Genomic DNA, 71815 nt, shown 5'->3' with positions numbered 1-71815 from the left:
TCTCGTTTATATTAATCATAAATATAACTTAAAAAACTGATTACAATCTCTGAAACCCTAACTCGGCTTGACACTTGATGAACCATAACTTGGTTGCATCTTGATGAACCTTAACTAGATTACATCTCGTATGTGCCTCTAGATGAACCCTAACTCGGTTGCATCTAACACACATTCTATAATGCCTAACCATGACTTGGTTTATATAGACTTAATTAACTTACTAGCCAAGACATTACCTATTACAATTTCATAACAATTAGGAAAATAACCAACTATGACCTACTTATCAATATTGGTCACTCAAGTTCACCGACTTATGACTTAGAGTTCGAAATTATGTCCAATAGTTTGTTAAAACAACTAGCTACGAACATGTTTGTCTTTTCAAATAACCATTAGCTATGTATATAGCCATGAATAGCATAGTACTATTGGTTTTTACACCCTCTATCATAGTTAGTCGCATTAAATGATCAAATGATTGCATATTGTCAAACTTCATTACCGTGTCTAGAGACACACGGTGCGAGGCAACATACTACTCAAATATTTTGAAAAAGTGACCCATACTACTCAAATCAAAAAGTTGTTTGAAAAAGAATATGATTTTTCTACGTTACATTGATTTAAATTTAAATCTTTATTAAAAGAATTAAGAAGAGAAAATATAAAACTAAAGAATTTTTTCCTTTGATTGCCATGTACACCTATTTTACTGCACTCCTTTTTAAAGAATTAAGAAAAATAAAAGAAGAAAAACGATACTTGATCTAACCTTATAAAAAAAATTAACATTAAGGTAGTGTTTGATATGCAGCAATAATAGAGGAAAATGACTAATTCATTGCACATGAATAAAAAAAGTGGTGTTTGGTTGTTCAATGGAATGGAATCATTCATTACACATGGAATCTCATTTTATCAAAACCATTCCTTTCCACCCCCATTCTTTTTTTTTTTCATTTCATTCTTCCTTCACAGTACTTTCTCAACAACATCACCGCCTAACAACAATAACAACCACCACTACCATCGCCACCACCAACACCTGACCGCCACCACCACCTTACCACCAGCGTAACCGCCGCCACCACCGTCGCCGTAACCACTGCAAACATTGTCAAAGCCGCCGTCTGACCATCACCGCCACCACCATTATCGCTGTCTGACCACCACCACCGTCGCCGCCACCCTACCATCACTACTAATGCTACCACCACCACCGTCGCCACTACCACCACCATTTTCGTCGCCGGAGCTAACGCCACCACCGTCGCCGCTGCAATTTGTTTTTTTTGGTAAAAATAATTATTTCGAGATAGGGGTGTTTTTATTATTTATATTTCATTCATAATTTTTTTTAAATACCAAACAACATAAAGTAATAATTCATTTCATTTCCATAGGTTAACAAACAAGATAAAGGAATGGTAATGATCCATTTCATTCCCTTGTTCATTCCAACTTCATTTCATTACCTCCAACCAAACATACCCTTAATGATGTTCCATCATTATAGTTTCTAAAAAAAAGCATGGGTTTATATATATATATATATATATATATATAAGTTAAGCTAAAAAGTCACAATTGTGAAATCTAGTTTAGTTGTGTAAATTTTGAGATATAAAAAAAAGGATCAAGATAGTGTTATATTGAAGACAAATCCATCTGTTTAGGATATGATTTTTCAAAAATAAAAAAAAGCACAATTTTATCGTTATTAGATATATTTAGTAATAAATAATATTAACGTCGTCTACAATGAAATTTCGTATAATATGGCCACAATTACCATCTCTGGACTTTTATTTTATTAACTTGAAAATACATGCTAGGTTTTAAAATATTTACAACACTCTTTATCAATAGCTTTTAAATATTTGAACACATATATGTATTTTTCTTGTAAACACGTTACATGTTGATATCCGTGTCAAAATGTTAATATCTAGATGTTATCCATTGAGGAATTTTGACTTTTCTAGAATACAAAATCATTGGTTGAATTATATTTCCAGACTTCTAGGTTTGACAAAAAAGTGTATTTGCAGCTATGCTCAATTTAAAAATATGTGAGGGCATGACAACTTTATATAGGATTGGGCAGGGATCATAAATGCACTATTAGAATTTATTATTGGCTGTCAAACTTTCCCCCTAACTCATGAATATCCTTGATCCAAACAATTTTTCTGTTTGTTTATTCCTATTGTATATCAATTTCCCCAGATTTATCAGAAGTTATATCCAAAATCAGGAAAATGCATATTTATTGGATATTGTGATAAATCTAAAGGTTGTTGAGTATATAAACATGCCAATATAAGCATCAACACAAGTCGTGATGTGGTTTTTGACAAACAAGTATCATCAAGTAAAAGAGAGCATTAGGCTCCCGTGATACACAGGATCACGAGGCTAATCATCTTGAGCACCATATTTAACAAGAAAAAAGTACTTGATAAGTTTAATATAACGTTGTAAACAGAGTTAGAGATGACAAGGAGGATGGACAACTCATATCTCTTTAAGTATTGACATGTTAAGATGTCGTCTTCACAACACTACCTTATTTGTTCTTGATAACTTTTAGCCTTTTCATATATAAGGGTTTCATTCAATGGTAAGTGAATTTAGTTCATATATGCATTTAATGAGCAAAAACAAGAACAGGAATTCATGCCTTGTTTTTGCGTGTTTTAATTTTGAAATATTTTCACTTTCTTGTTAACTTAAATTTATACACTGACTTATAAAATCTTAATTTTTTTATATGATATAAAATTCTTTTTTCTTAAAAGGAGGTGTTGCAAAATCATTTTTGTGGTAAACACAATTTAAGGTAGTAAATAGGAAGGGCAAGCCTCTTGCTTGATTGTTTATTCACCATTGTCATTAAATAGCACAAACTAGTTTTTTAATTGAAAAAAAAAAACCATTAAGTCGAATTTAAGTGATACAGTTTGTGTATATTCAATTAAATATCAAAAATGCATGACCCGAGTTTTTTTAACGTTTTTGGTCCTCATTAAATCCTACGTATCACACAAATATTACCATAAAATTTAAAGATCTCAAATGAAGTATATGTCCATGTATCGTTCCTGGTACATAAAATACGAAAATATTAAGATCTAACAAATGGATCAAGAGGGTGGGGTGGCACATTGAAAAGGCGGCACATTGAAAAGGCAACTGCATTGTTTCGAGTTGGTTTTTTCGAAAAAAAAACGCAACTTTGTTTTTAAAACCCTCAAAAAATAATTTTTACACGTGCCTAGATATTATTATTGTCGTTATTGTACAAAAAATACAGATACAAACACACGACATTGCGTGGTGATAGGTTTTAGATAAACATGAGTTTATACAGAAATTAAGTTAAACCGTCAATTATATTACCTTAATTTAATTATGTAAATTTTTGGATCTAACAAACTGATCAAGAGGTTATGCATCCAAAAAGCAACTCCTGTTATATCGCTACAACAATATGGTAGAGAATTAGTAGTTGGTGCAAGATCGAACAATTTTTTTGCCTTTTGGAAGAAAAAAAAACATTAGGACAACTACAACGGTTTTGATTTAGCTTATTCAACAAAAGAAAGCATTAAATCATATTTAATATACAATTAATGATAAATAATCATAGTTAATATACAATAAATGTTAAATAACTTCAATAACTTATTGACTTATTAATTAAACTCTCAGATCAAAATTTCATGTATTTTCACTATTAATGTGAATATATTTATGTCGTTCAAAAAAAGTGTGAAAATCTTGATAGATGATATCTTTGCATTTAATTATAATTATATCTCTTGCATTATAAATACCATTGCTGATATTATGAGAATTGTAAATCATTCTCTAACCCTAGCTAGTATTATCAAAATCATCTTTTTATACCAATCCTTGTTTTCTTCTTCTTTTGTTTCTTTCTTTCTTTCCTAACCAATATCAAAATCATCATCCTTTTCATTTTTCAATCCATTGTACATGTCTTATCATGGATACAAATATGTACTCTATTAAAGAATGGTTTTCAAATACATGTGTTTTCAATTCACTTTTTATGTTTGATTTTATTACTTTTCTCGGTCTATCTGGATCGGATCATAACATGTCGATTGTTCATAAAATTGTCTTTGACCATACAATGAGTTCATTTGATCTTTGCAAACACAAACACACACCGATTTTATCGAGATGCCTTATATATGATCTCCGCAAACATGCATCTAACCAAGTAGAGAGTGAGATGCCTTATAGTCTCTGCCAACGTAAACAAATCAGCCGTGGGGTGCAATGACTGAAATTGGTAACATCTCCTTTTTGATTTAGTTCATTCATTGTTGAATCTATCAATTGTGATTGCTTGTTTTGAAATGGATCGATTTGTTTGTTTAGTTAAAGCTTTTACCATTTATGATAATCAACCTTTTAGGAGTGATTCTAGAGAGGATTGTGAAAAAGATATCTCTAATTGCCTAATTTTGCGTTTAGTGAAAGTGTGTTCGTCTCAAACCACAAACACGTTCTGCTAAAAGAGCCATGTTCGTGTCAAATCTGGCGGGTTGGCATGTTTAACTATTTTATTAATTTTATGGTTTTTTTAAAGTGTTTATGTAATAACTAATATCTATTTGCGTGTTTTTATGTCAAGATTTTAATCTTTAAAAAATAAATTGGCATATTTTAAACTTAATTGCTTTTATATATATATATATATATATATATATATATATATATATAGCATGTGACTTTTGAATTTTTAATTATGAATATTAATTTAGAGGACAATCAACACATAGTGGTTCATAAACTCCGCGCTTGTTCGAACTCAAGCCTCCATCAAGATCCGATGGTTTCAGTACGAAAGAAACATCCCTGGTGATGCTAAACTAGACATCAGGAAAGTTGATTTCCTACATCAAAGAGGCTGATGGTATGATTGATATGTCATCAGACACATTCATATCTCTTGATGCTGTCCGGGTTGATTACACGCCGCTGTACCAGGCGGTTTATTCTGTTATTAGTCACCAGTATGACAAAGAGGCTCTAGCCAAACAGAAACCACATTCTGATTTTGAGATAAAAGCCGCACATGACCAAGTGGCCTTAAATTCTCCAAGGAGGAAGAAAGACACACCGTTTATAACCAGGTGCTTAAAGAGGTGCAAGACGATATTGACGAACTCACAGATAATATTAAGCGTTTATATGCTAAATTAAAGAAGGCAAAGGGGGAAAAAGGCAGAAGCTGAGGCCAAGGCTGCTGCCGCACAAGCTGAAAAAATTTCCTGTGGAGAGGCCTATGACACGGCTAAACAAAAGCTCGAGGAACTAGCCCCGAAAATGTGCGAGGCATAAACGTCCATTGATGAGTTTGAAACATGTTTGACTGTAACCGTGGATGGATTGGATCGTGCTATGGAAAATTTATCGAGCCTTTTTTTTAAAGTCTAGGACTCTAGTCTTCGATAGTTGTTGTCTACTTTTATTGTTGGTTTTTGTCTTTGTGAATACATGTGTGCTTTAGCATGTGTCTTATAATGTGTAACAGGAATAATATCCTCTATGTATAAAAAGATTCCACATATCTTGTATTTATTGTTGAGATCTTAATACGATGTGAGAATGAGAAGAGGAACTAGATTTCTGTGATTAACATATTATCTTAGTGATTTCGATACTACGGTTTCATAAAGAGAAAAGAATTATATCATTTATAGACATTTCAACTGCATAAAGACTATAAATAGAACAATCTTGTTACTTGTTTGAAACACAATGTCACCAAACTTCATATACGAGTCATATCCCTAAGTAACATCACAATTACAACTAGTAATATAAGGATTTGAAAGATATTTAGAATTGATTTGTGAGAATAAAGTGGTCATTGGATTAGACGAGTGGACTATGAAAGAGGCGGTTGGAGATCGACTACCTTCTGGCGACGCTGTAGTCAGCGGGTAAGGGTAGTATATTTGGGTGATTGCTCGAGTGCTCTTCATCGGGTCACTAATGATCAATGGTGATTGATGAGTTATCAAATTGACGCTAATTTCATTGCATAGCTGTTTAAAATGGGTTGAAATTATCCAAAATTAATTGTTAAATTGTTCAAAATAGTTGTTTAAGGTTGGAGGGAATCGCCCAATTTAATTGCTTAAAATACGCTAGAGCTATCCAAATTAAATGTTTTAGTTATTTTCAACTCTGAAACAAAGTTATATATTTCTGGAAAGTAAAAAAATTATAAAATCTAGATAATATTAAATTCGAAACCACAACAATTAAAATATTTTCTCTTGGTAAATCGGGCTTTAGGCTAGTATATAGCATGTCTTGTGATGAATCAGGCCTAGGATTGGTTTAGCATATGCCTCCTAACATATAGCAATTTCAATACTTTGGTATCACAAAAAAAATATAATTTTATCATTTATAGAAATTTCAATAACACAACCAATGAAAATAGAACAATTGCCTTATTTGTTTTAAACAATGTCAACCAGATTATACAAGTACGAGTCGCAACCAAGAGTTACATTATTACTAGTAATTTAGGTTTGTTTATCTATTTATGGGAGTGGAGTGGTGGCCTGTGGACTAGAGAGAGGTGGTAGGATATTGGCTGACTCCTGACGAAGCAGGCGGTGGCAATGCGCCGTGGTGAATATAAATCAGACTTTTCCTCATCTAGACACTGATGTTCATTGATGAATTAATGAGTTTTCAAATAGTATAATTGTTTATTCACTGTTTGAAATGAGTTTGAATTATTTAATTTAATTGTTAAAAATGAGCTCCAATTATCCAAATTAATTGTTTTATGGATTGGTATAATAATGACGAGATTAAATTGTAAGTGTGAAAATTCTATGAGGACGAGATTAGATAGTACACATACTACGAAATAATAACTTATAGGGTGCGTCAACACCCATCTTCAATGGGTAGGTCCATCGTTGCATATTTATATTATATCCCATACAATCTTCATATCATATTAAGTAATACAATATTATATCATATTACTTATCATATCAATTATATTACGTAACATGTCATATCATATGACGTAGCGTATCATTTCACATTATATCATATTATTTATGCATCAATCTTATCGTATCATATTATTTACGTACCATATCATATCATATCAGTGTGTAGAAAATCAAATTAACAAAACCATAACCAGATTAGCGGATGAAATGGAACCGATACAACTGAATCATACCAAATACTAGTGGGTCGGTTTAATGATTTTTTGAAAATCGACAATAGTGCGTTGGTTATGGTTAACATGATTTCCATACCTGTGAAACTGAACTGGTTATATTTATTTTTTAATATTAAATATTATATGCACGTTTTTAATACTATGTATAAACTAATATATACAAATGTGTAATAACAATTTATTATATGCTTAACAAACTACAAGCCCAAACTTTGAGGCCCAAATAACACCCAATTATATTGTTTTGAGCTATTTTTAGCTAGACCAAAATTGATGATTAACGAAGATCCATAACTGACCTGTTATAGCCTTCATAACCGATTAACCGAAATCATCATAACCTATCATATATGGTTATCCGTTAACCAACATCTTGGTTTATGGCTATGGTTTTAGGCCAAAATCGTCCCAAACAGACCATGCACACATCATATCATATCACATAAATATGTAGTGATGTAAATACATTAACTCTAAAACCAAATCGGTATCGAACTCAAAACTTTTTATTCGATTAGTTCCAAATTGTGTACTTGTGATTTAATGAAATGAAGTAATTACATTTATCACATTAATAGTGTCATGAGCTTGAGAGCAATCTGTACGTACAACCCTGACATATCCGCCCCGGCATATTACGCCGAAGGTTAGGGTGTTATAGATTGGCATCAGGGTCGAATGACTATAAGATAGGTGGTTAGACGTAACGACCTAGAATAGTTATAAGTATATTTTTTTAGGGTCCATGATACACCCCCCCCCCCCCACACACTCTCTATGTGTTATGTGCCCGATTTTATGAATTGCTCACATGCTCGTTATATGTAGTTATATTATTTCATTATATTTCATGTACACATATTCACACACAAAACTTTAAGGCTTATGCCTAAAACAAAGATTTTCAAACATTTGCAACAATCGATTTCGGTTTACGATATTTCTTCTTCTTAAAAATGGTTCTACGTGGCGGGTATGTAGTAAATGGAAGGGGGACGTGCTTGTTTTCTGAACTCTTGACACCAAGGTTATTGAAACCTAAGGATAAGCAACGCGTACAAATCCCAATCCGACGCGAGACCCGATTGCTTACCTGGAGAGTTCGGAAAGGGCATGAAACCTATTAGGCCAAAGCATACCACACCAAACGCCATACTAATCACAACTTTATGCTTTTAAACGTGACCATATTTTCTTTGTGAAAAGAATATGGTTACACTCCTAAGGATGTCACACAAGTCATGGTGGTTCATGCGACGTGTGACTCTGACCATCAATGTTTGACAATGCGTTTTAACTAAAAGTCTAACAAGTCGTGGTGATACACGAATACTCAGCTTTCGGTTCGATTTGATTACGCATTTTGATTTGTGTATTTTAACTGAAAGTCTGTCAAGTCATGGTGATACACGAATATTCCAACTTTCGGTTCGATTTAATTACGCTTTTTTTATTTTTATTGGAACATACAAGTTATGATGATTCATACAACGTGTGATTCCGAAGACTCAATTGCTTATATCGCTGTTTTGAAAAGTCATTGGGTTATGTGAATAGTCGAGTTTTAATTCGTTTTCTGTGTATATTCATAGAAATTTCTAAAAGTCGTGCTATTACACAAATTGTCGAGTTTCAACCCGTTTTCTTTATTTACAAATTCAATTAATATTATAATTTGAAAATTCGAAAGGTCATGGTGATGCATGAATAGTCGATTTTCAATTCTTTTTCTTTATTTATAAACATCCATTATTTCTTATTTTTTGAATTGAAAAATATGAAAAGTCATGGTGATGCATGAATAGTTGATCTTGAATTCGTCTTCTTTATTATATATATATTAATTATTTTTTATGTTTTGAATTGAAAATACGAAAAGTCATGGTGATACATGAATAGTCGATTTTCAATTCATTTTCTTTATATAATTCGTTTATTATTATTATTATTCAAAAAGTTATGGTGGTACATAAACACTCGATTTTCAATTCGATTTCACTACTTATATTAAGTTTGCATTAAATTCATATTTTTATTTCAAAATTTGGTATATTTTTTATATGTTTATTTAAAGATTTACAAGATTATTATTGAAATGCGAAAACTCATGAGCATTTCAATTTCAAATTTTATTTAATGCGATTTTATTTCTTTATTTATTTTATGAATTATGTAAATGGATACCGATTATGGGAATCTTTTATAGAATGTTTCTTTTGGTTATACGAATTTCATGTTTACGTCCCATTCTTCACGCTTCATAGCATGTCTTCTCGTTTTCAACCCACAAAATGACAACCCAGATCATCAAGCAAGTGACCATCGCAATTCCGACCATGCTAACACAAAATTCATCACTAAGCATAACAACAAGAGCAAACACCAAATCTATGCTCTAACCAATCCAGAACCCAACACAAACCTAAGATACCCAAGCACACTCGCTATGCTAAGGAAGGGCTAACTTGTTTCCGCCATGCAATACCATAAACCGCAATTCGTGACCACTTGAAGCTTACACGCTTCCTTGCACCAATATGTAGTCCTATCATACTCGTCAAACATATCTATTTTAAAAAAAAAGATGCATAATTTTCAGCATTTATTTATTAATTTATTATTATTATTATTTTATGAACAACTTATCTTGTAATTTCAAATCCTCAATTATTTTAGAATAGTTAATTAATAAGCATAATCAAGTTGATTTATTTCAAAAGGACTTTAAGTCAAACCAAATGGTTTTATTATTATTGTTGTTGTTGTTGTTAAGTATACATTTATATATTTTCAAGGTTAAATAAATATTTAAGAAAAAAAAATCTTTTGTTTCAAAAAAGTCCTAAGCGTTAGTTGATTATTATACTACCACTATTATATTTCTACCTTCAAAAAAATCATTTTATCTGGCGATCATCTATAATTTTTTCCTAGGATGCCACCCTAAAGAAAACCTTTTACATTAAAAGTTTTATAAATTTTTGTAAACGTTAGTGCTAATTCAGGACTTTTATTAATCATAAAAAAATTGAGCTATAAAAGCATCAGGTTTTTGCAACTAATTTTCACAAACTAAAACGAATCTCAAAAATCATTTTTACTCCCACGTTTTGTCAACGTCAATGAGTTTCGGTTAAGAAATCATGGCACCGCCCACCCTAGCCTTCATACCACAGACCCATCTATCTTCGAGAAGATAAGCATCGCAAACTTCATTTTGTTTTCCTTCCTTCTTCTTCATGTATTTTTATTTTTTTAATATAATTCTATTTGGTTATAATCGAAATAATTTTATTCATCTAATTTCTTCAAAAGTTGTTTTGAAATTTATATTTGAGTTTGGTTATTTATTGATTGTTGACCTATTTTCGTTCATATTACTCTCAAGCACGATACACACAAAATACTTCATCATCTATAATACATAATCGCATTGCTGAATTTGTTTACTTTTTATTATCTCAATTTCGCGGTCTATGACCGATTTCCAATAAACATAATTGTTTAGTGGAAATTGGGACTATGAACATGATTGTGTACATAGTTATCTAATAGAAACCATATTGTTACATTGACTAACTACGACTGAATACCTTTAAATGGATTCGTTTTTCTAAAACCGGGGCTATGTTTATAGCTATCTAATAGAAGTCAAGAGTACATGCTGAGTTTATAATTATTTTTTTACACGAATTGCTTTAGTTATTTGTTTGGTTCTCTTTTCGCTCAATGTTTCATCGAAACATCTTGTTATTCTTGATCTCAATGTTTCATAAATTTAAGGTCAATGTTTTTCTTTGATCTCGAAGTTTCAATTATTTACTTTGCTATTCTTAATCTCAATGTTGTCTTTATTCACATTGATATTTTATTTTATTTTTCTTCTATTTAACGTGTCATTATTGACTCCAAGAACTTAATCTATTTTGATATTTTGACATCAAACTTTCGTCTATCTATTTTATTCTCTAACCCCAACGATTTATTGACTTACGCGTTTATATTTTGTTGGCTCAATGCCACATTTATTTACTCTGTTATTCTCGATTCCAATGTTTCGTTTATTTATTGCGATGTTCATGACTGTAAGGTTTTTCCTTATCCTAATTAACTTGTGTTACTCAATAGTTCCACTTATTTCGTTGTAATTCCAATAACAACGTTTATTTTGTTTATTTAGTTGACTTAATATTTTCATGTTATTCTTAACCTCAAAGACATGTTTATATATCTTTTTGTTATTTTTAATCCCTATAATTTATTGTCCTTGATTTAAAAGTTTTCATTTAAGGATTTATTTTATCTTAAAACCCACACAATAGGACGAATTATGTGAACTATCCGACGATAAAGGTATTATGGGTTGACACGTAATTATCCAAGTCCTCGCATGGAAGACATAACAAGTACGTTGTGTGTAATAACTCGAAATCTGGAATGATCTTGGAAAGACGGGACAAATGAAGTATGATAAGGGCATGGCGGATACGCCGCTGGTACATCCTATAAGTAAGTGTCATTGCCATATTCCCATTTGTGACGTCTTTCAAGTCATTCAAAAAACAACGTTATTGTTTTTATTTAATTATGTTTATATAATCGTTAAAACTTTTTAACAACTCCATGTATTAGTTGTTTTCTTTTAAAATTTAATTTTAATTTTAATTTCGGGACGAAATTTCTAAAAGTTGTGAATCCTGTAACATTCGTTAATTTTCAAACCCGAAACCCAACCCGTTTAAAATGTTTGATATAATTCGGACCTTCAGTTATTATTAAAGACGGTTAATTTGTTGAATATGATCTTTATGTTGTTTGTGATTATCATGATGTTTTATTAATATTGTTATCTTAAGCATTAAATTTAAGTCATGATCAATTCAATTCATTTATGTTTTGATTATATTTCAACTATTATTCTTTCACTAATTATGATTAATTGCATATTTTGAATGATTCAACTATATTTATTTATATTTTGACAAATTCCATGACTTTTGCCTATAAGACTTATCTTTTGACTTGGTTTAGAAGATCCTTTACCACAACCCAATTAACTATTGTTATTAACAACTCTTGCACTATGGTTAAGCATTGTTATTAACAACTCTTGGTGTTAACCAAGAGTTCATGCCCTACCTTTGCAAATCCTTTACCACAACCCAATTAACTATCACTCATGCTCTAGCTCTCTTTTGGTGTTCAAGTCCATGGTTTGACTATTGAAAATCAACTTGTTCAAGTCTTACTCTTTCGTTAATCAATCGCCGGGTAATGTTTGTTTTTATTTCTGAAACACAAATTGGTCATAATCTTATTGTCAAACCCAATTTACATTCGTGATGATGTATCATCCTTTGTTAATCAGCCAGTCTAATGTTTGGATATAAAAACTTTATGTTAAAAAAAAACTAACTTTTGCAAACTAATAAACAAGACTAAACTTTTCTATCATCTCACCTCAACTTACCATTTCAAACATGTTAGACACAAACCAGACTCAAACCGAGTTTGTGTGCGACCAAAAAACGAACCTCTCGTTCAAATCGTTTTCTTGAATAATTTTCGGTTCAGAAACGAACCGAACCCATTTAAATCAACTAATAATTATTATAGACTACTCTTTTCCCAAGGCAAAAATAAATCAACTTAAAACCAAAGAATTAACTTTTTTTTTCTTTCAACTATTAAAAATAAAATAAAAAATATATTTTTAACAAATATTTTTGTCTAAGAATTATAAACCTCACATGTCGTCCACCTTTTCTTATTTTCTTCAACCTCATTTATATCCTAGTTATTTATTTATCTAAGGTCGCTCGTTAAACCAAAATTTGTCGGTTCACTCACTCAAAGTCATTTGCACTTATTTACTCGTCTCGCTTATTTAACAGGTGAGTTTCATAACCCATTTCTCATCTTTTAACATTTTGTGATGTAGTACGTTAAAAATTTTTATTATTATTTCATGTTTCATGTTGTAAACCAAAATTCACATATATGTCTCGTATGTATTTGTTTCATATTATAATTCTTGTAAATTATGTAATTATATGCTAGTTATTTACTATTTTTGTTGGTGGAAGAGACTCATACACATACTCAAAAGCAAAGTGGGAGGGTCCAACGGGACTTACCTGCGCTGCCCATTTTTCAACTTTTGTTAATAAATGACGGTATCATTATCATTATCTATACTACAAGTAGCTCTGTGAACGGGGATTCCTTAGTAGATTTGACTTATGTCAAGCGAACGGGAATATCATGTATTTACTTTTTTTTTAAATTATGATTGAGACATTACATCTTGACCTGTAAATTTTACACTTTTCATATTATATACTTATGCAAAACTTTATGAATTCTCACCAACATTATTGTTGACAAAATATATTATTTTAAACGTGCTACAAGTTGAAGTTTAATTTGAGGATTGAAGACTAAATAGTTGGACCACTAGATTATTAGAAAAATATCATAATGAAGTTCAAAGTTATTGTATTGTTATTTGATTAGTACCAAATTGTGTACTTGTGATTTAATGAAATGAAGTAATTATATTTATCACATTAATAGTGCCATGAGCTTGTGAGCAATCTGTACATACCGCATAGACATATTCCACCCCGACATATTACGCCGAAGTTCGGGGTGTTACAGGTTACGGGCACAAAATCCTTAAACAGAGTTGGGGGCACCGAGATCATAGATTACCTTTAAATTTATCAGCAACTATGAAATTGTTTGCCCTTGCTCATGTATAGCGATTTAGTCCTAGTTGTACATTGATTTCCCAAAAGGATATATCAAAATTTATTGGTAAAAAGTAATGGTTTGTGCAAATAATTAGGTAGCGTTTGGTATGCAAGAATGATAGGGGGAATGAAATGATTTATTGCATGGAATGAAAACAGTGGTGTTTGGTTGCTCAATCTCAATGGGATGAAATCATCATTACACATGGAATCTCATTCCATCAAAACCACCCCCCTGTTTTTTTTTTCATTTCATTCCTCCTTCACACTACTTTCTCACCACCACCACCACCTAACAATAACAACCACCACCACTACCATCGCCACCACCAACACCTGACCGCCACAGTCGCCACCACCGCCACCACCACCGCCACCACCACTTTACCACCAGCACAACCACTGCCATCGTCGCCGTAACCAACGAAAACATTGTCAATGCCGCCACCTGACCATCACCGCCACCACCACTGTCGCTGCCTGACCACCACCACTGTCGCCGCCACCCTACCATCGCCATCACTACCAATGCTACCACCGGCATCCCACCGCCACCCCACCACCACCGTCGCTACTAATTTTCGTCGCCGGAGCTAACACCACCGTCGCCGTTGCAGTTTTTTTATTTTATTTTATTTTTTTGGGTAAAAAGAATTATTTTGAGACATGAGTGTTTTTATTTATTCTATTTCATTCATAAATTTTTTTTTAATACCAAACAACATAAATTAATAATTCATTTCATTCTCATAGATTAATCAAACAAGACAAATGAATAGTAATGATCCATTTTATTTCTTTGTCCATTTCATTCTTTTTTTCGTTCTATTACCTCCAGCCAGACATACCCCAAAAATGTTAAACGACAAAACAAGTCTTTTATTCCGGCACACCCCCTAAAAATTGTAGCCACTTTACAATTACGAGTTTGTCAAAGCAAAAGATCGAATGAAAACTATACACAAAGAATAAAATTCTATGAAACAATCAAAATATACATACCAACAAAAATCCCTCAAACAAACCGAAAAATGAAGTTGTTTGGGTCGTCACCAAGACCACAGAATACTACCAATCGAAGCTGATTATTTCAATGCTCGATCAGAAGCTTCTGTTATGGCGTTTATTACTTAATCATCCGTCTTGGCCTTTCTTTCTTCTCGAAGTTAATCGGCTGCTTTGAATTGTCTATAATCTCGTTAACAATTGGAACCAAATACCACCCTATAGAAATACATAATATCGCGAAAGATCGTCCAGAAAACATCAACAACACCAAGATCGAGATCACAAACAATGGTAGATAATATGAGGGTTTCCACCATTCTCCAAACTCTCTTTTGCACTGATCCAACTTAATCATATCAACCAATGGTTTCTTTTTAATGTCTTCTTCGGTTTCTTTAACAAAAGCCACATGTTTTAGATCCAGTGGTTCTGGAGAACTTAACAAACTCGTGCTGTCATGCTTTATTCGATCTCGTAGCTTGATTATAATAGGTTGGACTTCATTTTGGTCTGTGGAAATGAACTTAACCATGGACACATCTTCTGACCCTTTTTGTGTTAAAATCTCTTGTCTTTTCTTGTCAAGATCCACTAAAAGCGCCTCAAACTTGTCGAGTCCGCGATCTGAATATGGGTTTGCAGCGCTTTTATCCCGTCGGCTACCGAATATGTTTCGTCTTCTTGTTGGTTTTGTAGGAGAGTTGGAAGGAAATGGCCAAAGCACATCATAATCATCTTCTTCTTGACTATGGAACGAGCCACAAATGAAGGGCATGGTTTCTTGTTATTGCAAACTGTATATGTGTGTGTATTGAGAGCTTTTAATATGTTACAAATATGAGAATCAAAGTCGTATGGAAGGAATTATAAAGTATATAAATGGTTGTCCGGAAGACTAATTCCAAATCTTGGAATAGTCAAAGGTGAAAAGTATTGACTTGGTGATGTTGATCGGAAAAAGAAGCTTCGGTGAAGCTTCTTAAACTGAAAAATGTATAGAAATGTTACTTGGTATATTTCTATATTTGATACTTATCCAAATAAATTAATAAGTTTCACTCTGCCCCTAGTATTTTCACCACATTACTATTATACACAATTATACGTACACAAGTGCATTATAAAATACCAATGATCAATTCTTACATCAATATATACATTAAATTTGTCTAGTTTATTTTCATGCTCACAGCTCACTCACTATAACGACAACATTGATGCATGCAACGTTTCAAATGCTAGAGTCAACATTATATACTATACAATAAGTTTGTTTGAGTGTTTCACGTATTATCCCTATACACACCTCTTTAAACCTTTACAAATATGTAGCTCATTCCGTTTAATATATGTTTCGCGCACCTTGTCCTCTTAAAAAGCATGAAAAAGGTTTTTACATCCAATGGAATAACTTTTAACTTATTTATCTTGAGATATATACAATTTGCAGCTATACTTTATTAGATTGTCCAAATTATATAAAAGGTTTTCTTACTGAGGTAATTAAAACAATAATCAACAAAACAAATAATTATATGATTTCAATTTGAAACCTAATTACCTAACTAAAAGTGCATCCTTTTATTCTGAAGTTGTAGAATGTTATCATAATTTGGTACTGGCTTCTTGACCTACAAGCAAATGATCAATCATGAGAACGTGTTGACCAATCAACCAAGCGATAGTTGTTCTTATTTAAAAAAGAACTGTTGTCAACTTGTAATAGAGGCAAAACCAGGGTTGTAAATGTAAGTTATATTAATCAATAATCAACACATGGGTGGCCGAATTGTGATTTGATTTGGTCAATAACTGTTAAAACAGATTACAGTAGAGGAGTGTCAATATAAATATCATTACTTCTATTCAAGTCAACCTCCCCGTTTCGTCAACGCTATTTTCCGTTCCTTCACGTCATCGTATATTTAATCTCTTCGTCTTCAAAAATCTGCTATATGTACACGTGGTGTACTACTGTCATATGGACATGTAAATCTATGTAATAATAAAAATATTAATCTGTATTACATAACCTTATATTAATAGATATTGATGTAATAATCTATATTATATATAAACGAAGACTCTAAAATCTTACGTGTCGTAATGTGGTCGCTCCCCCTTTTATGGAAGCCACCAGATTGCTTGATTTTTAAATGGAGTCCTCTCATTGATTTAACCAAAATTCATAGGTATGAGTCGTACCAAAACCAAATAGCTCTTAAACGAATGATAACATCTCATTAAATTAAAAATTAACCTTACCAATTATTTGATATGAAAATCCTATAAAATAGGGATATACTAAAATTTAATATCCAATTTAAAAAGAAAAATATATTATTTATAATTAATAAACAATTTTATAGTAAAAAACATAAGCGGGCCATGAGTCACAAACTCCAGATAGCTTTTAAATGAGTTATAACATATCATTTATTTATGAAACCCTTTTATCATCAAACCCTTAGTATATTATTAACTTTCTAACAATAAAGAAATTAAAATCCAAAAAATAAATATTAAAAAACAAAAAATATAAAACAACAATTCTCTCAAGCCATCAGATTGCTTTATTTGTAAATGAAGGCTTCTTACGCATTTGACCCGAATTTACGGGTAAAGGTCTCACAAAACCCAGATAGCTCTTAAACGGGTTATAACATCTCATTATATTAAAAAATAATCTCATCAAATATTTGATATGAAAATCTTATAAAATAGGAATATACTAAAAATTAATATCCTATTTTATTTAAAAAAAAGATATTATTTATAATTAAGAAACAATTTTATAATAAAGAAAATAAACGGGTAATGGGTATCATCAAACCAAGATAGCTTTTAAACCGGATTATAACATATCATTTATTTGTGAAACCATTTCATCATCAAACCTCAAGTATATTAATTATTAACTTTCTTACAATAAATAAAATTAAAATCCAAATATACATATATAAATATTAAAAACGAATAATGTAAAACAACCCTCGTAATACGGAGGGATAAAATCTAGTATGTTAATAACGTGAGTAAACGTTGATAAGTATTGATTCTGATATCATGTATTTAATACTACATGAGACCTTTTTTTTAATCTAATTTGATTATATTAAGAAAAATTTCTAATTTTATAAAGTTTAGAAAACCTTTTTTCCCTCAAAATACTCATCCATTGGTAATGATCATTGCATTTTAATTATTATATTTTTCTTAATATGATGGTAATAAAATAAAGGCTTCTAGCATATGTTAGCTCTTAACATTTTTTTTAAGTGACGATGGTTGTCTAATCCAAACTTACTAATTGGGCTTAGCCCATAGATATGACCTGGTACATTGATCTAAACCTAGCCTATACCTTCCTCCTATATAAGGACTACCCTTCACAAGGGATCCTTTCACTTTCCCCATTTATTAGATACCAAGAGCACACTCTTACTATTCTCTATCTTTCTCTTTCTAGATGCTATATATACATACATACATGTTTCATATACAATCGCTAATACCAACACTGACTTGGACATCGAAGGGTCAAGGGTGAAGTCTAGAGACCTGGGTCTCTAACCCCTATTAACAGCTTTCTTTTGTGTTGCAACATAGGTAATATATAGGAAGGGCAAGATTCTGCTTGCAAAGCTCAGTCACGACTCTAACAACCGGCGCTTCAACATTGGTGCCATCTATAGAACCAAACCAAAAACTTGTGTTCTGTGTTCATGTTGGTCCTATCTCCAGATTTACCAAGGAGTCAACAACGTTTTCTTTGTGCCAAGACCGACCTCAACATTCAGTGACCTTGTGGTATGTGCCTGTAGCTCGACATATAGGTTCGTTTCTTGGTCCGATGATAGTAATTTAGCCGGTAGGGATGCTGACTTGCTTCAGTAACCAAATCTTCCCTCGTGATTTCATTGTATCCATCAGGAAAGGGACACACCTATTATCACTTATTTAAAATAAATACCACCCTCACATCAAACTTACAACAAACTTACGCTTATGCATGTTGTTTGTTTTATTTTTCTTCACTTTCATCATATGCTACGTTACCATGTATGCTTTCTTGATTGTATCTCCTTTACATGCATTACAAAGTTTTATTGTTTAGATCTGTATCATCATGTGAATACGGACATTCCTAGCACAAATTTACCTGCTTATATATGGATATGGCACACAATGCATGCCAATTAACCTAGGGTACAAGTTTTGATGTGTACATACTTACAGCATTCCCAATCAATTCTCTATCTCCATCTCTATAATTACACTAAAAAAACCATCTTTTCTCTCTTATTTCAATTAAATAATATTTTTTTATACTTTTATCATTATATTTTTTCTCTCATTCACTCACAACTACTTTCAAAAACATAAAAATTACAGAGATGAACAGTGAGGATCTTCAAATTTAACCATGAACAGTAACATTTTCTCTCTCCTCCTCTCACAAGTCACAACCACTTTTAACCATCTCTAAAAAATAGAGAACCCTCTCACATAATTTGGAGAATCCATTGGGAATGCTCTTACACATCATTTTGCCATCACTTGCATTCCAGTTTTGATTAATTCTTCGTAGATTTCTATAGATTTGATAATTAGTTTCATTTTGATTCATGGGAATAATCAACTTTTGGTTGAGCAAACATTGGAACACATGAAGAAAATTAAAGAATAATGTTCGAACATAAGCCAAGCACGCATCATGAGCAGCTTAGCACAACCTTGCCTGATGAAACACACCCTGTGCTCCATGACAACACGCCCCCGTGCCTTTGTACACACATCCCCTGCCCATTACGCGTGTCAAATACATATATGTTAGAGTTAGTGGAGAACTGGGAAAGGACAACACAACCAAGCACAAACCATGCCTTATTAAGTACAACTCATACCCCACCTTCCGAACAACCTATAAATAAAGGAATCTAGATAGGAAATGGAAGAGGGATTTCTCTCGAAAGTCATCTATTTTCGCCCACTTGAAGCATTTTTGAAGGTAATGCATCATCATGGAACGGGTCCATGATCATCAAAAACATTTAACTTGGATTCTTAATTAGATTATCTTGTTTTTACCCATGTATCTTATTTATCTTTCAGGTTTTGATGTTGTATCCATGCTCATTATGAGCTAGATTCTTATTATCATTTTGATTGAGATGAAGCTAATTAGTTATTCTTGATGATACGATGAGTATTTTTGGCAATGATAATGCTGACATTATGGTGATTGCACAATTATCCTTCAATGATACTTTGTTATACAAATAAATTAAAAGTTTTTTATTACATCAAAACAGAAGACAAGCGGGCAACAATCCTGCAATGAAATTGCAAATTCGACAATTTGACAAAGTATTTCAAGATTTGTGGACGTGGTCTTGTTCTTGACTTTATAATCTATTCATGAATTTATGTGACTCTCATACAAGTTTACTGCTTTTAGATTAGGAATGGTGATAGAAATCTTCCATATTTATGTGACTCTCATACAAGTTTGAATATGTATCCTTATGCTTGAATTTGAAAAATATTGGGCATTTGTTATGATGTTGATAGATTAGGCCTCATATGTTTTAGGATTAAATAATATAATTATCTAGTTGGTATGAATTACATTTGAAAGTTTTTAAACTGAAGTAATACATGTTTATTACCAAATGTAATCAACATTAGGTGGATCTTATGTTTTTCGTATATATTACTTTTCCAATAGAGTTAATGATCATTTTCGTCCCTGAGGTGTGCTACTTTTGCCACTTTAGTTTAAAGTTTGAAATTTTATCAATTTAGTCCTCATAGTTTTAAACATTAGCCAATTACGTCCCCCCCGTCTAACGACATCTAACTATGCCGTTAGTTTAAAGGTATTTTTGTCCTTCTAATTTTTATTTTATATAATGTTTAATTTAATTCAATTTTTTTGTCTATAACCCCTAAGAGTAGAATCCAAGCCCTAAACCATCTATCATTGACCAAAACAGGTCTATATTTACTCTGTTGACAATAGTAATCATACCTTGTATTTACTCTGTCGACAATAGTAATCATACCCCACTCGCATGTAGTTTCTGGACATTTCCTAAACTCTCCCCCATGGTGGAATTCCATAGTAAAGTGGTCAGGGTAATTTTCTGAAACCGAATGTACAAAAAAAACTAAAAATCGTTTATTTGATTAATGCATAATAATTAGGGTTTAGAGATTAACATACCGTAGCGAACATTTGGTCGAAATCAACATCAAGAGGTTGAATATTCCACATTTCCATATTTGCTCAAGAAATCGATACACTAAATCGCATGTGTGTTCTTCAAATCGTGGTGTTGTTCTTGAATCCGTCGAACTCTAGGGTTGTAGATAGTTAAACGATATTGATTACGGCTAAAAAGACGATTATAAACCTCATGTAATGTCTAAAAAGACATTTATGACCCTCATGTAAGGTACACGTGATTACGAAGTAACGACATAGTTGGATGCCGTCAGACGGGAGGACGTAATTGGCTAATGTTTAAATCTATGAGGATTAAATTGATAAAATGCCAAACTTTGTAGTGGCAAACCACATGGACAAAAATGTTGAGATTAGTTTTCAATTATGAAAAGATGTTAATCTCAATACAATTCGAAAGTTACTATGAAAAACATATGATTCGTTAAAGTTGATTACATTTGGTAATATATGTTATTTCTAATTTTGTTAGTTCTATTATTTGAGTTGAAGTATTTAATTTGCAAATTCTTTAGGAAGATTCTTCGATAAATCAAATTAAACTAAAAAAATTCATTAAATAATAATACAATAAAAAATAACGTATTAATTTAATCTATATTTGTATCTCTATTAAAGAAATTGAGATTTTGGACACTTGTCCCTTTATGATTGGTCCATAACTATTAATATATATCTTTCTACTAATTGCTTCATAATTAAATAAATAAAAAAATAATTAAAATACAATTGGACGGCATCTGTACACAAACACAACATATGATTCCAACCAATCTCACTACAGATGCTCTGCCTAATTCCACATCTCTATCTCCGCCCCGCGTTTTTCACGGCAGCGTTTTGGATTTCATGAATCGCTTAATCAATCGCAAATATTACTGTTATCATCAAACGGTTAATAAAGCTCATAATCAACAAGGTTAGTATATTATTTCTCTTATACTTATTACCGATCTATATAATTTGAATCTCAGATTCATGTTTTATTGTAGTAATAGGTTAGTTTGTATCAATTAGTCGTTTATTCATCTTAATTGTTTAATTTTGGCAGTAATAGAATTTGTTTGTATCCCTAATTCTATGTATTCAAAACGGACATTACAATTAGTGTATTATAAATAAAAATATTAGTCGTTTGAAAACCATTAATATGAAGGTTAGTAATATGGAAAGGTATACAATTAGGCAAATATATTATGGAAAGCTCAATTGGATGGTTTATAAATTGTATACGTACTTAATTAGAAGATTTTGGTTGTTACATATAAAGTTAAGAGAAAATATATGGAATCAAACACAGTCAATCTTAGCCTTAATTTGGTTAATGTAATTTGATTAATGGTTAATGTCTACCAATTAGAAGGTTATTTTTTAATGCTTTATATATGCCTAGGCTTTATATATTGAAATTGTGTTTAAGATTCTTAATTTTGGCTGTAACTTGAAAGTCAACATATACGGGCTATTCATCTTAATTTCTGCTATTATATTGAAAAGTTGTTACAACCAGTTTTACAAACGACATATATATTATTTATAGAAATATAGAAATGGAGATTTAGTGTTTATGAGAATGGTGTGGTTACAAAAAAGTAAATCAAATCACTATTAACTAAATTATAACAATTTAAACCGTTTCATAATTATCCATATTTCAAGCCGGTTGACAATTCTCAATTTCAGAAACTAAATTAACCCTTTAATCATAAACAGAAATTCTAACTGTAATTTAGGAACACATACCTTTTTTAATTTAGCCATCCAAAAAAGAAATTCGTATTACTTACCTATATATACACTGACTTTGAAACACGAATTCCACCGTCAAACCACCTTCTACATTCTGCAATCATATTTCTTTCTTCTGTAACGTATATCTTTTATTTTGCTTTCTACATTTTTTATTCATTTATATTGCTTTCTTTGTTTCTACATTTTAGTTATTATATAACTAATATTTTGTTTATATTCTTTTTTTTTTATTTTGTAAAAAGCAGGATGGAGCCAACAAACATTACAATGTTTAATGACTTGGATCTCCTCAACAACGATTGCATCCTCAAGGTTCGCATATTGTGGTTATGGCGTCTAAAGGACAATATCAAACCCAATGAAGATTGGTCAATCGAGATGATTTTGCAAGACGAAATGGTATTGTTACATCTTTATAACTACTAAATATATTAAAATTTGACATGCATTACCACCTAAATTATTATGGTTTATATATTGTTAACAACTTTTCTTGAGTCACACTAATTATGTAACAGGGTAACCAAATTCAAGCTTATGTAAGGAAGCCTTGAATAGGACTTTAAAAGAAATTTTAAAAGGTGCGAACTGTAATAGTTGTCAAGATCTATTTGGGGGGAAAGTTGTTTTTGGTGGTGATTTTAGGCAAATCCTACCAATAGTACAAAATGGATCACGAAGTGACATTGTTAATGCATCACTTAGTTCGTCCCACATTTGGTCAAAATGCAAGGTGCGTAGGTTAACAAAAAAAACATGAGGTTAACTGCAGGGGGTCAATCTTCAGATATGGAAGCTATCAGAAGATTTGAAGAATGGCTTTTGGAACTTGGTGAAGGAAAACTCGATGGTGAAAATGACGGTCAAGCCATTATAGATATACCGAATGATCTTTTGATTGGTGATTCATCATATCCAATTTCTGATTTGATTGATTTTGTATATCCGTCATTATTGAAAAATTTTAATGATATTACATATTTTAAAGAAAGGGCCATACTCGCACCTTTAAATGAGGTTGTCCAAGACATTAATGACCGATTTTTGGCGTTATTTCCCGGAGACGAAGTTGAATACCTCAGTTCTGACAACATAGATCAGTTAGTGTTGGCCTTGGCTTTGATCCAGCATTACACTCACCAGATTTTTTAAATGGTTTAAAAATGTATGGAATGCCAAACCATAGATTGGTTCTTAAAGTCGATGTGCCAATAATGTTACTAAGGAATATTGACCAGAAGAACGGGTTGTGCAATGGAACTAGATTACAAGTTAACTTGGGCAGACGTTTTATCGAAGTAAAGGTTATCTCAGGTACTAATGTTGGGTATCACACTTATATAACTTGTAGTGGTCTAACCCCTTCAGATAAGAAACTTTCGTTTTAAATTGAAAAAAAGGCAGTTTCCAGTTGCAGTTTGTTTTGCAATAACCATTAACAAAAGTCAAGGTTAGTCACTAACAAGAGTTGGTATATACCTGCGAGACCCGGTGTTTACACATGGCCAACTTTATGTTGCTTTATCAAGAGTGAATAGTAGACTGTGTTAAAATGTTTATATTAGACAAGGAAGGTAAAGTTACAAATAAAATTACAAATGTGGTTTATAAGGAAGTCTTTATAGTTTATGAATTTTACATTTATAATTTTTAATTTATCATTCAAGTCATTGTAAATTGAATGTTATTTTTGTTTAAAGTTATGTTCAACAATCATTTCTTTTCGTACCGGTTTTAATACGAATATGTATCATCTTGTCGTCCAAAAAATATATCACGAATTGTTTTCTCCTTTAAAATTACGTGTGTTTGTTACACAAATTATATAATTCCAGCCGTGTCGTACACGAGTCAATAGCCCAGTTACATCACAAATTCAAGAATTAGACGTATACGTGGAATCACAACTTAAATTCTACAAACCCTCAAGTTACTGCTTTTCTTAAACCTTTTCGACTGTGAGCAAGATTTGCATGAGGATGATGAAGATGGTGTGCAGGCGGGACCGATGAATGGTCTACTTGGTGAAAATCGGTTTCACGAGCATGGTTTACGGGCACATTTTGAGGTCCGGTTCCTAGTAACTGTGATAGAGTGGTCATGGCATGAGATTGCTGTGAAATGATGCCTTCTGTGGATGGGTTTTCCGACAAGATGATTTCGTAACCATCACCGTAGGAACCCATTCCATCCGCCATAAGTTGCCACACTAAACCACCACCAACCGTCCCTCCGGCCCTTGCCTCCATGTAAATGTTTCTATAGACAGCATTCATGTATGAATCTCTTTTGTTAATATTAAAATCCAGATCTTTACTAGACTTTCCAAATTCTGCTATCACCAGTGGCTTCTTTAAGACAACCCTTGAATCTTCGTAATGACTCAACATCCATCTTTGCATAAATGCCATTTGTGAATCATCAGTTTGTCCATAAAACCTGTAAAGAACAATGACAGTATGTAAATCTAATTTGAACTCGATATTTTATTGCATGTAGAGCAATCTAGCTATTTGTATTTGTAGATAGAACAATATTAACTGGTGATATTGTTACCATTGATCAGGATAGGCATGTATAGTGGTGAAATCGATTTCTTTAACAAGATTGTTGCTGATGAAATCGGTTCCAACTTGGTAACCAGGGTTTATTTGTTTTCGTTCGGGCATTGTGTCTCCGTAAAACCCTTCCATCCCAACCTCCAACAAATGATGTTGATCTAATGATTTAACAAAGGCAGCCATTTCTTGAACCCAAACCTGGAGAGATACATAAGTTCAGATTTATATATTTAATTAGAGCTTAATTCGTTGTTATATTAACGATATTTAAAGATTGATTCGACTAAAACAATATTCACTCACATTAACCATTCGTCCCGAGTAATCTACTTGGCAACGAGGCTCATTGATGAGTTCCCATGCCATGATTGTGGTGTCATCCTTGTAAGGAATTTTGGTGATCGTATTGACTCTGGTAATAACTCTCTGCAGTCAAAATTATGCCAATAAGTCACTATAATTACATATTTGCATCATACATTACACATTAATTTTAGTTTTGTACTTACTTCAACATGGTTCTTGTAATACCCTTTAACTATAGGATTTGTGTAGAAATCGTCATCACTTCTGACATGAGCACCCGAGCTTCTTGCCCACTCAACGTATTGTGGTCTCCCTCCAAAGTCTTTGTAATTGTTGACAAAACTTAATATTAACTTCAGACCGTATTTTCTTGCTTGTGCCACCACAAAATCCAATCCCTGTGTATAAATCACATCTTTCGTTAGGAAAAATGTGCTTCTATTCTATACAAACAAAATATAAGACGGTCGGTACCTGAAATACACGTTCATCGTATACTCCTGGTGAAATTTGTAAAGCTTTATCGTTAGAACCGTCTTCAAAAGCCCATGTGCGACATACTGATAGACCAGCGTCAGCTGCGTTTTGTAGCACTTGGGTTACTTTATACCTCTCACTCGGGTCAGAGGCTACATTCATCATCCAATATGCATTAAAACCATTGAACAGAAAAGGTGAACCATTGAGAACAAAGTTAGTTCCTTTGGTTCGAACAAAGCCGCCTCCTTTATCCCCGTGAACCCTAGCTTCACATGCACAACCACAAAATGACATGTATAGAACAAAAGCAAGGAAAACAGTACTCCATGAAAGTAGACCAGATTTAATGTAAGTAGCCATTGTTGGTTGAATATTTGAATGCATGAGATGGTTGAAAGCGTTGGTATTTATGCTGGTTTTTAAGCATGAAAGTTTGCTAGAAATAGAGGTGTAAAAGAAATTGGAAGAAATAGAAGAGCCAGCATTTTCTTGAGCGGCAACCACGGTTGTTGTAATTAAAAAAAAAAAAAACTTAATTGGACAAACAAATAACCAACATTGATTGGTGTATGTGCCGCAACCTATGTCGTCGCTAAATCTTCTACCTATCAGACAGCTTTTGTGTATTATGTGCTTATTGTATTGTTTGTTTTGATTTCTAAAGTAAATGTTACGTTTTTAACTCACTACTTCTTTGATATCTGTCTCCCTACTTTAGTCTGTTATGGTTTTAAGTCAAAAAAATATGGAGCCTCTTTCTAAAGTAAATGTTGTAATATAAACTTTGTACTTTTCCAAAATATATGGGTGTTTGCAACCGACAAAGAGTTTCTTAAAAAAAGTAAGTCACTGTCTGACTTTCGTGACTGATTTATGTTTGTTAAATTTCGAATAATTATTTTTATAATGGTGTGATCGGAAAAGAGAAAAAAAAACGAAAGGATTTAAAAAGTGAAGTTACAAAAACATTAATGGAAGTAGATTGAAAAATTGGATTTAAATAATTTTAACTATTGATTATTGGCAAATAACAGTATCAATTAACGAAATGCTCCCTAACGATTCCATCTTTTAGCATATTTTCTTTCAACGATCTGCGACAAATAGAATTTTAACGCCATTAGTCGCCAGCCGCTGAGAAAACGTTTTTGGCAGGAATCCTAAAGCCATTAGTTGAGACTGTTATATGCCAATGATTATTTAAATATATATGATCATCAGCAGAAATTTCGTTACATTTTAGAATAAAACATTATAATTCAAGTCGAACATGTGAATAGTCGTATTTCATTCATATTGTCTACTCATATATTGTTATTTTAAAAATAAAAATTAGTCCCAATGGTGTTTCATTGAAAGTGAACATCAACACCGCTAGATATTTTATTGGAATCGAAGAAAAAACCAATAAAAAAGACTTCAGCTTTCAAATTGTACTAGCTTAGTATGTCACTCATATCAAGATCGAATAATGTCAATTCTGTAAAAAATAAAATTAAAAAATATCCGGGTCTAATATTGTTGGGATGGATATCTATTAATCATAGAAAAGAAAAAAACATTGATTTTTTTTTTATTATTAAACTTGATCCATATATAAAGTTGTTTTATTTTAAAACTGAAGACTAATCGAAACTATCATTAGCGGCAAAATTCACCTTTGTCATCAAATTTAACGACAGATCAGTATCAACTTCAGCTTTTGTCGCTAAACTGGTTGTTTGGTCATCTAAATTAGCGACGAAAGCTGAAGCTGTTGTTGAATCCGCTGGCAAAAGCTGAATATTCTATCACCAATATGTTGCTTTCCGTTGGACTTGATTACAACCCGTCCTACTCCGATATCAGTTACCCCATTCATATCAACCCAAGATGAACCCGATGTAAGCTTGGTTTCTTCGTTGGTTTGCCTCAAATTAGACCAAACACATCTCGTCAAAAACCGCATCACGTGCTATCATCTTCGGATCAAGTAACTGGTAAGCTTTATACTCGGTCTTGATTCCAATATGCACCTAACTCCTCAATCTATTATCAAGCTTCTTCACGTGATTTCTCACTATCATTGCAAACACCACAACCAAATACTTTGAGATGAGCAATGCTCGGTTTCTTTTCTTTTAACCTCGATCTCGTATGGCCTCATCTTCTTCAAGGCATGACCAGGAATCCGATTCTTGATATACATTGCGTGTCGGTTTGCTTCACCTTAAAGGTAATTCGGAACGCCAATTGCTTTTAACATATGCCATGTCATCTCTAGTAAGGTTCAGCTCCGTCTTTCAACCACCCCAATTTGTTAGGGCGTGTACGTATCATTAAATTTCTTTGAGCCTTTCGTGTCGGAAAATTGGTTGAAGTCGTGTGAGCTAAACTTACCACCACGTTCGGTACGAAACGTCTTGATATTTTTCCTATAACATAAATAAATTTCAAATATGTAGTGATGTCTAAGAAGTTATAAATGTCTTTCTTGGATAAGAGCATTCTCCGCCCATCCCCTAAATTTCTGTAAAGGGATTTTGCAAATTATAGGGTGGAGTTTTGAGTGGTTGTTGGTAGAGAAGAGAGAAAAGTTAGTGATTTTTTATTTTTTGTAAATTTGGGGATAGTTTGTTTGCCCCAATTTATTTTTTAATATGTGTTGGAATTGGTTGTGGGTAGAGGTGAGAGAAACTGTAATGATAAATATATAAAAAAGTATTGTGACTTAAACATGACAGGGAAATGTAATGATTTTTAGTGTAATTATAGAAATAAGGATGGGAAACGAATTGTGATTGCTCTAAGTTCACTTAGTATCTTATAATAGAAGTCTCACAGTTGGAGAACGAGATTCAAATTCATCAAAGTGCTTATGCTCAACGGTTATTGAAAGAAGTAGGGATGGAGTAGTGCTATCCAAAAAATGTACCCATGGATCGCATGTGAAATTGTCCATAGCCAAGTATATGTTGATGCATATACAACGGAGTACCAGAAGTTAGTCGGGTGTCTTCGTTATTTGTGTAACATCTCGGATTTTTCGTATTTGTTTAAACCGATTCGGGATGTAATTCGGACCTTTCGAACTGTTTGAAACTTGTATTTATTGGTATTAACTTGGTTTAACTTATTTTATAATTTCATAACTTTCAATTATGCCAAATAGCCCTTAGGAACCTTTAAAATTGGTTAAAACGGCTAAAAATCGTATTTTCGGGAACCACAGAAACTAGTTTTGCCAATTCTTTCCTTTTTTTGATTAAATTAACGAAACTTAAGCTCCAGGGTATGTCAACTAATGTTATAAAACATTTCAATTTCGTTTTATTGTTGTCCAACCCGAAATCTTTAAGTTATTATACCCGATTTTGTCATTAAATGATTATTTTGTTTCCTAATTCGTTTTTGGTATCTAAATCGCTAATTTTTAGCATAAATCGAGTGAATTAAAGTCCAAGAAAACTAATATATAACTAAAATACATGTTCATATACATAACCCCTTGATCAAGCACAAAATCTACAGATTATTTCATTGATTCGGTCATTAAATGCTTATTCGGTTGCTTAAATGAGTAAATAACCATAATTAGTTCGTTTTAGTGTTTCCTATATAAACAACCCTTGATTTACCGCGCCCGATTCGCTTGACAATGGTTTAATCGACAACTTATTTGCTCATGGTTTGATTTCATTACCGCATTTAATACGTTTTGCTTATTTCTCTTATTTATTATATTAACATTATTTTATTGCAAAACTGGTGATAAAATCACTCACATGTGTTGTTGACAAACTTTGTTTTCTACGCATATGCAGGTTGCTATTGAATTGGAATTGAAGTTGAAGTATGGACAGTTAGAAAGACCTTAGGGTTTTAATAAAGATAAACATGAATTTAAATTTGTTATATATATTTATTTGAATTGTTTTGTTATATTTGAATATTGTGTGTACATTTAAAATAAAATAATTAAATAGATATTGTCACATTTATATTATGATAGTATCTTCGAGCTGTGAGCAATCGGATCACGCCCCGGCATTTCCGCCTTAGGTTGGAGTGTGACAATTTGTTACACACTCGACCGGACATAGCATTTTCGATTGGCAAATAGATACATGTAAACTCCAAAGAAGTGTCACTTGGCAGCAATTAAACAAATTCTCCAGTTTATTCAAAGATCTGTTGGGAAGGGGGATCAGGTATAAACAAGTCAGATCAAAGGTGTTGATCGGGTACAACAATAGTAACCTTAATATTGATGAAGTGATGGAAGAAACACTACTGATTATGTGTTTTTATTATAAAGAAGCTCTAATTTCTTGGTGCTCACAAAAGTAATGCACCATAGCACTTTAATCATGCAAGACGAAGTATATGGGGGCAAGCTCGGTTGTAAGTCAACCTGTATGGTTGCATGAATTGTTGGTGAAATTAACTGGAGGGAAATTTTAAAAATTGATAACACATTAGCAATTACTTTGGTTAAAATCCTGGTATGCTATAGTCAAAGCAAGTTCATAAAGTCACAATTTCACTATATACGAGAGCATGGAACAAAACGAGTTAACGATGGAGCACATATTAGTGGCAAGGAACAATGGGCCAACCTTCTTACGAAAGCTCTTGCAAGCTAGAAACAAGTTTGATGAAATGTGAAGATTGTTTCATGTCGGAAGGTGATTGTTGGTAATTTCCATCTTAATAGGTCCATCACAAGTATGTGACAAGGTTGGCCATGTTTGGGTTCGTGAAATTCATTAATGTTGTAATTGGTTTATATGGTTACAATTGAAGTTTAATTATATTTGGTATTATTTGTTGATCAAATCCGGACACCCTTATAAATTACATATTCATGATTAGGGTTATTGCATAAGATATTATTGTAATAAACTTTTGAATTAATTTATTGATTATAATAATTTGAGAGTTCATCCTAAAATTGTGTGTTAATTTGTGTTTTGATATTTCCTTATTGAAACTTCACGTTAAAATCCTGATCTTTTTTAGCTCACACCACACCATCATAAAAATAGTTATTTGCGATCAAACAATCATAAATCAGCCACTAAAGACATATAGTGACTTTTTTTTTTTTAATAAAAGATTTTTGTCGGTTGCAACTACCATATATTCAATGAAAACTATCTAATGAAGTTTAGTATAACATTTATACTTTAAAAAAGAGGTTCCATACTTTTTGACTTAAAAACATAGCATTCTAAAGTAGGGAGGCAAATATCAAAGAAGTAGAGAATTTAAAATGCAGTTCGATTTCCAATTACAAACATCCAATCCATGAACTTGTGTCAACAAAATAGATTCCAATCCCGTAGTAAATACAGAACTGTTAATTTTGCAATTTTACTATTTTGTTTTTTAATTTTGCGGCATTACAAAATAGGTTATAAAGGGGTGCAGCTTGTATAGTGGCCCGGGGTCTCCCCTCACGCCCACCAATTTTTTTGCACAAAAATGTAAATTTATTTGTTTCGTCTGAAAATTTAAGCCCGCCTTCGTTAATATAGATTTAGTGACAGTTACCATGATAATTAAGAAAAAGTAAATACTGAGAAAAGAATAAAAGTAGGATAACTTGTAATTGTTAAGTTCACCTCAAAATTAAGCACATACGTATGAGTGTGTCTGATCTGCTTGCAGAAACCGAAACAAACAATACAATATCTACACACCTATATTACTTTACACAAACAAAAATCTAACGACCCATACGCTAACGTTGGTTATTTGCTTGTCCAATAAATATTTTTTATTACAAATACTGTAGTGGCCATCTTCTAGCTCAAGAAAATGAGGCCCAATTCCTGGCTCTTACATTTCTTCCATTTTCTTTTCACTTCTATTTTTAGCAAAACTTTTATGCTTATAAGCCAGCATAAATACCAACGTTGCCAACGATCTCATGCATTCAAATATTCGACCAACAATGGCTACTCACGTTGAATATGGTCGACTTTCATGGAGTGTTATTTTCCATGCTTTTGTTCTATACGTGTCGTTTTGTGGTTGTGCATGTGAAGCTAGGGTTCAAAGGGGTAAAGGAGGCGGCTTTGTTCGAACCAAAGGAACTAACTTTGTTCGAACCAAAGGAACTAACTTTGTTCTCAATGGTTCACCTTTTCTGTTCAATGGTTTTAATGCATATTGGATGATGAATGTAGCCTCTGACCCGAGTGAGAGGTATAAAGTGACCCAAGTGCTACAAGACGCAGCTGACGCTGGTTTATCGGTATGTCGCACATGGGCTTTTGAAGACGGTTCTAACGATAAAGCTTTACAAATTTCACCAGGAGTATACGATGAACGCGTATTTCAGGTACCGACCGTCTTTTAATTTGTTTTGTGTAGAATAGATGCACATGTATCCTAACGAAAGATGTGATTTATACACAGGGATTAGATTTTGTAGTGGCACAAGCAAGAAAATACGATCTGAAGTTGATACTAAGTTTTGTTAACAATTACAAAGACTTTGGAGGAAGACCACAATACGTTGATTGGGCTAGAAACTCGGGTGCTCATGTCAAAAGTGATGACGATTTCTACACAAATCCTATAGTTAAAGGGTATTACAAGAACCATGTTGAAGTAAGTACAAAATTAAAAGGAATGTTTAATGTATGATCCAAATATGTTTTTATATGACTTGTATGTATAATTTTGACTGCAGAGAGTTATTACAAGAGTCAATACGATCACCAAAATTCCTTATAAGGACGACACCACAATCATGGCATGGGAACTCATAAACGAGCCCAGCTGCCAAGCAGATTACTCAGGACGAATGGTTAATGTGAGTGAACATTGTAGTTGTTTTTGTTAAATGATTCTTTAAAGATCGTTAATAACCTCGAATCAAGCTCTAAATATATGAATCTGAACTTATGTATCTCTCTAGGTTTGGGTTCAAGAAATGGCTGCCTTTGTTAAATCATTAGATCAGCATCATTTGTTGGAGGTTGGGATGGAAGGGTTTTATGGAGACACGATGCCTGAACGAAAACAAATAAACCCTGGTTACCAAGTTGGAACCGATTTCATCAGCAACAATCTTGTTAGAGAAATCGATTTCACCACTATACATGCCTATCCTGATCAGTGGTAATATAATTATCACTTAATATTGTTCTATCTATAAATACAAGGAGCTAGATTGCGAATCATGCAATAAAAATATCGAGTTCAAATTAGATTTACATACTGTCTTTCTTCTTTAAAGGTTTTCTGGACAAACTGACGATTCACAAATGTCATTTATGCAAAGATGGATGTCAAGTCATTACGAAGATTCAAGGACTGTCTTAAAGAAGCCGCTAGTGATAGCAGAATTTGGAAAGTCTAGCAAAGATCTGTTAGAATATTCTGGATCCTCAATTAGGCTACAATTAAGGAGGGAAATGCTCCTGTGATTATTGTGTATTTTCTCCATAATTAGCTTTGGACTCCTCTATTTATCATTGTCGATTGTATGTATTTTATAATAAGAAAAGAATGATCTTGCCCTTCAATACCTCCCTGTTACCATTGTGTCATGGTATTAGAGCTTAAGGTATAATCCTTTGAACCTAGAAATTCATCAACATGTCAGACAACACTACTATTGCAACCAACATCCCTGATGAATTAACACTACAAATCGCTGCGCTTCTAAGAAATGGTCTTGGAGCACAGCCAATAACAACCAATTCCGAGAATCTATCTCTTGGAATCAAACTAGAAGGAGACAACTATGCCCTATGGGCAGCCCTGATGAAAAAGGCTATTGGAGGCAGAGGGAGAGGCTCTCACATTACTGGGGAACCGTCACCACCTCTAAAAACAGATCAGACGTACGCACGATGGGAACAAGATGATCAGTGTGTGTTCACATGGCTGATCCAAAACATCGATGCTAGTTTGGTAAATAATGTTTCGCAATATCCGACTGCAAAGGCCCTTTGGGATGGCCTTGCAGTTACATATGGCTCTGAGGCAGATTCATTGCAAGTCTTTGATCTTCACAAAAGGGCCAACTCTTTGAGGCAAGGAGGAGATACATTAGAAGAATGTTGGAACAAACTGAAAAAAATTTGGATGACCATTGACAGAAGAGAGCCGAACCCAATGAAACACCCTGAAGATATTCAGATCTACAACAACAAAATTCAAGAACAAAGACTCTACCAACTATTGATAGCTATCGATGACAAGTTGGAACCAATTAAGCGGGACATCTTGAAACGAGACCCACTCCCTACGGTTGAAGCCGCATACGCTATGGTACGACGAGAGATAGCAAGAATCAACATTTTAAAACCTGTAAATTCTGAAATTGACAGGTCATCTGAAATCGGCCTTGGACTGGCAGCAAGGGAATCAACCGCAAAACCGAAAAACCGGTCAGAATCGCAGCGGAATAAAGAAAAAGAAGATAAAGCAAAATTGTATTGTAGCCACTGCAAGATGAAGAGGCATACAAAGGAGACGTGCTTTAAACTTGTTGGTTATCCCGAATGGTGGGAAGACAATCACAGGGAAAAGACAGAATCGCGAGGCAAAGGGGCGGCTGCCATCGGAAATCAAGACGCCGAAGTTGAACCGGCGACATCAAAAAGGCAGGATGAAGCAATTGGTTTTGGTGGTGTGGCTGCTGGAATAAACGCAACAGGTAAAGGGCTTGGTGGAAATTACACCCCAAGTCCTTCCATTCTCAACCCTAAATACTTTAAACCCTGTTGTTTTGACAATGACCAAAAGGATACCCCTAGCAACATTAATTTGGAACCTAAAGTCTGTCGAGCTCGTTATACATCAAATTCTAATCCAAAAAAATTAAGTGAATGGATTTTTGATTGCGGGGCTACAGACACTATGACGTATGATTATAAAGATTTTTTAGATATGTCATCCTCATCTAAAACTTATATCGAAACTGCTAGTGGAGAACGGGTTGAGATCAAAGGAGGGGGTTCAATTGAATTCTCTAAGAAAATGAAGCTGAAAAATTGTCTCTACATTCCTGCATTATCCTCAAAATTGTTGTCTATTAGCCATGTTACAAAAGAATTGAATTGTGTGGTGCTAATGTATCCAACATTTTGCATTTTGCAGGACATTCTTACGAAGGAGATAATTGGGCGTGGTACTGAGCAAGGAGGTCTCTACTATGTTGACGAGGTGACTCACCAGGGACATGCCATGCTTGCTCACGGAACAGTTGATAGACAACTTTGGTTATGGCATCGTCGTCTTGGTCATCCTTCATTTGGGTATCTTAAGTTGTTATTTCCGAGTCTTTTTTTGAATAAATCCACTCATGATATGAAGTGTGAAACTTGTGTTCTTGCTAAAAATCATAGAGTGCCTTTTGATCAAAGTAACACTAGAGTTAAGTCGGTTTTTTCATTGATACATTCTGATGTTTGGGGTCCTGCTCCAAACTCTAATAATAGTCGATTTCAATATTTTGTGCTATTTGTTGATGATTGTTCTCGAATGACTTGGATATACTTTCTGAAACATAAATCAGAGGTTCCTAAAAAATTCTTTGCATTTTATGAAATGGTTCAAACCCAGTTTAAGAAAAAAATACAGATTCTTCGCTCTGATAATGGTGGAGAATTTATAAATCAGTCTATGCAAAGTTTTTGTGAAAAAAATGGCCTTATTCATCAAACTACATGTCCTAACACACCACAACAAAATGGTGTCGTTGAACGGAAAAATCGAATTCTACTTGAGAAAAGTCGTGCTATGATGATCGAATCTCAAGTTCCTCAGTCTTTTTGGCCAGAAGCAATAGCTACATCCGTTTATCTACTTAATCGTCTACCTACACAAATTTTGGAACATAAAACCCCTTTACAAACTCTAGGAAGTCAAGTCACTATCCCTTCTATTCTAACCCTACCACCACGTGTTTTTGGATGCATAGTATTTGTTCACATTCCTAAGAACAATAGGAACAAATTTGACCCATGCGCAGAAAAATGTGTGTTTGTAGGATATGCTACTCATCAAAAGGGGTATCGTTGTTATAATCCTATCACACGTCGTATTCATGTCACTATGGATTATGACTTCTCCGAATCTGAATTTTATTTCAACAACCAATCTAGCGTTCAGGGGGAGAAACTTAGGGAATCTCTAGATTGGTTAAACACTCTAAGTTGTTCTGAAACTGTTCTAACAGAGCCTGTAGATGGCGCCACCGAGTCCCTCCCAACCAACATAGAAGGGGCTGACGAACCAGTACACACAACCAATGAATCTACTTCGGACAATGTCCAACAAGAGGTAAATAATATTTTCTTGTCCAATTTTGATGATGTTACAAGTCATAATGATATTTCAAGTCCAGAAATGCAGTCAGAAGAACCACCGACTCGTGTTCTGCCTCCGAGGATAAATAGAGGCGTTCCACCGAATCGATATTCTCCAGAACATGTATCTCGAACTTCAAAGTACCCGGTGAATGGAGGCAGAGAGGGAGTTGCAGATAATGCAAAAGCATTCTCTGCCATCCTCCTCTCTGAGAATATCCCAAAGACAGTTCAAGAGGCAAGTAAGAAAGTCGAATGGCAAGATGCTATGAATACAGAAATGGAAGCTCTTATAAAAAATGGCACGTGGGAAAAGTGTGTGTTACCTGCAGGAAAGAAGCCTGTTGGTTGTAGGTGGGTTTTTTCTATTAAATATAAATCTGATGGAACCGTTGAACGATATAAAGCAAGGTTGGTGGCTAAGGGGTATACGCAGACATATGGCATTGACTACTCTGAAACTTTTTCCCCAGTTGCAAAAATTGATACTATTAGGGTGTTATTCTCGGTAGCAGCAAATAAAGATTGGCCGCTTCATCAATTTGATGTCAAGAATGCATTTCTACATGGAGATCTCAAGGAAGAGGTATACATGGAAGCACCCCCTGAGTTCTCTGGCGAATTTCAACGAAATGAAGTATGCAAACTCAAGAAGGCGTTGTATGGGCTTAAACAATCTCCACGTGCATGGTTTGGGAGATTTACGATGGTTATGAAGCAATATGGGTACAAACAGAGTAACGCTGACCATACCCTATTCTTCAAGAAAAGAGGTGATAAAATTACATGTCTAATAATATACGTTGATGATATGATCATAACAGGGAGTGATGAGGAAGAAATCACCTTGCTTCGAAAGAACCTCTTTACAGAGTTTGAAATGAAGGATCTTGGAGGGCTAAAATATTTTCTTGGGATTGAGGTTCTTCGATCTAAAGGAGGAATTTTCATCTCTCAACGAAAATATATTTTAGACTTATGGCAGAAACAGGTATGGTGGACTGCAAACCAAGTGATACTCCAATGATGGTAAATCACAAGCTAAAGATAGATGAAAAAGATGAGCTAGTAGATCGTGAGAGGTACCAAAGACTGGTAGGAAAGCTAATTTACTTAGCCCATACTAGACCAGACATTGCTTATGCTGTTGGGGTAGTAAGTCAATTCATGCATCAACCTCAGTCGGAACACATGGAAGCAGTTATGAGGATAATACGATATCTTAAGGGTACTCCGGGAAGAGGTATAGTGTTCAAAAAGAATGGGCACCTAGATGTTAAGGCGTTCACCGATGCTGATTGGGGTGGAAATCCAAATGACAGACGATCTACTGCAGGGTTTTTTACCTTAGTCGGAGGGAACCTGGTCACTTGGAGAAGTAAAAAACAGAAAGTTGTATCTTTGTCAAGTGCAGAATCAGAATTCAGAGGTATTGTTAAAGGGATCACAGAGATCCTTTGGGTAAAAAAATTGATGAAGGAACTTAATTTTCCAGTAAAGCTTCCGATCCAATTGATGTGTGACAACAAAGCTGCAATTAAAATTTCAGAAAATCCTGTCCAACATGACCGAACAAAACATGTTGAAATAGACAGGCATTTCATAAAAGAAAAAATTGAAGATAGTACTGTAGAACTCCCGTTTGTGAGATCTGAAGATCAGTTAGCTGATATTCTCACAAAGGCGGTTACGGCAAGAACATTCGAATCGGTATTAAGCAAGTTGGGTATTGGAGATCCCACTACACAACTTGAGGGGGGGTGTTAGAATATTCTGGATCCTCAATTAGGCTACAATTAAGGAGGGAAATGCTCCTGTGATTATTGTGTATTTTCTCCATAATTAGCTTTGGACTCCTCTATTTATCATTGTCGATTGTATGTATTTTATAATAAGAAAAGAATGATCTTGCCCTTCAATACCTCCCTGTTACCATTGTGTCAAGATCCAGATTTTAATATTAAGAAAAGAGATTCATACATGAATGCTGTTTATAGAAACATTTACATGGAGGCAAGGACTGGAGGGACGGTTGGTGGTGGTTTAGTGTGGCAGCTTATGGCGGATGGAATGGGTTCCTACGGTGATGGATATGAAATCATCTTGTCAGAAAACCCGTCCACCGATGGCATCATTTCGCAGCAATCTCATACCATGACCACTCTATCACAGTTGCTAAGAACCGGACCTCAAAATGTGCCCGTAAACCATGCTCATAAAATTGAATTTGATCAGGTTGAAGATCATCTATCGGTTCCGGTGGCACCCCATCTTCATAATCCTCATGCTCACAGTCGAAAAGGATTAAGAAAAGCAGTGCCTTGAGAGTTTGTAGAATTGACGTTGTGGGTCCGCTTATGGTTTTTAAACTTTTGATCTAATTACGTGATATATGTGCTTGACCTATATAAAACTTTATTAATTAATCCCCACAATTACGTTTATTTTAAACGGTTTGTTTTGGTTGAAAACCACGTCATTTTGAGTTTCCAAATGGCCCAATACGTTATATGAATAATTGTATTGTTATTAAATACATTTTTTTATCCTAATTTGTTGAAATAGAGATTCTTCTTAAAAGAAAGTGTGTGCTACAAGGTTTAGTAAGTCTAGGAGCTACAATCCGTTCAATGTTCTTATACTTCATGACGCCTTACGATTATTGACTAACTTAAAATAACGCTTTTTAAAACAAATATGTGAGTGGAGCGCTAGCTGATAAACATGGTTCACAGACACCTTTTATTTGATTAAGAGATTATCAAAGTTCCCAACATCATAATCGTACCGCTAACAATATCTAAACGCTCTTTATATATACCTGTTTCATCCTACTTTACAAGGCAAGCATCTGATTGTTCGGCCACTCATAGGTTTTACATATGCCTACAGCTGACACGAATTGGCATTACCTGAGCAGATTTGGTATGCGTACTTATAGTAATGTTGTATCGTTAAACTATTATATGCGTTAAGAGTACTAACATTCACAATGGGTCCAAGATTAATCTTGTACCAATCTTAGGCTTTCATTAAGATTTATGTATATGCAAAATCTTTAAAGTTACAGGGTAAATGAGTGTCAAATGTATTTTAAGCGTAATATTTCATAGAAATTTGTTAGTCTATAGTAATTAACTTAAAACTTTTTAGTAGTAATATAGAAAAAAAATCATTTTGAAAGTTCTCAAGTTAAACTGACCGTCTTAATCTTATTGGGGCCTAAAACACATAATAAAATTGAGGTCATTTTCATAAGAAAAATTATTTTCAATTATGTGATTTCCATGTTATTTATGCTTGCATATGTGTAGCTATAGACCAAAAACCTTATCACCAAACAATCTTAAAATCAAAATTACATATATATAATTTATTGCTTTTTAAAATTTGAGTGTCCTAGAAAGTAAGGGTCCATTGCTTTATTTCACTCTCCTTAGCCACCACATGAGTCATGTTCGAGTTTGTGTGTATCACTTAAGATTTAGATGGTTGCGTAGACTCGATCTTTCAACTTGTGAATACAACCTGTTTAGTACCTAGACCAGAAGTTTCTATAGCGCACCTGTCAGAGGAGGCCCTTTTTAATAAGACACGTTAATTAATGTTTCGTTTAGCTTTCCTAAATCAGAATTATTCCCCAAAACCCGGGACTTTGGATACTGCAACACTTATAGTTCATACATATGAACGTAATCAAATAAGATAAATAATAAAATACAAAACTAAAGTAAACGAATCCAAAATCTGACGCTCCATACCACAATGTTAGTTATTTGCTTGTCCCACAAATTATTTATTTATTTATTTCTGCATTATATAATAACCACCATGTTGTTCATCTTCTAGCAATACGTCTCAATTTCTGCTCTCTTCCAATATCTTTTACTTCTATATTTAGTAAACTTCCTTATCTAAAATCGATTATAAATACTTTCGTTTCCCAACAATATCTCGTACAAGATCATACATTCAAATCTTCTACCAACAATGACTAATAATAATATAAGCTAAAAATATCATTAAAAGACTTTAGAGGTTTGGTATTAAAGTATTGCTTTTAATGGATGTAAGTGCTCCTGCGTGAATGCTTTATTATTAGTATTTTTATATTTTCTGCAACTGTTATCGCGATTAGTTTTCAACCGTTTTCAGTTTTTGAAAAGTGGTGACATTTTTGTGACCGGAACTTATCTTCATTTTTTATTAATATAAACTGTGACCGATTTTCCGGCGACTCATTTTTACTAGCTAGGTTTGTGACCACTTATGTTTACTTGATTAAACCTAGAATAAAAATTGAATTGGCAGAGCAATTTAAAGTTTTAAACAGCCTCAAACTTCACGAAATACAACCACCAGGCCATCGAAAATAATAAATATAATAAGAACTAACAGGCCTAATGATATGTGTTAGTAATGGTCAACATCATATAACAAGAGTCAAAGTCAAACTTAACAGAGGCTTAATATAAATAAACAGACTTAGGGGGTGTTTGGGTGAGCTTTTAAAACTTGCTTATTTGCTTGTTTGCTTGTTGAAAAGCAAAATGTATTTGACAAAGCTCCTCTAAAAACTTCAAATTTGAGCTTTTCAAAAGTTGCTTTTGCTTTTAAAAAAGCAAATAAGCAAGAAAGCATTTTTAAAAGCTCACCCAAACACCCCCTTAGTAGTTAGGGTGTTAAAGATTGTAGCTGTATTAATATCAGTTGTACAGTTGTAATAGTTAGTTTTTGAAGTAAATCATTCTCTCTAGCTTAACTCGAGAATTCTTCTTCCACGTCAAATTCTCTGATAGTTAGAACAAACTCAACCATTGTTCGTCAATCTTGAGTACAACCAATTGAATATGAAACATATCACCTAATTGGAAACAAAGAACACTGGTGAACCACCACTCGATCAGCAAGGTTTGTTATTGAAAAAAGAAACCGTCCATTTAGCAGTGATGGCCTAAGGTTTTAAGAGGCCTCAAGCTAGCTATCAAGTTGGAGGCTTTTTCAAAACTTTTTTTTATATAAACTCTCATCCTTTACTCGGGTTAGAGACCGTCATACCGACAACAATAAACTAACACGTTTATGGTTGAAGGAGTTCAAAAAAATTTTTGTTTTAAGTTATATCTTGTGTGTAAACAATATTTTCATAAATTTACATTTCTAGCTTTTGATTTGGCATTCGGTTGTTAGCAATAATATTTAAGTATTCAACTCAAAGCTATAATGTGTAATGCTCAACTAAAATTCTAAGAAACAAATAACATGTAGCATATGATAAATTGGGTTTTAATTACTAATTATGGCAAAATTTGGTATTAAATTAGCAATTAACATATTAAAAAAAAATAAAAACTGCTAAAACTAATTACCAACCACAAAAGTCAACACAATTGAATTAAGTAATCGAGTCCGCTTGAGAAATTTCGCTGTCAAAATTGCCCAGCATCGGCTGATTCTAAAAACCTAATATATTAAACATTTTTTAATGAAAATTGGAGGCCTTTATCAAAGCCCTTGTTTGGCCCAACAAGGCACTTGGGCCGGCCCTGTCATTTAGGAGCGCATATGCTCTGATACCAAGTTATAAACAGATAATCAAAGGGTTTTAAACGGCCAATAATCAAAACTAAACCATGTACACAAATTATAAGATGAAGCAAATAAATGGGATAAAACCCTAAGAACATATTGCAATAATAACAAAATATGAAATTGAGTTGTACGGGTTTTAAACCCTAGAAAGAACCCGCAAGCAAGAAAAGTTTATTTGAACCCATCAAACTTTCCAAACTAGATAATGGAGCTTTCCAAAATGGATACATAGATGTGGAGTACCCAATAGTGAAAGAAGCGTAGCTTGAAGAGGAATACCCGAATGTTAACGAAGAGAACGAGTTAGATACGCACCCATAAGCCCTGACTTATAAGCCCACCCATGACCCCAGACACAAGATCAAATACAAGCCCATAAACCAAATAAAAGAAATAATTAGAACAAGGATTATAAAATTGAAAAGTAGAATAAGTACACATGTATGCATATTTTTAACATGTTGAATTGGGATTTTTTATATTTCACTCGTGAAGTCTGCTATATTTTATTGTCCAGATGAATAAATGTTATTTTTAATGTTTTGATAGCTGAATTTAATAAATATTCTTAACTAGTTTTTTTAACCGACGCGTTACGCCGGGACAGCTAGTAAAACTCGAGCGTTACAACGGTGAATCAACTCGAATTGGATAAATATCGGTTACATTTGTTGCGGTATAGAAACCATTAGTAAAATTTGAGCGTCAAAACTCAAAAAATTAATTCGTCGAATTAACATAGAAAATAACATATAAAAAATAATTATTTAAAACAATATCTATTGGGTTGGTAAACTTGCGCGTTGGTAAAGCCCGAGTGTTGACGGCCACGCCGTTGAGGTGGCGAGTCAACGCGCAATCGGTTTCCTTAAGGTTTGTTATGCTACTAGAACTAAAACAAAAAAAATGGCATTTGGTGGGTTGTCATTATGTTCGTTATGGTAAATGAAATAAAAAACAAGAAACAAAAATTACAAACCAATACTGTGCTGCCAAGTGGCCCAATAAAGCAGTTACGGCACAAAAGTTCTATTATATATATATAGTAGTAATAGTAGCTGTTGAGCTGATGCTTTTAGTGGAAATTAAATTAATATTTGGGAGTTCAATTGAAACAACATAGTATTCAGATTTGTTGGTATGAATGAAATTGATAATTTACTGAAATATTATCTTTGTTTTCTTGAACAACAGACTAATCGGGCATTTGGTGAAAAAAATGATGTTTTTAGTCACTTAAATATCGCAAAAGGAGTTGTTGCTAGTCTGGTTTGCTGTTCAACGGCTCATTTAAAATATGAAAGCTGTTAACTATAATCTGTATAATAAATCTTATTTGTGTAATAATTCCGTATTATATCGAATACATAAAGGGGTCGTTGTTAGTTAATCAATACTTTGCTAGTTGAAAAGTGAAACGTGAGCAGAAGAAAAGCGTAAACTTATTTTGTTCTTTCATTTCTAAAAATAGAAAATGGATGACATGTGAATTGTGGAGTTTTCCAAATAACGCGGGAGATGTGTTATGCCTCAATTTACATGTTAGGTACCTTTCTTTTGATCAGTTTTTCACGTTGTTAATGGAAAACATGAATATTATGATAAGTTTATAACTAAAGCATACCTGTTACAGCAGAGAGAGAAGCCACGGCTAATGAGAATGATCCAGACGACATGATTGTCAGCTTGGTCGAGTTCCCCTTTAGGATGTATATTAGTGATGGGGATTAGGGTTCTTGAGACACCGAAAATATGGAGAGAAAAGGGGGCACGAAATTCTTATGTGAGGTTTAAGGTTTTTGTTATAATGTTAATAAGTTTCTCCATATATTTATATACACCTAAGGGGAAACCCTTGATTAGCAAGAAAGGGTAATATGGTCCATCAACAATTATCTAGCTAATATAATAATAAGGTATAATTTAATTATTTTGATCTATTATTACATAAATGATAATGATGGTCATATATAAATATACATATCTATATATTTATTCTTACATTCTTCGACCAATAGATTTTAATAGAGAAACAAGTTAATAATATAAGTTGTTGCAGTTTCTCCTGGTGAGGATTATTTCAGTAAGAAATCTGAATATGCGCACATTTAAGTAACAATGAAACTTCCTGTAAGAGTAGTATTGAACTATAAGGAGATAAGTTATGATGAAGCAGTGTTGTGATGGAGCAATGTCTTGTACAAGAGGTGTAATTGAGTTAATATCAAGTTTTTACTCCCCACCCCTCGTAAATCTTGCAAGTTATGATTAAGACACTTAATGCCCCCACTGATCCTTGAATCTCTTGGAAAGCTACATGAGAAGTTTCAATGATGTACGTTACGCAGGAACATTTCATTCATATATTGGACTTGGTTTGATTTCTTTAATGTCCATATGCCATAAGAAACTTAGGGACATATTTAGAAGAAATCATATTAAGTATATATGAATGGATCTCTTTAAAACCGTGGACCATAGAAGTCAGATTAGATATAAGTAAATAGTCTTTAAATGATAAATGAATTATGTCTGAATATTGCATTTCTGAATAATTCCACAAGTGTCAGTGAAATATAACTTTTGACACACCCATACGTATTCGTTAAGTCAAATAATATTTATAGCATATGAGTTACAATCACTGAGAATGAGATTAGATGAAGAATCATCCTTATTAACCATGCCATGAATATTCTCATGAATTTTAGTTTTAATGGATGAAATTTTAGATCTCATTTGTCTTTTGTTAAAAAAAAATGATAACAAGAGTTAGTGAAAGTATATAGCATCGTCTAGTTCTATCTTATAAATGTTTCTACCCGGATATTGATAAAAAAAAAATAAGATGAGAATTTAATGTAAGAGTGACTTTATGTTGGCTATGCAAACCTCACAACTGTCATAACGTAGCTTAAGTATTTATACTAAATTCTGATTAACTACCAGAATTTATAAGGTATCCTAAAGCATAACTAGAACAGTTTATTATGGTTTATGATAACCTGAACATTTAATTTTGTCACCAACACTCATGTTAGTTATTCTTTGATTTTTGGTAAGGAAACATATACAGAACTAGAATCAACCTATCATGTAAAATTAGCAGACTTAAATATCATGAATATGTGACTATTTATTTCAGCCAGTTGTTCTTTTAAATTATGGATAGTCTCATTGCTTATGCCTAGTATAATGGCATATATTTGCAGTGAGGCTTCTCCTTAGAGAACTTAAAGCTGAAAGTAATATTTGTATTTGTCCATGAACCTTAGAATTATCATCTTTTAGGTTTTATTTAATGGTAGTGAGTTTAATAACAACTTAATTCTAGTACCAGACATTTCTTTTCTTGTACATATGTTGCTGATTAACACACTCATTTTCCTTTGGTACTTTTGAGTGTATAGTTGATTCTTAAGACATCAAATTGTACTACTGAAAAATTAGTATATAATGCACTGAAAAAATTATACTTATTTTCATGTGTGAGCCCTTAATTTTACGGGTCATGATACTATCTATTATGATGTATTCAGTAATGCTATTTAACCTTATTGTTAGAATTTAGAAGGGATGCATGCATCTTAGGAGTTATTTTGATTATTTTCTAGATATTAGATTAGTTTTAGGGAAAATGAAATCTAAAATAACTCTATTTGATAGCATGGGTTTATTAATTATCATAAGAGACAATATGTTTGACTCATCCCATTTATTATGCTCTAGGTTTCTTCTATATTATACTATTATTAGGAGCAGCATGATGGTCATGTCTTGAGGGATAATTAAAAAAACTAAGAAGAGCTAAAAATTAATGAAACTTTTTTATGAAACAAAACATATTGGGTTTGAGATTAGAATGGATGATTTGAATGACAGTGATTTCCAGAAAGAAAATTATAGTGAATAATGTAATGGATATTAAAGTATGACAGATTAAATTTTATTATCATTAGATTAATGAAGGATCATTAATGTGAGGGTCATTATATATTGAAGATGTAATATGTCTATTATTAACATTAAACTAGTAGACTATATTAATTAAAAGTTCTACTTAAATAAAAAAATAAATCACCTTTAGGAATAATTAAATTTTATTTAAGTATATGTGCAAAACAATTGTAACACATCACCTTTGGGCATAGGTGAAACAATCATTTTAATTATGCACGAGTCAGTTTTACTTGATTTAAATGTAACGCATCACCTTTGGGCAGAAGCGATACATTTAAATCATGTTAGGCTAAACTAACATTGGCATGTATTAAGACTTAAATGATTTGTTAGATGTAATGCGTCACCTTTGGGCAGATGTTTACATCAACAATTTATTCAAGTTTAAGCCTTTCTATGTTTTGTAAAATTAACTAATATATATTTATATTTTAAGTGTCTTACAAAAAATTAATTAATTAATAGCAAACCAATTAATTTTGTGTTTTCGGTTTTATTAAATCTCGAAAATTATGAGTTCTCGGTTAACAATTGAGTTTTTGGTTTTTATTGGGTTTGCGGTTTTTAATGAGATCTCAGTTTTAATGAGATTTCGGTTTTGATGAAATTAATGAGATTTTAGTTTTGATGAAATCTCAGTTTTTTTGAGATTTCGGTGTTAGGAGATCTTGGTTTGACCAAGATTTCGGTAAGCACTAAAATCCAAATTATTTAAGGTAATAATATTTTGGTTCAAATTCTTAAAGATTAATTTTATCTCCAAGATTTGTTTAATTTTAAAATTTATATTCTTAATAATTATTCAAAATTTAAAAAATCTTTGGAGATTTGTTTATTCAATTATTTTAGGAAAAATACAATCATAATCCGAATTTTAACCAAAATATGTAATATTTTCGAAAAACCCATGATGAACACGAAGAACACCACCGAAAAACCATAAAGTTTTTAACAGGTTTTTAATGTGAAATTGGTTATAAGATTTTTAAACAGTTTATATACAACCAGATTTTAATAAGTTCAAAAATTTAATGATAATAAAAAGTAGAATTAGGGTTTATCAAATTTTAGTTCATGTCTTCCGGTTTAGATCCAGATTTAGGGAAAACATAAAGACTGATTAATCAACATATCTCTGATAACACATGTTGATCAGTTCTTCACGTTGTTATTGGAAAACATGAATATTATGATAAACCTATAACTAAAGCAAACATGTTATAGCAGAAGAGAAGCCACGACTGATGAGAATGATCCAGACGACATGATTGTCAGCTTGGTCGAGTTCCCCTTTAGAATGTATATTAGTGATGGGGATTAGGGCTCTTGAGAAACCGAAAATATAGAGGGAAAAGGGGTCATGAAATTCTTATGTGAGGTTTAAGGTTTTTGTTATGATGTTAATAAGTCTCTCCATATATATATACACCTAAGGGGAAACACTTGATTAGTAAAAAAGTGTAATATGATCCATCAACAATTACCTATCAAATATAATAATAAGATATAATTTAATTATTTTGATCTATTATTATATAAATGATAATGATGATCATATATAAATATATATATTCATATATTTATTCTTACGGTTTCTTCTCACTTTTGCATTTGTTAACTGCCGCATATGAAGAAACTCAAGCAAGTATTTAACCTAAACGTAAATGGGTTTAAATTCCAAGTTTCCAACAAAATATTCAACTAAACATAACAAGAAATTGAATTCAGTTTTGAGTACCATTAAATTTCATTAAATTTTGCAAACAAAAAGCACTTACTTTTCTCTTTTGAATGGATGTGCAATCTAGGCAAATGGCAGTTATCAAATGCACAAGTGAAAAGAGGAAACGTGCCCTAACATTCAAATTCACCCATAATACATCAAACGTATTGTTTGGAAAACTTGACATTAGAGTCATTCATTTTCTATTTTTAGAAATAAAAATAAAAAAACTAATAAGTTTATGTGTTTCTTCAACCAATCATGTAGCACTTTAAATCAAACGTACCGATAAGCTAACAAGCATCTTACAATTAGCCTTCTGGTCTAATGACAGTATGTGAGTGATGGTTAAATTTTAGAATCTCTAAGGTCTCATGTTAAAAACATGATTTAATGAGGTTATCCCACACTGGTTGATTTCCTCATTGATGGTATTCCTGGTTTCTTCAAACATGAAGCATCAAAATCACTATGGATCGTTGCATCCCGTCTCAAAAAGTCTCATTCGAGTATTAGGGATATTTTGATATGAACTTAATCGTTAATCAAATGATCAAAAGAAAATAGATAAAAACCATATTAGAAATCATATATTTTTGGAAGAGAATTTGATTGTTGAAATCATTTTCCATTCGTAGTTAACCTTGAACATTCCCTACAATTTAGTAGCTTACAAAACAAAATAGAAACTACCCACTACTAATTATCAAACTGAAATAAATTAAACAAAATAAAACGTGGGTGTGTGACAAATTAGATCGTGGCACCCAACATATTTCCAAACGTTGTTTAAAAACAAACAAAGAAAACTAACAAACATCCCCTTTATGTATTCAATATAATTAAATCAAATATGTTATGTTGGATTTATGATAAAATATATTTTTTTGGAGTTATTATACAAAGAAGAGTTATTAAACATGAAATTAATAGCTTTCATATATGTTAACCCTAAGCGTCATTTTGAGCCGTCGAACGGTAAAGGGATTCCGTTTTTAGCCCAAACTTCTTTTGTGACAATTAAGTGACTAAGTCGTCTTCTTTGGTCACTAATTATCCTTTATAGATAGCACAATGACAGGAGCTAATACTCGAGCCTCCTTTCCTATACGCCTTAGTGCCAATAGAGTTTTGCATCAATGGTAACTGTAGTTTAACTGCATCACCCGTTGCCAAATTTCCTTTTGCAAACTTTACAAGAAAAAAGCAAATGATCCGAAGATTCTAAATCAACACAGCATACTTCAGATTTCAGAAAATATTGATTGAATAATGTCTTTTTTTTTTTTGGCAACTTCCAAGACCCCATCTCCGTTCAAAAACAGAAGTTTAATACCTACAAATTATAGATACTAAAATAATGGTGATAATCCTAGGATAACTAGTACTCCTATAGCTAGGTCATATGAACATAAATTTAGTTAACCTCAAAAGCAGATAAAAGAAATCTAACGATCCACACACCAATGTTGCAATGTTAGTTACTTTCTTGTCGCATAGGGGGTACTTTTTATTACAACCACTATAGTAAGTTCTAAATTCAACTCGTGTAATGCATGAGATTCTAACCTAATAATCGATAATCAATATAAAGTATAGTTAAAAACCAAAAGTAAACTAATTTGTTGAACGTAAACAATGTCAGGTACTCGATATTGCATAATCTCTACTTCAGTCACCCTTGTTATCCAACAAAACTCCTTTAGAAGCCTCAAAATTAAGCACACGAGTATGGTCTGCTATCAAAGTAAACAAACAGCAAAATTCACATCTGACCTAACTTAAAAGATCTAAATTCTAACGCTCCATAACCCTATGTTGGTTACTTTGCGTGTCCCATAAATTCTATATTTTTATTTATTTATTTATTATAAACACCATAGTGGCCATCTTCAAGCAAAATACGGCCGGCTCAGTTGTGCTCTCTTCAGTTTCTTCCAACATCTTTTACTTCTATATTTAGCAAACTTCCTTATCCAAACCCAATTATAAATACCATCGTTTCCGAACATCTCATGCATTCAAATCCTACATCAACAACAACAATGGCTACTCACATCAAAGCTAGTTATCTTTCCCAAAGTGTTATTGCTCTTGCTTCTATTCTATGCTTGTCTCTTTTTGGTTCATGCATCTGTGAAGCTAAAGTTAACGTGGGTGAAGAAGCTGGCTTTGTTCAAATCAATGGAGCTAACTTTGCTATCAACGGAACGCCTTTTCTATTTAATGGGTTTAATGCATACTGGATGATGAATGTAGCCACCGATCCGAGTGAGAGAAACAAAGTAAGCCAAGTCCTACATGACGCTGCAGATGCTGGTCTTTCGGTGTGTCGCGCATGGGCTTTCGCAGATGGTGCTGATGATAAAGCTTTACAAATTTCACCAGGAGTATACAATGAACGTGTATTTCAGGTACCGATCATCTTTTATTTTGTTAGCATAGTATAGAAAAACTTTTTTACTAATGAAAGATGTGGATTTTAATCCATATACAGGGATTGGATTTCGTGGTCGCGGAAGCAAGAAAATACGGTCTTCGGTTGATATTAAGTTTCGTTAACAATTACAAAGACTTCGGAGGGAGACCATAATATGTTGACTGGGCTAGAAGCTCGGTTGTTCAGAACATTAGCGATGATGATTTCTACACAAACCCTACAGTCAAAGGGTATTACAAGAGCCATGTTGAAGTAAGAATAAATTAAAGTTTATGTTTGATAAAAAATCCAAATATGTTTTTGTAGTGACTTATATATTTAACTATGACTACAGAGAGTTATTACAAGAATCAATACAATCACTAAAATCCCTTACAGTGAAGACACTACAATCATGGCATGGGAACTCATAAACGAGCCCCGTTGCCAAGTAGATTACTCGAGACGAATGGTTAATGTGAGTGAATATTGTAGTTATTTTAGTTGCGTGAATGGTTAAATACATACGAAGAATCAATATATGAATTTGAACTTATGTTTTTGTTTAGGATTGGGTTCAAGAAATGGCTGTGTTTGTTAAATCATTGGATTCGCGTCATTTGTTGGAGGTTGGGATGGAAGGGTTTTATGGAGACACAACGCCCGAAAGAAAACAAATGAACCCTGGTTACCAAGTTGGAACTGATTTCATCAGCAGCAATCTTGTTAAGGAAATCGATTTCGCCACAATACATGCCTATCCAGATCAATGGTAGTTAATTAATAAACAATTGATAACTATCCATATATGCGATAGAGAGAGGGTAAATTTACGTTATGTCTTACTTTACTGCAAGTTGTCTGCACAAAGTGAGGATTTACAACTGGCATTTATGCAACAATGGATGTCAAGTCACTACGAAGATTCAAGAACGGTCCTGAAGAAGCCATTGGTGATAGCCGAGTTTGGAAAAGCAGGCAAAGATCCAGATTATAACATCAACATTAACAAAAGAGATTCGTATATGAATGCCGTTTATAGAAACATTTATATGGAGGCAAAGAGTGGAGGGACGGTTGGTGGTGGTTTAGTGTGGCAGCTCTTGGCGGATGGGATGAGTTCCTACGATGATGGATACGGAATTATCTTGTCGGAAAACCCGTCCACTGATGGCATCATTTCGCAGCAATCTCATGCCATGGGCACTCTTTCACACTTGTTAACACATGGACCTCAAAATCATGTTGCTATAAATCATGCTCCTGAAGTTGAGTTTGAACAAGTTAGAGGTCCTTCATCTGTGGCAAACCTTCGTCATCGAAAAGGCTTGAGAAATTAGAGAAGTCCTTGGACCTTGAGAGTCTGCCGAATCCAAGATTCATTTATGATCTTTATTCGTCATTGTTACTTATTATTTGGGTGAAAGTCACACATGTTCCCCGTGATTAATTACATATTGTGGTTTTTCTCGGTAACGGGGGCACTAATTACAAGTTTTACAATTTAATAAACTTACCATTTGTTAAGAAACCTATAATTGGATATATACGTGTATGTTTTGTAAATGTTATGCCAAAATATAATCTGTATACCCAGTGGAAATTTAAAAGTATAAAACTTTCAAAAGGACAACTTGATAACAACTCAAATTTGCTACGGCTAGAAGCCTAGAATCATATTATTCTACGATAAATATTCAGGTTGGGGGTTGGAAGTTATTTTGCTCTATCTAGACCTTAATTATTCATTTGGGCACTGATTGTGTTTTTACATTTGGACCTAATTATACACAAAAATTATTAATGGGTTAATGGTTCATTGCAAAGGCAAAGCAACAGCTTAGGTTGGGAGGTTTTGAGCGAGCCCACATACGACAACAATTAAAAATGAAATTCGTCATTCGAAAAAAAAAATATACTCCAAAGTCATCTTGGACTACGAAGTTCTCACATTTCGAAGCTGCTAAAAGGCTTGGGCTGCCTGTTTATCCTCAAAGGCTAGACCAAATGTAAATCCTAAATTTCTTCAAATTTTGCTACGAATCTAAGACAAAACATAAAGCCGTAACTTTCCCTGTACTATTTGTAAAAAAAGGGAATAGCAAAACATATATAACTATAAATAACATGAATTAATAATAAATTATTATACTATGCACATTTTAATTAAACTTAATAAAATACACGTTTTTGTCACAAATGCGTCAAAAAAGATGTGTTCTAGTGATTTGCGACGCATTAGCTATGCAATATGTATTTTTCTAGATTAGTTAAACTGTGTGTCGGAAATTCATCGCAGAATGATTTAATTTATTTATAAATATCATTATTTTATTATTAACTGATGATCCTGTGAGATAAAGAGTATGTTCATTTTCTATTTTAAATATGCTAATGAATGTGGTAAAACTAACCTTCAAAGATGTGGATGATATGGATTCTAGTGGACAAGACACAAGACTGGCATGGAATTGCCTTGCTGTGGGCTAAAAGTTTGTTTGCAATTCATCCAAACCACTTAGGGGTAAAAGGTGGGGCCCTAGCCCTACTCTCATAACCAACGTATATATATTGGCATGTATATGTATATTGTATTATTCTAATATTATTTGATGAGGTTTGGTGGTGGGGGGGATGTTGTTGTGTACTTGTGGAAAAAAGTGAGGTTTTTAAGAAAAATTTGAAATACGATATAGTGCTGATTAGAGGTGTACAAAAGCAGTTTTTTTACAAACCGAACCCGTTTTAAAACCAAACTTGTTTGGTTTTTGCAAATTACAAACTGGTTTGGATCAAACTTGTTCGGTTTAGAAGCCAGTTTAAGCACAGAAGTAACCTAACTTATCCAGAACGGTTTGGGTCGGTTTTAAACCGGTTTGATTGAAAAATACCCAAACCGTTATACGAACTGGCAATTTGGTTCCGTTTGGGGACCAGTTTGGTAGAAACCGGTTTAAGAAACGAACCGGTTCGGTTTTTGGTTAACCGGTTCCAAACTGATTCTTTGTACACCTACGCTCATATGCCGATTAGTGAAGGTTTGTTGTAGTCTTGTAGATACGTATGAGTTTTCCATTCTAGCCTATTTAAAGGTTCACGAATCCCATATTGAATTGGGCCCAAAGAAGCCCAGTCCTAGCATACCAATAACAAAGTCTACGCAACCTATATTTTTATAACACCGCCTATATTAATTTATTATGGATTTTGCACCAATCTATATCGAACGACTATACTATGTGACAAAGGTAACTCCATTTATGACCCGGAATTAAAATGGAACTTTGCTAACCCCATCTAGTCCATAAATGAACCGAACAAATATGAGTAATGGTACATTCGTGTTTGTTTATTTAATTTTAAGCAAACACGAACATTTAATCGGATAATTATTTGTGTTCATAATCGTTTGTTTAAAAAATGAACATGTTCTTGTTCGTTCATTTAAAATCTAAATGAATCGTTCACTAACATAATTGAACAAAAATAAATGAACGCAAAGACATAAATGAACACATTTAAATAAACATAAATGAACAAATATGAACAAATATTATTTTCTATTAATTTGCAAACAAACATGAATGGACATAAATAAACGAACATTTACAAACATAAATAAACGAGCGAAACATGTGTTCATGTTCGTTCGTTTAATTAAATAAGCACAAACTTTTTGTTCATCTTCATTTGTTTATTAGATAAAGGAACATAAAAAAACTCTTCATCAAATGATTCACGAATTAGTTACTGAACATTTTACTCGTTTACAAACCTACCCCATACATTATGAATTTTGAATTAAAAGACGTCAATGTGTCTTTATATGTATAAGATATAACGTTATGAGTAAACTAAATGATATAAATTTCTATTTATTTATTTATTATTTATGGCATGCAAAATCCTCTAATGATACTCAAGTCCCAGATCGATAATCAACATGAATAAACAAATAACTCTCGTTTATATAAATCAGAAAATCTCACTCAAAAAACTGATTACAAACCCTCAAACCCTAACTCGGTTTGACTCTTGAGAAACCCTAACTCGGTTGCATCAACTTCTTATTCTAATGTCTAACCATAACTCAGTTTATATAGACTAACCAAACTTGCTAGCTAAGACATTACCAAATATAATAAACCCTAATAATTCTTGGGCTGGGCTTTACACTTAGGCCAAACAACAATTGAGCCAACAACCACCCCCTCAATTGTTGTATCCGACTCCTCCGACGCACCCGCTAATTTCCTACTCGAAATTGGTGGGCCTTCAACTTCACGCTTGTCATCATTCTCTTGATTCTCCCTAGGCTTTTCTTGATCTCTTGCAATGTTCTTTGGGCTCCATAGCTTAAAGTAACACTTGCTTCGTTTGATCATTAGACACCTTCCCTTGTGCTTGAATCTCTTCCTTGACCACGCGTTTAAGTTCTTGAACACTTTTCTTTGGACTTTGAATTTTGGAACTTGAATCTTTGATTGGAATCTGACTCGTAACCGGCTTGTCTTCTTTCAGTTCAACACTTTGAAGATCCCGACCTGCAAAATTCTTCACTCCAATGCTAGCTCGTTTACCGGGACTTGCTATCTTGAGGCTAATCTTGTATAATCAGTCCTTGGTCCTTGTCACCTTCATCAAAAGCTTACATGTATCATCTTTAATGGTTAGCAAATCGTGTTTCATGTGAATCTCGCATCCACCTTCTGTTGCTTGACCAAGACTTATGATTAGGCTCGGGATGTAGTAGACATCGGTCAACAGGCGTTGCGCCCCCGTTTTCCCTTCAATTAAGACCAACCCTTTTCCCAGGATATCAATACAAGATTCATCTCCGAACTTCACCGTTCCCGTTTCTTGTTCATTCAATTCATAAAAGTACGCTTTATTACCAGTCATGTGATTCGATGCTCCGTTTTCGAGATACCAAACATCTTTCTCCATCAGCTCAGTTTCGAAATGCTTTGAAATCACACCATCTTCATTCAGTAAAACCGTCTTTTGATTATCTTTAATCATAAATAAAGATGGATCAAAATCATCAACTTTGTTCAAATTATATTCTTCCTTTTTCTTCATACGTTCCGAGCATATAGTCTCAAAGTGACCAAACTCATCACAACGGTAACACTGAACCTGTAATCTATCCTTTCTTCCCCTTTGACGATCATTGGTTCTTCTTTGTCCCTTATGACTTGGCCCACGATCTTGACCACCTCGGCTTTCGCAACCATCTTGGTCCTCATCGTCTCGGTCTTGACCTCCAGTTTCATGGCCTCTTCCACGCCCCTGTGAATTCGTCCAACCCTTACCTCAGCTACCGGATTGATCATACGACTTGCCTTTGTAACTACATTCCGATCGATTGAAAAGTAACTGACCCTGTGAATTTAAAACACGTTCTCTGTGACATCTGACCCGATCCGACCCGACCCAGGTACCCGTTTCTCTGACCCGATCTTTTTCTTTTATTTAATATTTATTTATACTTATATTTTACTTTTAATAATAATATATATTTTCCTTCCCGCCTCTTCCTCTCTTTTCCTTTCCTCCGTCCCGTCCCTCTTCTTCTCTCCGCCTTCTCTCTCTTGTCGCCGTCCCTCCCTTAAGCCTTGTTTCCTTCTTTTTCTCCTCTCCTTGTCCTTTGTTTCTTCCCGCCTAAGGTTGTCTGCGCAGCTCCACGCGCCAGACTCCTTTCAAGGAAGCCTGCGTGAAGACCATCTGTTCCAGCGATACGCGAGACGAACTCTTCTCGCAGCGCGTTAAGAATTGTAATTCTTCTCGCAGCGCGCTAAGAACGATAGTTCTTCCCGCGACGCGCTAAGGATTTGTAGCTCTTCTCGCAGCGCGCTAAGAACGATAGTTCTTCCCGCGACGCGCTAAGGAATTATAGTTCTTCCCGCGGCGCGCTAGGAATTGTAGTTCCTCCCGCGGCGCGCTGAGAAATGTGATTCTTCCCGCGGCGCGCCTTAGCCTTCTCGCGCTAAACCCTTTGAGTTTTCTTCTGTTAAATCTAGCCGTTTGCTTTTATGTTGTCTTATCTCCTGTGTTGTTGACCTAACCTATCTTATGTCTGAAAAGTTACTTTCGGCGCAGCATGCGCACCAACCCCATTGGTTGGTAGAAAAAGTGACTGACATTATCTTTTGAGATCTGCTTTTCCATGCTTGACCAGTACCTTTATCTGACCCGCCCATGCTTTTTACTGTTAACCTGTCAGCTTTTTCTCTTTTTCCCTGCTACCATATCTTTTGATATCTTTTGCTTTTGGAATCTTTTACTTTTTGAGATCTTTTCCCCTTTTCTAGGGATTGTGTTCCCTAGGGTTTCTCTATAAATAATAATGTTATTTTCCTAACACTACACACACAAAACACTTAATCTCTCCTGTTCTCTCTTGCTCCTGGCTCTCTCTGCCGTCTTCCTCTCTGCCTCCGTCTTCCTCCCTGTTCTGCCCTGCTCTTCCGGTAATATATATATATATAATAATTTGTTTAAGTTACTTATTAATTATGCTAACTTATAATCAAGACTTAAATCAAATCATTAAAACAATAATCTTTAATTATAGGTTAACTTGTGCTTGTTTAAAGTTGGTTCTTGCTTTATCTTACACCCATCGTTTATCAAGTGAGTAATCTCGTACCTAATCCCTTTTTTATTTTTAATGTTTTGGGATGTTCATGTGTTCATACAAACTTAGAGTCTTAAACTTGTTTATGAACTTTAGTCGCGCAGTATCCCATGTGTTGAGGACGTTTACTTGGCTGTTTATTTGTATGTGTGTATCATTAACCGCTTTGTTCGGCCTATTCCGAAGTTTTCATGGATCCATTAGATGAACACGGGAGACCTATCGTTTACGGTTTTCTTTGTTTTACACTTGCACAGATGTTTTCTCGTTTTTGTGCTCAATTGGGAGCACGGATTGAACTATGAACTATGAGCTATGATCTATTTAGGCTTGATCACAATCTGATTACACCCTTGTTAAACACCAGACATACACGTGTTGCGCGCAGATTTATTGTTACCTATGTATTGTATTAAACTTGATTTCTCACCAACACGCAAGTGTTTGACGTTTTATTTTAACACATGTTCAGGGTTGCAGTAGCTGTTTTGGAGCTTGTGGACACGTAGGAAGTTTTCTTTATTTTGGACCTAGATTAAAATGTATCAAGACAAGTTATTGCTGTTCGATTATTATGATTTATAATATATTGATTTATGTTGCTTTATGTTATCTTCTGTCTACTTTGCGCGTGCGCGAATGAATCTATTTATTAAATATTGACACCCAATAGTGTCACGAGTAATGAAACAATATGTGGCGCCCCGATGTATAATCCGCCTTTGGTCGGGTGTTACAGATTGGTATCAGAGCTCGTTGACTTTAGGATAGGTGGTTAGACGTAACGGCCTAGAATACCTAAGAGTCCCTTCTCGCGCATGAGAGAAATCTCATGTTTGCATGCTTATTGTTAATTACTCGTTATTTATGAATATGCTCGCGCTTGCGCAGTATATGATTTTATGATTTATTTCGCGATATTTCGATTTTTGCTGAATTTCGATTTTTATTGATTTTTCTTGCATATTCGTTTGTTGGATTTGAAAATCCGAAAAGTCATGGTGATACATGAATAGTTGATTTTCAATTTCCATTTACGATTATGTTCTGAGGTTGGAGACTTGAAAAGTCATGGTGATACATGAATTGTCAACCTCCAATACTCATTTTCTTGTATATTTTATATTGAGGATTGAAAAGTCATGGTGATACATGAATCGTCAATCTCCAATACTCGTTTGCTCGTATATTTTAAATTGGGAATTTGGAAAGTCATGGTGATACATGAATTGTCGATTCTTGATTCGAATTTGTTACCTTTATTAAGTCTGCATTTAGGGTCATTTATTTTTTTTTTTGACAGTAACTGACTCCGCGAAACCAAGCTTTATAAGATTAACTTTGCGCTAAAACCAAGATATTAACAAAATTAAAACTTTTTTAGAATGCCTCCGCTATCTCGCCGATTTCAGAGAAGAGAAGCCTCGCGCATGCGTAGACAGCAACGTTCCCAGGAAATGGCCGCCGCGATAGCCCAAGTCTTGAGCCAAAACAATACCTCCAGTTATAACATTAAGTCCTTTAACGCGGGTAACCCTCCAAAGTTCACAGGTCTTGAAGGAGCCACCGTGATGCTCCAATGGCTCGAGAAGATTGAAAACACTTTCCTCCATACCCAATGCCCCTCAGACAGACGAACCCTATATGCTTCAGTGTCCTGGAATCTAGAGCGCTTACATGGTGGAATGGAGTAGCTCATGCGCGTGGCGCAGAAGCTGCTTCTAGCATGACATGGGAGGAATTCAAGGAAATTCTGACGCGAGAATTCTGCCCTCCCAACGAAGTTAAGCGCCTGGAGGAAGAATTTTGGAATCTATAGCAGTACAGTGGCGAAGCGCGCGAGTACGCGACGCGTTTCCATGAACTAAGCCTGCTTGTCCCTCACCTTGTTACCCCTTCCCGCCGAGCCATCGAGAAATTCCTTGGGGGTCTCCCCATGGAAATTCAGGATTCGGTATGGGCTAGAAACCCAGTAACCCTCTCTGACGCCATTGAGTTGGCCGCTGTGCTCAGCGACAACCATGTCAGAGCAGGAACCCTGTTCCTGCGGGGATCTGAGAAGACCAAACCCACCAAGACTGTCCCTGAACCAACAGAAACCAAGCCAGAACCCTCAAACCGTAACAACCTCAAGCGCAGGCGCAAAGCCTATGCGCTTACCAACCCGCCCATTGTCCAGCAACCAATCTACCAACCTCCAGTTTACGCGCCTAACCCACTGTCAACCTACCCAACACCTCCTATAGTCCATAACTATGCCTTAACCAATCCCGCACTCCCTGCCCCGCCTCCTAAGAAACCTTACACAGGAAACCAACCCTTTTGCCCAACCTGTAGACTTCACCACCCAACTCAAACCCCGTGTCGACAATGTAACCGATGTGGCCGCGTTGGCCACTCAACCGAATACTGTAGAGTCCCTCCCGCCAATCCAATTGCGCCAATACCACCAGTCTACCCGCAGAACCCACAACCAACCTACCAAAACCCACGACCCAGATCGTGCTTTAACTGCGGTGATCCCAGTCATTTCCGGAACGCGTGCCCAAGACTACAAGTTCAGATTACGCAAGCGAATCCGGTGAACCAGATTTCGAACCAAGTGACGCGTGGCCGAGCTTTTAACATAACCGCGCACCAAGCGCAAGCGAATAATGACGTAGTTAATGGTACATTTTTGCTTAACGGATTTTATGCTTCTGTACTTTTTGATACTGGCGCCGATCGAAGTTTTATTTCTCGCGCGTTTGAGCAGAAGCTTGCGCGACCGCGCAGCGATTTAAAAGAAAATTTTTCAGTTGAATTGGCTAATGGTGAAACTGTTTTAATTAACTCAGTGATTAAGAATTGCACGCTTAACCTTAACGAAAACGATTTTCTAATCGACCTCATCCCCATGCCTCTTGGAAGCTTTGATGTTATCATTGGTATGGACTGGCTTACGCATAATCGCGCCGAAGTTATTTGCGCCAAGAAGATGATTCGCATACCTCGAGAAAATGGTGATCTTCATATCTACGGCGAAAAACCCTCCCGCGGTCTTAAGCTTATGTCTTGCGCCGAAGCCCGACGGCTCATGCGGAAAAAGTGTATTGCATTTTTAGCCCATGTGGTTAAACCTGCTGAAGAAAAGAAGAAGCTTCGCGATATCCCTGTTGTGCGTGATTTCCCTGAAGTTTTTCCTGATGATCTTCCTGGTATCCCTCCCGCTCGTGAAGTCGAGTTCCGTATTGATCTTGTCCCTGGTGCTTCCCCCGTAGCTAAATCTCCTTACCGTCTTGCGCCCGCTGAGATGCAAGAATTGGCAAGCCAACTTCAAGAGTTGACTGCTAAAGGATTCATCCGCCCTAGCTCTTCGCCCTGGGGTGCTCCGGTGTTGTTCGTTAAAAAGAAAGATGGTTCGTTTCGCATGTGTATTGATTACCGCGAGTTGAACAAACTCACCATTAAGAACCGGTATCCCTTACCGCGTATTGACGACCTCTTTGATCAACTCCAAGGTGCCTCTTGTTTCTCCAAGATTGATCTCCGCTCTGGCTATCACCAGTTGCGCATCCGCGTTGAAGATGTTCCGAAGATTGCTTTTCGAACTCGTTATGGCCATTTTGAATTCTTGGTCATGTCCTTCGGTTTAACCAACGCACCCGCCGTTTTCATGGATCTAATGAATCGGGTGTGTAGGCCTTTCTTGGATAAGTTCGTGATTGTGTTTATCGATGACGTTTTGATCTATTCTAAGACCAAGGCCGAGCATGAGCAACATCTCCGGTTGGTGTTGCAAAAGCTTAGAGCCGAGCAGCTTTATGCTAAGCTCTCCAAGTGTGAATTCTGGTCGGATGAAGTACAGTTTCTTGGCCATGTTGTTAACAAGATGGGTATTCATGTCGACCCATCCAAAATTGAAGCAATCAAGAACTGGATTACGCCATCCACTCCTACCGAGATCCGTTCCTTTCTGGGCTTAGCTGGTTATTACCGGCGCTTCATTTCGAATTTCTCGAAGATCGCTTTGCCTTTAACAGCTCTAACGCACAAAGGTAAACCGTATATTTGGGGCTCGAAGCAAGAAGAAGCCTTTCTGACGCTCAAGCGTTTGTTGTGTGAAGCTCCTGTTCTTGCGCTACCTGAGGGTAATGAAGATTTTGTCGTGTATTGCGATGCATCCAACCAAGGTCTCGGTTGTGTTCTTATGCAACGAGGCAAGGTTATCGCTTACGCATCAAGGCAACTCAAGGTTCATGAAAAGAATTATACAACTCACGACCTCGAACTAGGCGCAGTGGTATTTGCCTTGAAGATCTGGAGACACTACCTTTATGGTACTAAGTGTATCCTCTACACTGACCATAAAAGCCTTCAGCATATCTTTGATCAAAAGGAACTCAACATGAGGCAACGCCGATGGAACGAACTCATCAGCGATTACGATTGTGAGATCCGGTATCATCCTGGTAAGGCTAATGTGGTAGCCGATGCGCTCAGCCGAAAACCCTGCCAGCTTAACTGTATTTTGCCGCGCACGCAGCTTCACTTCGCGCCGATCCAAATCAACCTTGAATCGCGCATTCGTGACGCGCAGCGCGCATCCATCAGTAATGGTAACCTTCGCGCCGAGTTAGCGTGTGGCGCGGAAGCGCACTTTGTCCCTAATCTGAGTGGAATTCTCTGCTATCTCAATCGCATCTGGATTCCCTTTGATGAGAATCTTCGCGCTGATATCCTGAGTGAGGCGCACAAATCTCGATATTCTATTCATCCTGGCGCTGATAAAATGTACAAGGATTTGCGCATTACTTATTGGTGGCCCAGTATGAAAAAGGATATTGCTGTGTTCGTAGCTAAATGCCTGACTTGTTCTAAGGTAAAAGCTGAACACCAACGCCCATCTGGTTTGCTCGAACAACCAGAAATTCCTACGTGGAAATGGGAAAGTATAGCGATGGACTTTATTACCAAGTTACCTTTGACAGCAAGCAAACATGATAGCATTTGGGTAATAGTGGATCGTTTGACTAAGTCTGCTCACTTTCTGCCCATTCGTGAAAACTACCGTGTTGAGCAACTCGCGCAGCTTTATGTCAAGGAAATTGTCTGCCGCCATGGTACTCCTTTGAGCATCATATCCGATCGCGATGGCCGTTTTATATCTCGCTTTTGGAAATCTCTCCAATCTGCGCTAGGAACTCGCTTGGACATGAGTACGGCATATCATCCTCAGACTGACGGTCAGTCTGAGCGAACTATTCAAACTCTTGAGGATATGCTCCGATCTTGTGTTCTTGATTTTGGAGGTAATTGGATTCGCACCTGCCTTTGATCGAGTTCTCTTATAATAATAGCTATCATTCCAGTATCGGTATGGCCCCATTTGAAGCACTTTACGGTCATAAGTGCCGCTCCCCGATTTGTTGGAGCGAAGTGGGTGAAACTCAAATCACAGGACCCGAACTTGTTCAAGAGACAACCGATAAAATCGCCAAGATCCGTGATCATCTGCTGACTGCTAGAAGCCGACAGAAGAGTTACGCAGATCGCAGGCGAAAGCCTCTCGAATTTCAAGTTGGTGATCTTGTTCTCCTCAAAGTGTCGCCTTGGAAAGGTGTTGTCCGCTTTGGGAAGAAAGGTAAGCTTGCTCCTCGATATGTTGGACCATTTAAGATTCTCGCGCGTGTAGGAAAAGTTGCCTACAGACTAGACCTGCCGCCCGCGCTCAGTAATGTGCATCCAACGTTACATGTATCCAATCTCAAGAAGTGTTTAGCTGACGAGAACCTTCACATCCCACTTGATGAAGTTCAAGTTGATGAATCTATGCATTTCGTTGAGAAGCCTGTTGAGATTATGGATCGCGAGGTTAAGCAAACCAAGCGCAGTCGTATCCCTATCGTGAAAGTTCGCTGGGAGTCCAAGCGCGGAGCCGAGTTTACATGGGAAAGGGAAGATCAAATGAAGATCAAGTACCCGCACCTGTTCTCTGCGCAACCTACTTCGAGATAAATTTCGGGACGAAATTTCTTAAAGTAGGGGAGACTGTGACATCTGACCCGATCCGACCCGACCCAGGTACCCGTTTCTCTGACCCGATCTTTTTCTTTTATTTAATATTTATTTATACTTATATTTTACTTTTAATAATAATATATATTTTCCTTCCCGCCTCTTCCTCTCTTTTCCTTTCCTCCGTCCCGTCCCTCTTCTTCTCTCCGCCTTCTCTCTCTTGTCGCCGTCCCGCCCTTAAGCCTTGTTTCCTTCTTTTTCTCCTCTCCTTGTCCTTTGTTTCTTCCCGCCTAAGGTTGTCTGCGCAGCTCCACGCGCCAGACTCCTTTCAAGGAAGCCTGCGTGAAGACCATCTGTTCCAGCGATACGCGAGACGAACTCTTCTCGCAGCGCGTTAAGAATTGTAATTCTTCTCGCAGCGCGCTAAGAACGATAGTTCTTCCCGCGACGCGCTAAGAATTGTAATTCTTCTCGCAGCGCGCTAAGAACGATAGTTCTTCCCGCGACGCGCTAAGGATTTGTAGCTCTTCTCGCAGCGCGCTAAGAACGATAGTTCTTCCCGCGACGCGCTAAGGAATTATAGTTCTTCCCGCGGCGCGCTAGGAATTGTAGTTCCTCCCGCGGCGCGCTGAGAAATGTGATTCTTCCCGCGGCGCGCCTTAGCCTTCTCGCGCTAAACCCTTTGAGTTTTCTTCTGTTAAATCTAGCCGTTTGCTTTTGTGTTGTCTTATCTCCTGTGTTGTTGACCTAACCTATCTTATGTCTGAAAAGTTACTTTCGGCGCAGCATGCGCACCAACCCCATTGGTTGGTAGAAAAAGTGACTGACATTATCTTTTGAGATCTGCTTTTCCATGCTTGACCAGTACCTTTATCTGACCCGCCCATGCTTTTTACTGTTAACCTGTCAGCTTTTTCTCTTTTTCCCTGCTACCATATCTTTTGATATCTTTTGCTTTTGGAATCTTTTACTTTTTGAGATCTTTTCCCCTTTTCTAGGGATTGTGTTCCCTAGGGTTTCTCTATAAATAATAATGTTATTTTCCTAACACTACACACACAAAACACTTAATCTCTCCTGTTCTCTCTTGCTCCTGGCTCTCTCTGCCGTCTTCCTCTCTGCCTCCGTCTTCCTCCCTGTTCTGCCCTGCTCTTCCGGTAATATATATATATATAATAATTTGTTTAAGTTACTTATTAATTATGCTAACTTATAATCAAGACTTAAATCAAATCATTAAAACAATAATCTTTAATTATAGGTTAACTTGTGCTTGTTTAAAGTTGGTTCTTGCTTTATCTTACACCCATCGTTTATCAAGTGAGTAATCTCGTACCTAATCCCTTTTTATTTTTAATGTTTTGGGATGTTCATGTGTTCATACAAACTTAGAGTCTTAAACTTGTTTATGAACTTTAGTCGCGCAGTATCCCATGTGTTGAGGACGTTTACTTGGCTGTTTATTTGTATGTGTGTATCATTAACCGCTTTGTTCGGCCTATTCCGAAGTTTTCATGGATCCATTAGATGAACACGGGAGACCTATCGTTTACGGTTTTCTTTGTTTTACACTTGCACAGATGTTTTCTCGTTTTTGTGCTCAATTGGGAGCACGGATAGGCTTGATCACAATCTGATTACACCCTTGTTAAACACCAGACATACACGTGTTGCGCGCAGATTTATTGTTACCTATGTATTGTATTAAACTTGATTTCTCACCAACACGCAAGTGTTTGACGTTTTATTTTAACACATGTTCAGGGTTGCAGTAGCTGTTTTGGAGCTTGTGGACACGTAGGAAGTTTTCTTTATTTTGGACCTAGATTAAAATGTATCAAGACAAGTTATTGCTGTTCGATTATTATGATTTATAATATATTGATTTATGTTGCTTTATGTTATCTTCTGTCTACTTTGCGCGTGCGCGAATGAATCTATTTATTAAATATTGACACCCAATAGTGTCACGAGTAATGAAACAATATGTGGCGCCCCGATGTATAATCCGCCTTTGGTCGGGGTGTTACATTCTCTCCCTCGTAGACGCTCCTCAAATGCATTAAGTCTTCTAACAGCATCTTCAAACATCAAACTATCAAGATCAACACTTTGCTCGATTGAGGCTACGAGTTGAAAGTACTTATCTAGAACCGCATCTTGCAACTTCTTCACCAAGACATCTTGCTCGAACACGTGACCAAGACTCGTTGCCTTTGGAACCATACTTGTTATTTTTCCTGCAAACTCGTCAACAGTCTCGTTTTCCGCCATCTTGAGTTTCTCAAATTCACTTTTCAACGTTAGCAGTCGAGCCTTTTGAACTCGCTCGGCCCCAACATGCCGTGCCTTCAAAGCCGTCCATATATCCCGAGCATTCTTGTATTGAGAAATCTGAAGAAGAATATCACAATCCACCACTTGAAACAAAAACGATCTTGCCGTTTTATTCTTCTTCGCATCAATAACCGCACCCTCTTCCAGTTGAACAACTTCCCATAGGTCTTAATCATCCAAGATCGCTTCCACTACAATCCCCATATGATGTAATTAGTTCCATTCAGCTTTGGAACATATAACGAAATCCCCCCACTTGCTTTGGGTTGGATTATCGGTCTTTCTTCGTCACCTGCCATTGACGTAGAACCCCTTTGCTCCACTACGTTGGAACAAATACAAGCCAGTCAATTCCGAACAACTTTTCAGAACCGACCTCGATTAACCATCACAACTTAGATTGAAAGCAGCACAACATGAATAAATCAAACCTCGTAACTCAACGTTTTCGGTTTCTTTAGCCAGGACACAAATATATGAATAAAGTCAAATCTCTTCTTGACTTTTCAAATAATTCAAATAAATTTGGTAAAACACTTAAAAAAAAACTCTTCTCTTTGTCTTTTCTGATCGTGTAGTACCAAATAACAAATAAAGCAACTCCTCTAGTTGTCTTCTACCTCCAACAAAAAACAAACATATAACCAAAAACAAAAAAACCAACGACAGGTTGGTCTCGCCTTCTACCTCCAAGAAAAACCAACGAGATCCCTGTGACACGAAAGGACCGGCGACGGAAACCCTGTTCTTGGTCGATTGTCGCACTCTCACCCTTCGACAGCTTGGTCTCGACGACTTATGACGGCGGCGACATTATCTTTTTCAGTGGTTGGTGGAGGCTGTGACAGACACACACAGCGGCGGCCCCAGATCGATAATCAACACGAATAAAGGAATAACTCTCATTTATATAAATAAGAAAATCTCACTCAAAAAACTGATTACAAACCCTCAAACCCTAACTCGGTTTGACTCTTATGAACCCTAACTCGGTTACATCAACTTCTTATTCTAATAACTAGCCATAACTCGGCTTATATAGACTAACCAAACTTGCTAGCCAAGACATTACCAAATATAATAAACCCTAATAATTCTTGGGCTAGGCTTTACATTTGGGCCAACAGATACAAGTTTTTTTAATGGGCTACATAAGTTATTTATTTATGGCTTTATGCATTAAATTTCCTTAATCATGTAAAAACTTTAAGGTTCTCAAAAGTTAGCGTTAGTCCGTCACACCCATCTAGTTAGGAATTCATTGCCTTCTAACAATACTTTTTCGTTTAGAAGGGCAAGCATAAATGACCTAAATAACCCTTGAAATAGTTAATGAGCTTTAGCTCAACTTTGTTACGGACTAAACTCATTGCAAGGTATTGGTCTTGTTTTATATCGGTTGTATGAGCAACTGATGTGAGGTTTATAAGGCAAATCGGTTCCCTCACCCATCAGACCAGTCTTTTGGGTTGAGTTCTTCTATTTGGTTTGTAACGTTGATATCAGAGCCAACTTCGTAGTGGTGGCCTGGAGTGAGCCAGTCGTGTCAAACGAAGACATTGGCCCTTATTGAGGGTCTATTGTTATGGACTGAAACCATTGCCTTGGGACTTGTCCCGCATCGGTTATATGGGCAATTGATGTGGGCTTTATAAGCCACATGGGTTCCCTCGCCAATCAGACTAGTCTTTTAGGTTGAGTTTTTCTGTTTGGTTTGTAACAAACTTGCATTCGAGGGGAAGTGAAGATTTGGACTTGAGGCCGCAAGATCTCTAGTTCGATTCCGATCCTAATTAACTAGGTTTTATCGCAGTGGGTTTTCGAGTGGTGGGTTATCCTCAGAACAAGAGATGATAGGTTTGCGCTACACATCGCTATCTGCGACCGCGGGGGTATATGGTCGCATTTATTCATTATGTTACCCCCGAATAGCTAAACTTTATTCGTTAATTGCTAAAAAAAAAAAAGAAAAAAAATTCTCAACTTCAAAGTGTTTTTCATCATTCTATCAAAAGTAAAAAGTGTACTATTTACTTCATCCAACTTTCATATGTGGCTATTATTATTATTATTATTATTATTATTATTATTATTATTATTATTCGGTATTAAGTGCTTTCAACGTTGTTTTTAACATCGGCTAAGTGTTACAATTGTTTGTTAAATCGGTAAGTTTGTAACCTTTATTAAATTTTATTTTTGCTAATTTTTTAACAAATTTTTTCATCTAAAATCCTTTAAATCATGCATTTACATGTATTTAAACCTATCATCTTACTTTCGGAGTGCAAACACCATACCACTAGGCCATTAATCTAATCTCATGATATATACGTAAAGAAAAATTAATACATCTCATCTCATGAGTCTAAATACATGAACGATACCAAGTAAGTCAATGTTGATCATTGAAAAAACTTCGAGAGTTAAGATAAGGTTCCACTAGATAATTATGGCTTTTAAAATGTTAGGTCTAATTCACAATGTAAGCAAGTAACTGATTGGACTACATACAAGTAACTAACAGTATTTGACAATTTTCACCTTCACGTTTTCTTTGGTGTTATAATCTTCTACAAACGTGTAAGCAATTTCTTCATTCCATGCATTTTGTATAGACTAACTTTTATGTCATTTCAATGAAAGAACAATAATTAGAAGAAAACTACTCGTCGCGTGCACGCATTTTAATTCAAAGTTAAAGTGAAATCGTATAAGTTAAAAATAACCAATGAGTTAAGTTAACTTAACCTGTGTGTCAGTGTCACAACAGATTTATCTACAGACTTAGTCGGTTGCAATACATTTGTCAAAAGTTTGTTTTGCTAGGAAGTGTGATTCTTCTGATTTGTCTAAATAAATGATGTCATATTAAAACTTTATAATAAACCCTTGACTAGATCTTCGTATATTAGCAAAATCAGCTTTATAAAATAGTAGTTAGAATATAATTGTGCATTAGGCTTTATTAAGACAATTTGCCATTGATGATGGCATGAAAAGATGTGCATTGTTTGGTAAGGTATCCTTGAGATTTTGTGAAAAGGGGAAACAAGAAGGATCAAAAACTTGGTCATAAAGCTTGGGAAAGAATTAATGGAGACTTGAAAAGTTAAATCTCCCAAATAATATTGCACGCCATATATATTTTTAGTTTAATTTTTATAAGAATGATATACCTTAGTTTATAGCATTTGAATTTATAGCCACGTACGTTTATTATTTCAAAATAGAGGTGATCATAAATGTATTTCTCCGCATGAGTCCGGGTATATCTATGTCCAAGCATCCTTTGAAGACCTACAACATAGGCTGCGGTTTAGATGACCCAACAATTTTGTAATGTATACTACGGTTTTTTGTTTTTATGTGTCACATATATTACAGTTTTTAACGACCATAGTAGTTTTTTAAACGTTGTCCTAGTATTTTTGAACTTACACATAAAAGATCAATCTATACTCGTATTTGAAAACAAAGGAAAATAAAAAAGGATTATCGAATTCGATTTAAGGATTTTAGTTACTTTTTAAATTGATTATTGAACGGTCCGTTACCCTTTTGTGGTCATAATTACCCAAAACTTAATTGCAGATTTTAGTTTTACTGATTGCAAATTGAGCAACCAATGAATAAAGCCAACTACTCAAGGTAACCCAATGACAAAAGACGACCCTATATGTCCTCGATCACATACAGTGCTTGGTAACCCAAGCCTACCATCTCCAGTTTCAGAAAAACTCACTACCTGAAAGCTACTGTGGTGAAATCTGATTAAGATCAAGTTCGAATTTCAGACTTTGCAGCCTCTAGCCCATGTCTTCATTTCCTTCGATGAAAAAAAAGATCTTGAGTTAACTATGGAAATCTATTTATTTGTAATGATCAGGATAGATCTTTCTCATCGTAAAAAAATAGTAACTAATAACGTAAAAGTGAGCATAAGATTAAATGATTTTGAAACCAGAAATGCATATTTTATGATGGTCAAAAGAGTTTGTTTTTCTCAATAAGAAGTATAATTTAAAAAAAAAAAGGGCGCCGATTTCTTTGCGCCATCTTAGGTAGTTAACTTTAAAGAGCGACATCAGCGCCTCCCTTTTTAAGCACGGATATTCTGTTTGTTATCACCCAACGGCAAACATCCGGATTAATTCAAGTAGTTAGTGCTCCCCACTTTGGAAATAAAATTAAAATTTGCAATTCTTCTATTTCTCCTTAACGGCTGCGTGTTATATTATACTGGGTTCAACTTGACCTACTATTTCACATTTTAACCATCTTACCACTATATATAGTAGTTCTTTTATAGAAAATGGTTGATAACTTTTGTCCATTAAAAAAAAATTGTTCACCTATTTAACTTTATTAACATTTATGAAAGACTTTAAGACTATGTGTATTGGACGGAGCTCTTATGAGTTGTTTTACATCATGTGTCGCCACGTCACCATATGGGAGTTTTTGGCTAAAATTAGTGTAGTGGATGAAGTCTCTTTAAATTACTATCTTATTATTATTATTATTATTCTATTATTATTCTTATATTAAAAAAAACAAACAAACAAACAAAACCAACCAATCATAGCGTCTGTGGGGTGGTGTTCCCAACAGTATGGGGGCCTTTTTGGGTAGGGAAAACGCCCTACTCCGTATATTCTAATAGTTAACGTGGTTTTAGTTCCAAGTCTTTCTAATCATATCAGAAGTCTATCAAAAGTCTAAAGAATAACTAAAAACCTTTTGTCAAACTATTGGTTGATACAACGTTAAAACTGTTTTCAATAAAGGAAGCTGGTAAAGGGGCTTTACCTAAGAATAAGAAGTGGAAAATCCCAAAATCTAAAAAAAAATAAAATAAAATAAAATAAGACGGATAACGGAAGAGTACAAGATCGTTGTTGATATTTTAGGCTGTAAATATGAAAGAACCTGAAGAAACACTAACCGGACCCCGGGCAGATTACGGGTAACCTGGGGGTTAGATAGATGTTTCCCACGAGGGGTTAGACCCAGAAAAGATGGTTCTTCTGATAACCTACAAAACAGACACCGTGAGCTTGTTACTGAGAAGGGGGGGGGGTTCCTCCTTGTGACCACCCTCCGGCGTGAGAATCAGACTAGATTGCTCTTTAAATATAAATGTATATTAAGAGATTGCTAGAGCAGATATCAGGTATAATACGATAATAATGTGTTAAGATATGATAAGATGAGATGATCATACCATTTGGGGTATTTATAGCCGAAGGTAGGTTTCCAAGGAGGTGTGGCCGGCTGAATAGTATTCCTGTTCCACCAACTGTGGCCTACGCACGTGCCCTGCTGGTAGTTGGTGGGTAGGCAGCGGCTGACAGTGACCAGGCTTGCTGTGTACTATTCCTTTTCCACCAACTGCCGGCTATGCACGTGGTATGACAGGAGTTGGTGAGTAGGCAGCGGCTAATAGTGACATACAGTACAAGAGCATGCTGCTCGCCATACTGTTCAATAAGCTGTCGTATCTTTAGTCAGATCTTTTGCCCATACCTCGTCAGGTACAGTACAGAAGATCTGTAACACCCCGACCAAAGGCGGATTATACATCGGGGCGCCACATATTGCTTCATTACTCGCGACACTATTGGTGTCAATATTTATTAATACACATTTTATCGCGCACGCGCAGCGGGGAAAATAAAGAACATAAATCAAACATAAATCAATATATTATAAATTATAACATTCAAACAACATTAACTTGTCTTGATACATTTTAATTCTAGGTCCAAAAGTAAAAACGTCCTACGTGTCCACAAGCTCCAAAACAGCTACTGCAAACCTGAACATGTGTTAAAATAAACGTCAAACACTTGCGTGTTGGTGAGAAATCAAGTTTAATACAATACATAGATAATCATAAATCTGCGCGCAACACGTGTATGTCTAGAGTTTAACAAGGGTGTAATCAGATTGTGATCAAGCCTAAGATAGTTCATAGATCATAGTTCAATCCATGCTCCCAATTGAGCATAAAAACGAGAAAACATCTGTGCAAGTGTAAACAAAGAAAACCGTAAACGATAGGTCTCCCGTGTTCAACTAATGGTACCAACGGAACTGCGGAATAGGCCGAACAAAGCGGTTAATGATACACACATACAAATAAACAGCCAAGTAAACGTCCTCAACACATGGGATACTGCGCGACTAAAGTTCATAAACAAGTTTAAGACTCAAGTTTTGTATGAACACATGAACATCCCAAAGCATTTAAAATAAAAAGGGATTAGATACGAGATAACTCACATGATAAACGATGCGGTGATAGATAAAGCAAGAACCAACTTTAAACAAGCACAAGTTAACCTATAAATAAGATTATTGTTTTAACGATTGGTTTTAAGTCTTGATTATAAGTTAGCATAATTAATAAGTAAACTATTATATATAATATATATTACCGGAAAAGCAGG

The 71815-nt window shown here is 34.9% G+C and overlaps 4 protein-coding genes across 4 annotated transcripts; 2 read left to right on the top strand and 2 right to left on the bottom strand.

Annotated features, from left to right (window-relative positions):
- Window positions 1-15073: 15073 nt before the first annotated feature.
- On the bottom strand, window positions 15074-16028 carry LOC143540486 (uncharacterized). Its single transcript, XM_077033531.1, has one exon. The coding sequence runs from the start codon at window positions 15803-15805 to the stop codon at window positions 15149-15151; it is 657 nt and encodes a 218-aa protein (XP_076889646.1). The 5' UTR covers window positions 15806-16028; the 3' UTR covers window positions 15074-15148.
- Window positions 16029-24957: 8929 nt separating this feature from the next.
- LOC143540498 (mannan endo-1,4-beta-mannosidase 5-like) lies at window positions 24958-26763 on the bottom strand. Its single transcript, XM_077033543.1, has 5 exons — window positions 26374-26763; window positions 26103-26297; window positions 25897-26019; window positions 25589-25791; window positions 24958-25471 (listed from the first exon to the last, which is right to left on the bottom strand). The coding sequence occupies exons 1-5, from the start codon at window positions 26761-26763 to the stop codon at window positions 24958-24960; spliced, it is 1425 nt and encodes a 474-aa protein (XP_076889658.1).
- Window positions 26764-32293: 5530 nt separating this feature from the next.
- LOC143540497 (mannan endo-1,4-beta-mannosidase 5-like) lies at window positions 32294-39017 on the top strand. Its single transcript, XM_077033542.1, has 6 exons — window positions 32294-32707; window positions 32785-32979; window positions 33062-33184; window positions 33290-33492; window positions 33611-33735; window positions 38635-39017. Exons 1-6 carry the CDS (start codon window positions 32294-32296, stop codon window positions 39015-39017), a joined length of 1443 nt encoding a protein of 480 aa, XP_076889657.1.
- Window positions 39018-50012: 10995 nt separating this feature from the next.
- On the top strand, window positions 50013-51726 carry LOC143540496 (mannan endo-1,4-beta-mannosidase 5-like). The gene is made up of 6 exons (XM_077033541.1): window positions 50013-50381; window positions 50465-50524; window positions 50594-50659; window positions 50742-50864; window positions 50956-51158; window positions 51258-51726. Exons 1-6 carry the CDS (start codon window positions 50013-50015, stop codon window positions 51724-51726), a joined length of 1290 nt encoding a protein of 429 aa, XP_076889656.1.
- The last annotated feature ends 20089 nt before the right edge of the window (window positions 51727-71815 follow it).

This window comes from Bidens hawaiensis, unplaced genomic scaffold (genome assembly GCF_021521415.1).
Source record: "Bidens hawaiensis isolate Kalapana, Puna unplaced genomic scaffold, B.hawaiensis_p1.1 tig00012255_1, whole genome shotgun sequence".
Taxonomy (NCBI): Eukaryota; Viridiplantae; Streptophyta; class Magnoliopsida; order Asterales; family Asteraceae; genus Bidens; species Bidens hawaiensis.
This window is presented reverse-complemented; position numbering and strand designations above follow the sequence as displayed.

Coding starts and splice junctions, on each gene's coding strand:
- LOC143540486 (XM_077033531.1), bottom strand. CDS start 15,805: ATGCCCTTCATTTGTGGCTCGTTCCATAGTCAAGAAGAAGATGATTAT.
- LOC143540498 (XM_077033543.1), bottom strand. CDS start 26,763: ATGCATTCAAATATTCAACCAACAATGGCTACTTACATTAAATCTGGT. Junction 26,298..26,373: donor ACGATGAACGTGTATTTCAG/GTACCGACCGTC, acceptor ATTTATACACAG/GGATTGGATTTTGTGGTGGC. Junction 25,792..25,896: donor ACTCGGGACGAATGGTTAAT/GTGAGTGAATAT, acceptor GTATCTCTCCAG/GTTTGGGTTCAAGAAATGGC.
- LOC143540497 (XM_077033542.1), top strand. CDS start 32,294: ATGCATTCAAATATTCGACCAACAATGGCTACTCACGTTGAATATGGT. Junction 32,980..33,061: donor ATTACAAGAACCATGTTGAA/GTAAGTACAAAA, acceptor TTTTGACTGCAG/AGAGTTATTACAAGAGTCAA. Junction 33,736..38,634: donor AGAATTTGGAAAGTCTAGCA/AAGATCTGTTAG, acceptor TACCATTGTGTC/AAGATCCAGATTTTAATATT.
- LOC143540496 (XM_077033541.1), top strand. CDS start 50,013: ATGGCTACTCACATCAAAGCTAGTTATCTTTCCCAAAGTGTTATTGCT. Junction 50,525..50,593: donor TTCGGTTGATATTAAGTTTC/GTTAACAATTAC, acceptor TCGGTTGTTCAG/AACATTAGCGATGATGATTT. Junction 51,159..51,257: donor CATGCCTATCCAGATCAATG/GTAGTTAATTAA, acceptor GTCTGCACAAAG/TGAGGATTTACAACTGGCAT.